The sequence below is a fragment of the Panicum virgatum genome, chromosome 6N, assembly GCF_016808335.1.
Source record: "Panicum virgatum strain AP13 chromosome 6N, P.virgatum_v5, whole genome shotgun sequence".
Taxonomy (NCBI): Eukaryota; Viridiplantae; Streptophyta; class Magnoliopsida; order Poales; family Poaceae; genus Panicum; species Panicum virgatum.
Window position 1 is genome coordinate 8,822,980 of NC_053150.1, and position 69,860 is coordinate 8,892,839.

Below are 69,860 nucleotides of genomic sequence, written 5' to 3' on the forward strand. Positions count from 1 at the left end.
AGTCAATCTGTTAATACCTTCATGGACTGAAGGATACTTTCTGTCTAAAACTTGAGTAGATGAACGATTTCGATGTGATAAACAGAGCAATAGGCAGGTACCAGCATATGGAAATCACTTAAACTAATATGGAGGGGAAAATGTTGTATGTTTCCATAAAGGCAATTCATCAAACTCTATGTTGAACTAAGTTTTCAGTTTGTGTGGCCGCTCCGCGACCATGACCGCGTGGCCGACTTCGTCGGCCACCACTCTGCAGGCAAGTGGGCCCCCTGACCTTCACTTCTCCCCTTGCTCTCATGATCTCATCCCTCCTGTTGGCCTACTCCCACCGCGGCCCAGCCTGACTCAAACTAGGTTTTGATTGGCCGCTCCCTACTCTGATCGCATGCTGCAAGGAGCGGCGGTGCAGTCAGGCCCGCCAGAGGCGCCAGGGTGATGTGAATCACCTCCGGCAGCACCACGGTCCCCCTGGAGCAGTGCTACGTGCGCTACATCGACAACTTCGCCTCTGGCCAGGGGGGGGTCTGTCGCCACCGAGTACGCCCACATACCACGCCCTCTTACTTTTGCTGTCACCGCCCTGCTTGTTGTTTAGAACTGTAAAACTCCACAAAATAGGCTAGATCTGAAATCCCCCAAAACAAAGTTTGAGCCTTGCTGATCTACTTAGTTCTTTGCTTGTTGAGTTTTTAGTTGCATTGGTTGGACTAGTTGCTGGTTCTTAGTGGTTTAATCTTTAGAGTTTTGAGTTCTGGTCATGTTTTTTTAGTCACCATGAAATCCACTAGAACCATTCATATTTCTTTCCGCTGACTTTCAGCACCACGAATCCAACTTCCCCAAATTAAGCACCGGAAGAAAACAGTTCTATATTTTGTGTTTGATGTCCAATTCAAGAGTTCAAACACAATCTGAAAAGCTTATCTTGTGCTCTTTCCAACAAATCTAACCTTGTTCCCGAATTCGTTTTGAGCAGTTCGCAATCGCACAGAAGATTTGCGATCTGCTATCTGAAACTCGAGATGTTGATCTGATTTCGAAGGAGCTGTGTGAAGTAATCCCTTTGTTTGGGTTGTTGTGACACCAAATAAAAGGAGTTTTAGCCCCTGAAAAAGAAAGAAAGAAAGAGGAAAAAAAAAGGAGAAGAGAAGGGGGTAAAGCCGTTGTTTCCTTGCTTTCCATTGTTGTTTTTGTGTGTGACAACACTTGTATTCAGGCTCACATCTCTAGCTTGATTTATCCCTAGGACCAGCATAGGACCATCAATGAAGGCTTATTCAACTTGCTTTGACTAACGTGATTCTAGTTGTACCTTGATTTGCTTTCTTTGCAGCCACCTATAGCTCCATAGGTTATCTACTACATCACAGGGTTGTGCTTGTGTAACGGTTTGTGTTGTTCTTGCTAGCCACCAACACCTCCGGCTTTGCATGGTAAGAACATGGTTGCACAAGATTGAGGATGGATTTTATTATCACCTAGTTCCACTAGTTGATCCCATATATTTTCTTGTGAATTTCATGCTGCATACTAACCATGGCAGAAGAGGATGAAAGAACCCCTCCCCAATCACCAAAATTGAAAGCTTTGTTGCAGCACTTTGAGCACAATGTTAGGCTGCATACTGAACACCTAGATGGCGATGGTCGAGTCACCAATAAGCGCATTGGTCAAATGGAAACAGCCCAAATCGACGCCAACACTAGGCTGGCCACACTAGAGAGGTCTATTGGGGATGTGAACACTTCTCTTGCAGGCATTTTGTGCAGATTAGAGAAGATGAACAAGGCCGACCAAAAGGGGGAAAAAACAACACTGTGGGCAGCATTGTTGGTCAAGATGAGGAAGAATATTCTGTGGATACCGAGCTTGATGGTGAAGTAAATGGCCATCAACGCAGCCAACCACGTTGCAGCCGTCATGTTACAGGTATGTGCCCACCGCGGCGAGAGGTACGTGCTGATGACTCTCTAGGAAAGATTAAATTCACCAAGCCTTCTTTTGATGGGAAATACAACCCTGATGCATACCTTACTTGGGAATTAGCTGTTGATCAAAAATTTTTTTGCCATGATTTTCCTGAGGACAAATGTTTTAGAGCTGCCACTAGTGAGTTTACTAATCTTGCTTCTGTTTGTTGGAGTGAATACCATCGTAAGAACCCAAATAACACACAAAATTGGGATGCTTTAAAAAGGATCATGCGGGCCAGATTTGTTCCTTAGTATGCCCGTGATTTGTTACATAAACTGCAGCAAGTAAACACAAGGAACTAAATCTGTTGAAGAGTATTATCAAGAGTTGCAAAAGGGCATGCTTAGATGTGGTTTAGTGGAAAAAGAGGATGGTGCTATTGCTAGATTTATGGGTGGGCTGAATCTGGACATCCAGGACATTCTTGCTTACAAGGACTATGATTCTGTCACTCGTTTATTTCACCTTGCTTGCAAAGGTGAAAGAGAAGTGCAGGGACGACGGGGTAGCACGAGAACTAACATTCCTGCAGGGCGTACTAGCTCATGGACACATGCTACGACCGGCTGCCAATCTAACCGAGCTGCTGCGCTGTCCTCCTCGATCAGCAAACCACGTCTCTCTACATCAAATTCTACACCAAGTCCAAGTGAACCAACAAGAGGGACAACAGCCGCACCAACTAAAAGTTCATCCTCGGTTGATGTAAAAGTTCATCCTCGGTTGCATCAACGGGACGAACACGAGATATTCAGTGCCTTCACTGCAAGGGCTACGGCCACGTGTGCAAGACCTCTTCCATTTGGATGCGGCCGACTGTACCTGCTTGTGCCCATCGAGGAGAGCTGCATGCAAAGCCTGCATTGGGCGCTCTTCCTTTCGACCTTTACCTTTATCAACACTCTCTTGTAACAGAAGGCACCAATTTCCTTGCCGCCTTTGGAAACTGATTTTTTTCTACTTCACATTCAAAATTTGTTAGTCCATTTCCAGGGAGACATTTTTTGGTTGCGTGCAGTGGCGATCACAGCTTTTGCATTCTTACATCTTAGAATTTTCAAGTAAAGAGAAAGGAAAATAATTAAAGAAACCATGTACAATGATTAAAGCATGAGTTACTAAATTAATAGGGACTTTCATACTGATTACTGAAAACCTTTACAGTGTTGCCCATCTGGAACTATAGATTGCATTGCATCACAAGCTTTATATTATTTTCATGCATTTTGCAAAGGTATCATATATGCATAGCTTAAATTCAACCATGCTCCAGAGCTCTTAAGCCTCATCCTGCAGCAACACTTTGACTGTTTCTTTAATCAAGTTGACATATCATTATTATCAACTCATTTTTCATCCCGGTCTCCTTCACTTTAAACATATGAAACTTATCCAAACTGTCTCCATACATACTCAAAATTGAAACTGCAAAGCCTGCTAGATACCCCGTTAAGACTCCTACAAATTTGCTCCCTCCAAACAAACTCCTGAAATTCCAACAGGAGATGGCGATGTAGCAGCATTCACTTTTCTTACGAAGCATGAACAGATCACAGCTGCTGTCAACTGTACTGTCTGACTAAAGAGATGCACGCGTCCAAGGTGCACCAGAATGCAAGACAAATGTGTGATAGGAGAAGTATTAAATTGCTGCCAGCCTTCTCTTTCTTTACACTAACAGCTCAAATCAGTGAACATACATGAACATATCAGGTAGACTACTCAAGCACTCCATTAGTGAACATACATGAACATATCAGGTAGACTGCTCAAGTACTCCATTCCATGGAGACCTTAAACCTGTAGGTTCAAGGAGTAGAAGCCCCATCAGGTAGCTTTGTCTTCCTCTTCCTGCCAAGGATGGATGCCTTATGCAACCTCACACCACCAGCACGCCATTTCTTGAAAGCAGCCATCGATTCCCTAGCAGATTCAAAAACTTCACGAAAAATATAACTAGTCTGTCAGTGTATTGCAGCAAAATAGTTGGTTTTGTAATCTGTTGGCAATAGCACGAGGACAAGTACAACATGAGATGCCTGCTTACCACGAGTTTCTTCTTTGGTAAGGCGTGGGACAAACTTGGGCACTGTCATCATGGAAGAACTGTGAGACTTGCTTAGAACCTCTTTGTACCGACTGGTGAATGCATAGTGCAAGAACAGGCCAATGCTCGTCACTCACCCTGAAAATGTGAAAACAGAGGATAGGCAAAAGAAAATCTTGTGACCTGTTTTTTGGGAGTCAACAAAATCTCCCGAACCAAAAGGAGGCACTGATATCCCAATTCAAATGGCTCATCGAGGAAATAAACTACCCATTTTCATTTGACAACCAAATATTTATCTTATCCAAGCTTTAGCACTAGTATTAAGTTTGAATCCATGGTTTCAACATTCCATAACAGTTCTAACATCCAAAAAAATTGATAGAAAAACACGAAGGCAACCTGACTAGGAGTCCATGAATGATCAAGATAACATAACTAACACGTGTCTGTAAAAAGCTACATTACTTCATGGGAAAGGGGAACAACTAAATTGCTTGAGGTTTCAGACTACCAGAATTAGTTGAGAAGTATACATGTGGTGTATTTCAAAACTGTAAGTTACTAGTAAATAGTAATAACTTGTGGCATCAAGGCATGTCTGTCAGGTTACGACAATTCTGTACAATGGCGGTTGAGCAATGGGCCAGTGGACCAGTTGTATCAATCATAGAATCGGCTGTGAACTAGCTTGCACCACATAGAACCAACAGTACTGTCATGTGGGGCCGGCAGTACCAGCGCCGCCCATGCGTGCGCAACATCGCCAAGGAGGCCGAGTCTAGTGGCTAGAAGTTAGGAAGGGTAATATTTGATTGTCATTTCCATAAGTTTAGGAAGTGAACTGCCTATATAAACACTTGTACTCGGATCCTTAAGGGTTTTTTTTTGGGAACTTGGATCCTTAAGGGTTAAGCAAAGAATTATCAATTCCCTAATCTCCCTCTTTCTCTCAATCTCACCTCCTTCAACATTGGGCGGCCAGGGCAGACACCCGGCACCCCTACCGGCTCCGACTACGAACTCCGTAATCGCGGCCCTGCAACCCTAGACGCCGGTGTCCTTGACAACCTGGTATCTGCTTCCAGGCGTTCCAAGTTGACAGCGACGGTGGAGAACCACCAGGCCAAGGTTGACAAGCTCCAACAGGAGCACGGCACCGACTCCTCATCCTCAGGCCACCGCAGCCAGTTTTGCGGCGAGCACCACAACAACGGCCACCGTGATTCCAGAAGATGGATTTCCTTAAATACAATGGTAAATCAGATTCATTAGCATTCATTAACCACTGGGAATCCTATTTCCAGCAACAGCACATCGTTGAGGAGAAGGTTTGGATGGCCTCCTACAACCTAGAGGCGGCGGCCCAAATGTGGTACATCCAGGTCCAGCGCGACAAAGGCACCCCGACATGGCGCCGCTTCACCGAACTCCTGAACCTGCGCTTCGGGAACCTGCGCTTCAGCCCTCCTGTGCATTCCAATCCCCTCGGCGAGCTCATGGCGTGCAAGCGCACGGGTCCATCGTAGAGTATCAAGACCGATTTGAGTCTTTCCTGCCCCGCGCGGAAACACTCTCGGAGATCCAGAAGGTGCAGATCGTCACGGCGGGGCTCCAGCCGCCACTCAGCCTCGACGTCGAGATCCACAATCCGCAGTCCCTTGCCGTCGCCATGAGCCTAGCACTCAAACTAGAGCTGCGCGATCAGTGTGCGACTCGCCCTAGCCAACGGGGCATCCTGCCAACACCCTAACGGCTGGCACTCCCGACACCACAACCAACGGCGCCGTCAACTACTTCCACGCCGGCGCAGGTGACCGTCGAAGGCCGGCCCGTGAAGCGACTGTCCCAGTTCGAGATGGAAGAACAGCATCGCCTTGGCCTCTGATTCAACTGCAACGAGCGGTTCGCGCGGGTCCATAATCGCGTGTGCCAGCGGCTATTCCTCGTCGACTTGGTAAGGACGCCGCCGCCACCACCTACCACGAGGAGCCCAACGACGAGGAACCACAGATCTCGCTGCACGCCATCGCCGGCGTTCGCAGAGGCAAGACCATGCAGCTTCACCTGCGCATAGGGGACACCACTCTCCTCGCGCTCCTCGACTCCGGGTCGACGCACAACTTCATCACCGAGCACCACACGCTGCTTCAACTCAAGCCGCGGGGTACCCTAAAGGTCACCGTGGCCAATGGCGAACGTGTTCCTTGCTCAGGCATCTACCACGCGGCAGCTTTCTCCAATGGCGAGGTGTTCACAGCTGATCTCTACGCGCTACCCTTGGCGGGCTACGAAGTTGTCTTGGGCACACATTAGCTAGCTTCCTTTGGCCCGATCCTCTGGGATTTCAGTGCCCTAACCATGTGTTTCTGGCGCAGCGACCATAGGGTATGCTGGCAAGGACTTGCAGGGCCCAAAGGCCCCACACTGCGTCTGTACTCAGGGGCCGACATGCTCCAGGCCCTTCTTCAGGAATTCGACGCCATCTACACTGAGCCGGCCGGCATGCCTCCTCCACGGGCTCGGGATCACCGCATCAATCTGATCCCAGGATCGGCACCGGTGGCAGTCTAGCCATACCGCTACCCAGCCTCCCACGAGGACAAACTTGAGCGCCAATGCGCCACCATGCTGGCCCAAGGCATCATCCGTCGGAGTACGTCGGCATTCTCGTCGGTGATCCTCCTCGTCAAGAAACCCGACGGTTCATGGCGTTTCTGCGTCGACTACCGCACCTTGAATACCATCACTATTAAGCACGCCTACGCCATCCCGGTGGTGGACAAACTCCTCGACGAGTTGTTCGCCGCCCGCTTCATCACCAAGCTGGACCTTCGTTCGGGGTATCACCAAGTTCGGATCTTCGCCACTAACATTGACAAGAAAACATTCCGGACGCATGATGGGCTCTATGTGTTCCTAGTCATGCCGTTTGGGCTGTGCAACGCCCCGGCTACATTCAGGCACTCATGAACGACATCCTCAAGCCGTTCTTGCGTCGCTCCGTCCTCGTCTTCTTTGACGACATCTTGATCTTCAGCGACTCGTGGGCCTCCCACCTCAAGCATGTGCGCCTCTTCCTCGACATCCTCCAGCAACATCATCTCTTCGTCAAGCGGTCCAAGTGCTAGTTCGGAGCCACCTCCGTAGCCTACCTAGGCCACACCATCTCAACAAGGGGCGTGGAGATAGATCCGGCCAAGGTGCAGGCCGTGGCGGACTGCCCGCTGCCGAAGTCCACGCTCGCGGGTACGCGGGTTCCTCGACCTCGCCGGATACTACCGCAAGTTTGTCAAGGAGTACGGGACGATCGCCGCACCCCTCACCGCCCTCCTTCGCAAGGACGGATTCTGGAATTCATCATTTTTTCCCATTTCTCTTAATGAAACATGTCAACGTACGTTCTCGACAACAATCTTTTTATTTCTTAATAAAGGGGACTTTAGGAGCTTTTGTGGTTAAAAAAAACAGAAGCATCGCACTTGAGCTTGAATCCATAGAGCTATTCTGAAAAATCATGTAGTGTAAAAGTAATATTTGAATAAAACAGATCATCACGTTTCCACATATTCCTAATGAATTTATAAATGAACCCTAAGAACATTAAAAATTGGGAGCAAAGATACTGAAATCACATTTGCTCAGAGCCTGCACTACTGAATCACACAAAAGCCTAAGGTGATGACAGTAGGCAGCAATTCAATTGACTTATGTCTATTCCACTTGTATGTCAACACAAAGGTCAAAATTATGTAAAGCAAATGAATCAGTATTCTAAGAAGAAAGTTATAAAACAGTTCAATCAAAAGAACATGTAAATAAACTGAGATAATCATGAAATCTGATGGTATGCATTACTGAAGTGGTGAGGAAACTTACAAAGGAACAATCTTGCACCCTAGCTCATAAAAGTAGGGGCAACGAACCCTCAAGTCCACACAGGCTGCATTAGCTTGGATCTCTTTTCGAGTTCTGTAGTATTAGATAAGATATTGAGACAGAAGTAGTCAAGTTTTCCGTACTCTACTTTAAATTGCCAAAACTCATCCATTCGGAAAAAATGTAAAAAAAATATAATTCTTGGAAGCATTCAGTGTAATTGAAAAATGGTTTCCCTTAGTAAGATTCATATCTTTAATAAATTTGTTAATTATGTTATAAAAGAAAGGTCTGCAGATATTAAAGTTTACTGTGGAAAACTACAGTAGGCTGCAATGGAGGCAAGAAAAAACTGATCCTATCATTTAGTTGTTTGACATGAAATTTCATGTATGCATCTCAAAAGAAAAAAAAAACAGAATACTCCATGCGCTTTCGTACTTTGCTGTTGCTCTAATAATTTTTGTGTATGCAGTAATGCAACAACAAAGACCAAAGAAATTACTTCTGTGTGAAGCATGCAGGTGGATTTATTGACACAGCTTGTTCCAGAGACAGCAGCCCATGCGCAAGCCAAAATGGGAGCTCTACCTTGGCACCCTTCTCTACCTGGATATTGAAAAGGAAAGACTAAGATCCTCTTCTATAGAAGATAATCAGCCCTATTAGTATTTTTTTGTAAAATTCGTCCACAATGCAAAGGATCCAATTCCTATTTGGGGCTCATGAAAAATACTGCAGCCAAGACAAGAATGAAGAAATACCCAATATTCCAAGTCAGTTTAACCAAGTCAAAGAGTACATAAGAAGCCTCTCAGCTAACCATTATTAAACAACTGCATAAGACATAAGAAGATTGCTCCACATATCTAAGCAGGTTTATATAGTTATATACCCTAGCACTAGAAGCATCCACAAATAAAATTCAACAGGCACACTTACACAGTTACTTTCAGCGCCAGGATCTAGCAGGCCGACACCATTTGCAGTGACATGGAAAACAACAGAAATAGGCTTCAGGCAGAGTAGAAACATATACTCAGCACATATACACAGGCATCATGCAGGAAGAGAAGATAAAATACAGGCATCCGGAATCACCTCATCCTCCATGAGGATGTCATCGATATCGAAGTAACCCGGCATCTGACCAAAAGCACACCAAGACCACAGGACCACAACTGATTACTCCTAGTTCAGCACCACCAACCTGCACAATGTAAATAAATGAGCAGCGAAAGCAATTCGTTTTAAGGATGACAGATTCGGCGGAAGCATTGTATCATGCAATTCGATCTTGGATATAAATACTAAAATAGATCGCAAGATTGCTAGCAACTGAGTATATGAACAGGCACTAGTAACCTCTGTGTGAGGACTGAACCAATTTATCAGACTCAGGATTCCAAGATTGAGATAGAAATCGATGCTTGCTATGATTACCTGATAGTTCTTGCCTTCGATGGGGTAGTACTGCCACTTGTGGTTGTGGATGTTGCTGGACGGAGGACTAGGATTGGGGGGCCATGGTGGAGTCCTGGTGCCCGTTGAAGCTGGGGAAGCGGACTTCTGGTTGGAATCGAAGGGGTGGCCTGGAAGCCGTCGGAGCTGATGCCGCGGAGGGCCGGTGGGAGTCGAAGAGGTGGCCTGGATCGAAGCCGTCGGAGATGAGGCAGCGGAGGGCTGCCTGCTTCGTCCGGGATGCGACTAGTAACAGCGCGTCTGGTGGAGAATGGGCGGCGACGACCAAGATGTGTTGGAGGACGGGCTGACGAGCAGAGCTAGGCAAGGATTCAGGGTGAGGTTGAATGGCGTGACGATGGGGGTGAATGGAGAGCGAACGGGCGGGCTGGGTGAGATTTGGGAGGAGGCGAGCGCGCGCACGAAATTGGGAAATCGAGCAGTGGCGGCGGAGACTGAGTTCAAACGCAGCGAGAAGTAATTCAAACTTTAATATATGATATCAAAATACATAACCAACGTCGAAGATAAAGACGAGCTTCACATCTTGCCCACTGACGTGAGGCTCACCTGCCCAAACTTCATGGAGAAGACGGGACCTACTCGACCGACCAACCCGAAGGAAGTGGTTGACCGATCCACGAGGCGCAGATCTCCTCGAAGTCCTCCGGATCGCATCCTACTAAAATATATTACAACAACAAGCCTGAGTATTCTAATACTCAGCAAGACTTACCCGACTATTGGTATATACTTAGCCGACTCCTAAACATATAAGGCTTTTTGGCTCTGTAGTTTTTTTGCTGAAAAGCCACTAGTACTAGATCCTTACTTTCAATATTTTAGCTCCTATTTGAGTTGACAGCTATAAACTAGGTTTGCCTAGTTCTCTACAGCATACATGGTTGATCATAATAATCTTTAGGAACAAACAACTCAATCTTTCCATTCCAATCTCATTCCACTTCTTTACTACGTTGCGACGAAGTGACCAAGGTTCTCATAACCGCGAGTAACGGCGAATCGATCCGATTTAACCTTGCAAGGTGGACCTAACTCACACGCCAAGTGCCACCCCGTCGAGTCACACCGAGCAACTGTTCCCATAATTACCTCGAAATATGACGCGCGACCGCAAACACTCGGATGATGAGTCCCACACGTGCGAACACTCGGTGAACCCGTGGACGACTACATCATCCGCCCTCGCACCACGCCAGTGTAGCGGATGGAGAGTCAGATTCCGTAGCAATTAGTTAATTAGCTCACCGGTTTCGACTTCCTCCTACTTCCGGCATGTGGTTAGTACTGTTCAAACTTGGTCAGTACGGCCAGCAACGGTACGGTCCTCAATCGACACAGGCGGAGACTCAATTTTCCTTTTTTCCATAATCATGTTCCACTTTCCCTCTGCCCGGTCTCCAATATCATTCTTACGGCACTATTTCTCACTTCTCTTACTGAAGTAGCAACCCTATATCTCGCGGGTGACAGGAAATCACCCGTCTTCTACCGGTTTACTTAGCATAGCAGTGCTAGCGATAAACTGAACTAGTAAAGACACTGGGTATCCAAAATTATGCATCTATGGTTCCAATCAACTCCTTGAACGTAAATGCACAATACTTTAAGTAAAACATGGAGTACTTAAAATAAGGGATATGCTCCGGGGCTTGCCTTGCAGGTCAGCAGGGTTAGTGACTACTTCTGGAGCTTGCTCAACGACTTCCTCTGGCTGCGGTTCTCCTGCAGAAGGCTCCTGAACCGGCTCGGCAATCAGCTCGTAGGCGACTTTGGTTTCAGTGTCTATACGAATAAGAATATGCCATGCATGAAACTCAGGAAATGATGCAAGGCAATGCAGTAAACATACAAGAATGCATGGATAAAATGGATAACAACAGCCCTAACTATGATTCAAAGGGATGGTTCAGTGTTGAGATGGATTCCTGGTTCAAATGTCTTTTAGCCTGAAGTGTTTCCATTAAAGAAGACTAGGGAAAGCTCTTGAGTGGTTCAGGCTCAGCTCCATAATGCAAAGGAGTGATTCAAGATTTTAGATACCTCTAAACAAGAACAAGCAAAACCATCTAACAAAAGGATGGAATCTATCTATTACATGGCTCTATCAGATAGTGCACGAAATTATGAAGCTATAGAAACTAGGTTTGCATTTTTAGGATTTTTCTACAAATTATCAAACTTCCACTCAAATCAAACAAAAAGAAAAACAAAAACTACCCCTAATTGGAGCCGTGGGCCCCATAGGTCAGAGGGAGGGGCGGCTTGCCCTGCCCAGACTACACACGCCGTGGGTGCGGCGGCACTCTGGCGCAGGGGAGGAGGGGCCCATGGCGGCGGTAGCCGGCCGGCGGCGGTGCAAGCAGGGCAGGGCGGCGCCCAGAGCGGGTGCCGGCGGCGGCTTGCGAGCGGCGCCGCACAGGGTTGGGCAGGGCACACGCGGGGCGGCGCCCAATGGCGCGGCGGCGGCTATGGCGGAGCAGGGGCGCGCGGCGTTCCCGCCGGCGCGGGACAGGGCGGCGGCGCAGTGGGTTAGACCCACGACCAGGGCCCCAAGGCGGCCCCGGGGCGCGCGGCAATGGCACGCGGCCCCGCACAGGGGCGGCCCGCGGCGTGCGCTCGCGGTGGCGGCATGGCCGCCGCGGCGGCGCAGCTGTGCCCCGGCGAGGGCGGTGCCGGAAGGGATGGGAAAAGGACGGGGAGGGAGAGGGGCTCGCGGGAAAGCTCACCGCAGGCTCGGTTTGAGCGGAGGGTGGCCAGAGGGGGGAAGATCGACGAAGGGGGGCGGAGCTCGACGTGAGCGTCAATGGCGGCCGGCGATGGCAAGCGCGATTCGGCTGGGAAACGACTTAATCGAACTCGTGGATGGATGGAGAAGGTGGAGGGCGAGGTTACTCGACTTGGGGCGCGAGGAAAATCGAGCGGAGTGACAAGGAACGGCTGGAGGTGCGCCGGCGACGAGCTCTGCTCACGTCGGGCTCGGTGTGCGCGCGAAGAAGGAGAAGGGGATGGAAGAGAGGAGAAGCTTCCCGTGCTCGCAAAGGATAAGGGCGACGCGCACGGAGGGCGAAGTTCACCGCGATGGCCGACGCGTGGCGTCGCCGGCGGCTGCCAGTTCGCTGGCATGGGCGCGCACAGGGGAGAACAGGAGATCACAGTGATCGTTTTGACTGATTTTGACTCACGTTTGACCAATTGAAACTCAAATTTTGATATAGGAACTTGAAATTTGGCCAGAATAGAAGTTGTAGAGGAAGAGAAGATCTACAACTTTTGTTTTGGGCGAAAGTTGATTTGGAGCTCGGATTAGGGAGAAAAATGCGGTCGAACACGGCTAAAACGATGTTTACTATGCGACTCGATTAGCGCTAATGATTGTGATTAGCCTTAATTAGCGATTAAACACGATATTAGTGTAAAATTAACACCGGGGTGTTACAATCCCGGCCGCCCCCTCTCGGGCTCGGTGGAGGAGCATCCCGCGGCACAGGGGACAAGGCGTGGAGGCACCGCGGACGAGCCACTGGACCAAAGCCCAGCTGCGCGGGGAAGGGACGGCGGCAGTGCCCGGGTGAGGAGGCGGAGGGACGGCTGCGGCGGCGTGTCTTGGGGAGACGGGGAGTGGGACTTCGAGGCGGCGGCGGCGGTGGAGCCGCGGCGCAGTGGCGGAGTGCGTGGGGGAGGGAGAGGGCATCGTGGATAACGGGGGGAGAGAGAGAGAAAGAGAGAGAGCGTTTTTTTAACTATTTTGTACTATGGGAGCGGCGGAGCGCGCTGTTGTCCTAGTTTCTCCATCCTTTGTTCATGCTTATTTACTGTTGTTATTTCAAGACTATGGGAGACAAAGGGATCAATATGAACCATATCACAAGCTGTACAGAGGATGCTTACTTCTTGCACTTGTTACTGCAGTAATTCTTGTCTTTTTTGAGGAATAATTTTTTGAGCAATCAGTAATTCTTGTCTGGACGGAACCTCATTGATCCCAACATATGACCATGCAGGAACAAAATGTCGTTAATACTGGCCAAGTATTTGGCTCCAGAACCGAAGCATAACACTTCAGTTTCAACGACATTCTGAAATTCGAAGATCCCAACACAGCTGTAGGACTACTGCAACCAAACCGAAGAGGCAGGTATACCACGGCATAATCTGTATTCATGCTACAAATTCAGTCCATTGTGGGAGGATGTTTAGTGCTGCTGCAGTATGGCTCTAAGCCTGATGTGGGAAGATCAAGTTTGTTGATGCTTCTGGCATGATATATATAGTGTAGTTCTCAAATTGTACAATGTATGAATGTATTACAAAAGAGAGTTTAATCTGAAATAAATATGGCAGTTGTGGAACATGAGATTTTGTCTTGTTTGTTGCAGAATAAATGTGTTGTGAAACTTTACAACTGAATACACTTTGATGCATCTGTATTGGACACAGTGGCGGCGCTAGGGGTATGCCCCTGTATGCCAAGGCATACCCAAGACTTAGGAGAAGATACTAATATGTATACACAAACGTATACTATCAAATATGATTCATGGGTCTAATTCAACAAAAGCCCACCAAAGAAGCCCAAAAATGCATAAGCTGAAGTGGAAGGGAATGGCTTCCATGTTGATATGTTTGTGAGCGTCATTGATAAGCAACTTCGAGAATTGAATGACAGATTTGATGAGGTAAACACAGAACTAATTTTTTGCATGACACCAAGTCCACTTAATTCATTTGCTGCTTATGATCAAGCCAAGTTGGTTACACTTGCTACAAAGTTTTATCCTAAGGACTTCACAACCGAGGAATTATCAAAACTTCCATGGCAACTCACTATGTACATTTCTCATGTTCGTAGAGATGAAAGGTTTAAAAATTTGAATAACCTATGTGAGCTTTCGGTTAAGCTTGTGGACACAGAAAAAGATGAACAATATTATGTTGTTTACAAGCTTCTTAAGTTGGTGCTAATTCTTCCCGTAGCCACTGCTAGTGTTGAAAGAGTTTTTCCACGATGAATTTTGTGAAAAACAAGCAAAGGAACAAAATAGGTGATGAATATTTGAACAATTGCTTGGTTACTTTTATTGAGAGAGAATTCTACGGTCAAGTGAAAGATGAGAATATCATCAATCTCTTTCTACAAGGAGATCGTAGGGTTATATTGTAGTAGCCTTTACTGTTTTATAATATTTTCAATATTTATATTTAGAACTTGTACTTTGGTTATTATTATGGATTTGTTATGGCCATATAACTTCTTTATAACTTGTACTTTGGTTATTATCCATTGTATTGTGTTTTTGCTCTAAAAAAATTTGTATTTGACATACCCCATCGCAAAATCCTGGCTCCGCCACTGATTGGACATGAAATTCTGGGAATGGAAACCGAAACGGTTCAGCAGTACATCTCATTATACAGAATTTCAGAATGAAAACTGGAAACCGAAACTGTATATCCTGTGCTTGCCGTTATAGTATAGGAGTTACATTATCCTCTCAAGAACAAAATTACAGTATAGTTACATATTTTCATGAGTTGGCATCCCATCAAAATGTAATTTTGTAACAGTCGATTGCATTGTAGCATTTTGATCAACTCCAAGTAAGAGACGCATGTTGACATATTGTATGTTTCTTTTCAGTGTTTTCCTGGAACTTCAGTGTCAGTCTTGCGCCGTCGGAACTTTCACCGGCGATTTGAGCGCATGCGATGCGTAGATACGTTTATGCAGCGGCGACGACGATAACGAGCTACAATATCACGGCTCCGTCTAGAGCTGATGCATCGAGCCGAGATGCAGCATTTGGAGGGAGTTGCCGCCGTGAACAAGCTATTGCTGTCCGATCTCTTCTGTATACACGCGGTAGAATTTGGGGGCAGGTCCTCACGGGATATAGTTTGGGGCCCTGTTTGATTTTCCCTATCATTGCATAGCACACAATTCCCGAGAAAAGAATCTCACATGCATGGAGTACTAAACAAAGTTTATTTACAAAATCTTTTCACGGATGGGTATAACTTTTCACGACGAATCTAATGACAGTAATTAATCGATGATTGGATACAGTGATGCTACAGTAACCATCCTCTAATCGTGCGGTCAAAGACCTCATTAGGTTCGTCTCGCGAAGTAGCGTAGGATTGTGGAGTTAGTTTTGTAAATTGCCTTTATTTAGTACTCCTAATTATTGGTCAAAATTTTGTGCTACTCGTGCTACACATAACCAAACAGGCCTTGGGGGCCGTCCCCATCCAATTTTTTCCCCAATCCTGCCCGACTCTGGCAGTTCCCTCGACATCGGAGCCGCCGCCCGCCGCTATTGCCCTCTCTAACCACCAGGCCGCCCTATCACATCCGCCCGGAAGCCACCGCTGCCACCCCCATCCCCGCTCAGCTCCAGCCGCCGCCGCCGCCGCCATGCTCCCCTTCCCCAACACCGCCTGCTGGGTGGCGCCCCACCTCCTTCACTCGCCACCGTCTTGTCCGCCACTACCTTCGGCCTCCCTTCCTCCTTTTTCTTCTAGAGACGACGGGGGATGGTCGGAGCGGTGGCGGTGGCAGGAGGCGATGACTGGGGGTAGGAGACGGGGGAGAGTGGGGGGCGGGCGGTGACCACCTTCAGCACTACCACACAAGCCACCGGAGGCGCTCGCGGGATTACAAATGTAGGCCTAAACCATGAAAGAGATAAGCAAATGGGTATTTCCTCTAGCTGCCGGTTCTGATGCAAACACTCAAAAATGAAAAGTATCTGTACAACCTACAGTAATAAAACCAAGAAATCTAGGTCGCTAGGAATTGTTGATAAACCAGAGAACCTCAAGATTCAAGAAACCTTCATCATACGAATGGGACCAAATTCCTTGTGACATTGACATGTGAACTGACAGTTGAGTTTGGACTTTGGAGTCAAGATAAAAAAGGACTCATCTGTATTTTCAAAAAAAAAGGGGAAACAGCTAGCGAATCTTTCTAAAGCAGAATAAAGCAAGTGCATAATGGCGCACATTAGGGGATGAAACGATAACTTATGCGCGCTTCCAGAAAGTGCTGAACGATCAAAGCATCAAAGTGCTTTCAGAATCCATCTACCATTTTGCAAAAGAGATTATGCTGCTCACACAAACACACCGGTGATGATAAGACTTCAGAAACACACTGGCCTCCTGCTCCAGCGCTCACCGGGCCATCGCCGGCCGCGCTGCCTACACATCTCAGGTGCATAGCGGCGAGAGCTCGTTGGGGACAGAGCAATGGAGGCAGCCCTTTGTCAGCGTGTCCACGGGAGTAATGAAACCGCTCCTGTCCAAGCTTACCAAGCTGTTGGAAGAAGAGTGCATCAAGGTCAAAGGTGTGCGCAAGCAGATCAAGTTCTTGAGAGATGAGCTGAGCGCCATGAGTGCCACGCTCGAGGTGCTCGCGGATGCAGAGCAGCTCAACCCTGAAACGAGGCTCTGGAGGGACAAGCTACGAGAGCTGGCGTATGACTTGGAAGATTGCATCGATGGCTTCATGGTTCGTGTAGACGACGGGCGTGATGGGCCTACGGGCTTCAAGAAATTCTTCCACAAGCTGAAGAGACTGATACCATGTCATAAGATGGCCAATTAGATCCAAGAACTCAAGGAATCTGTAATGGAGGCCAGCAAGAGGCACAAGAGGTACAATTTTTTGGACATCCCTTCCAACTCTAGTACTTATTGTGCTGTTGACCCTCGGCTGGCCGCGCTCTATGTGGAGATAGATGAGCTAGTCGGAATTGATGGTCCCAAGAAGCATATCATTGAGTGGCTAACCATGGAAAAGAAAGCTTCTTCAGCAGTACCTAAAGTCCTCTCAATTGTTGGTTGCGGAGGTCTTGGTAAGACAACTCTTGCAAATCAAGTCTACAAAAATGTTAAAGGCCAGTTTTCTTGTGCGGCTTTTGTGTCGCTTTCTCGAAATCCTGATATAAAAAAGATATTAAGAGATATTGCTAAAGAAGTTGGTATTGAAAATAATTTATGGGATGATGACGAGAAGCAACTCATTGATAAACTCAGGGAACACCTCCAGGATAAAAGGTAAGCAACTCATTGCTATATACATGTGTTGTATTGACAATAAAATCTGTAGTGTTGGAATAGATTTTTTTTTGGTTATTTGGATTGGTACTATTACAATTTTTTCCAATTGGATATAATACCACTACAATTCACCAAATTGAAGATATGCTATCAGGATACCTCTTTCCCCTTCTTAGGCCCACCTGCAGGGTATCCATACCTTGTACTTCCCGTATAGATGTATTTGCCCCTCCCCCCAATCGTTACCTGGCCTGCTCGTGCACCCTCCCTCGATCTCCAGTTTGCATCGTCTTCCCTGCAGGTTCCATGGTGCCGCCGTCGGGACCCTAGCAGCCGGCCGCCCCCGCCCGGCTCCCTGGCCGCCACCGCCCCGTTCCTCTGCAAGCCGCCGCCCTGCTCCCTGTGACCGACGCCGCCCAGTTCCCTGCCAGCCGCCGTCCGGTTCCCTCGCCATCGCCGTCCGGTTCCCTTGCCAGTCTCCTGCAGTCCACTGTACCTAACATGTCAGAAGAATGAAAAAGCAAACAAGACATAGCCATGCAAGTATATTTACATGGACATCATAGTATCTGAACCGCAATACATCAGAAAACAAAAAATTAGAATGAACAAGTAGGATTGAGATCTAAAACGAAAATGAATAGATGATACAATTGTGGGCGTCTTTACTGTATTCAAACACCTGGAAAACATGAACATATCAGCACTTCAAGCCATCAAGGCGGGACTTACAGGCGAGGTGCTCGCGGCGCCCAGCAGCAGGCGTGTTGGGCGTGGCCGGGATCACTGGGGGCAGTGCCAGGAAGCGGCCGGCACTACTACAGAACGGCCCTTTGATCCAGTCTATTTGTCCCGGTTGTTTTTGGGTCCGAAACCAAAGGTGGTTTTTGTTCCGAGTCCAACGGTTAGCCAGACCAGCAGGGGTAGGGGCCTTTTGTCCCGGTTGAAGCCACCAACTGGGACCAAATGGTGGCCGGCCCTTTTGTTGGTGGCTCCAACCGGGACAAAACTCCTTGGGCCTCTTATCCCCTTCCTTCTTCCCCCCGCCCGAGCCATTCAGCTCACTTGTTCTTGCTGTTCTTGGCTCGGGAGAGGTGAGTTCTTGCTCATTTCTTCACCACATTTGTGAAGATCTTTGATCCCCCCGTCCATCCATCGGCGCTAAAGGTTTGGTACTTGTTTCTCTTTTCTTCCATTGCTTGTGTAGCTCATTTCATGCTTTAGAAATTGAAAAAAATGTGTAGCTCATTTTTTGAACCTTTAGATTGCATATGTAGGTGTGATTTACTAGTTTTAATTGATCCAAAGGAGTATAGTATACTTGTTTTAGTTGATAATAGAATTTTTTGTATTATGAATTGATTATTTTGACACTCTAGTGATGTATTCGTTCATGCTCACACTGAAACCATCTAGAAGCTTAAAAAATCTTTATTTCAAAATAATTATACGTCATTAATCTCCATTCAACGTTGATGTCACTATATATATATATTAGTGGAGATCATACACACTGAATTCTAATATATAAATTTAATTGAAATGCAAAAGTATAATTGAAATAGAAAAAGAATTGAGAAAAGAAAAGCTGGAAAAAAAGGACCTTCCAACCGGGACAAAATGGTGCGCCAGCCACGTGGCGCTGGCAGCCCCTTTTATGCCGATTGGTGTTACCAACCGGGACCAAATGATTCTTTTGTCCTAGTTGCCAGACTCGGGACAAAAAAACCCCCTTTTTATCTCGGCCTGGCGGTCTCGGTTGGAAAATCGGGAGAAAAAGAATTTCTCAACCGAGACAAATTAGCGTTTCTATAGTAGTGCGCGCGGCAGCGGCCAAGGAGCCTGGCGGCGGTGACCGGCTGCTAGATATCCGACGGCGGCGCCATCTGCGAACGGCTGGGAAGACCGTGAGGAGGATGGGAACGGGAGCAATCGATGGGAGGGTCCAGCGGTCAGGTAACATGTGTATTCAGGGGCAATTTCGTCCATACAAAAAAACTTGGAGCATACATACGCTGCGGGTGGGCCCAGGCAAGAGAAAGATGTATTCCGATAGCATATCTCCAATTTGATGAATTGTAATAACATATCTTCAACTTGTGAAAATTATAATAGTACCAATCCAAATAACCCCCATTAATTATTAATGATCTGCACGCCTCCTGAATCTATTTTCTTCTTTTTATTGTTAGCTTATTAAACAATCATTAAAGTTTATATTTGTGTAAATTGGATAAAATTGTCACTACTACGAAAACGGTTTTTAGGGGCGGATAAAAACATATTTCTAGTTCTCGCGACCCACGACGACAGTATATGGGTGGATAAGTGTAGATAACGTGACTGCCTCTAAAAATCTATTTCTAGATACGGGTGAGGGGTGTGGTTTCAAGATGGTTCACCCCATCACCCGCTCCTAGTGACCGATTAAAAAAATTCTAGAGCCGGCTGGCTCCACGCGCCTGAAGCGCCACCACGCTGACACTGGAGCTCTGGCCGGCCGCTCAGCCACCGCTCTCTATCCCGCCTGTTCCTCTCCCATCCCGGCAGAGCCCCTTCTCCACCTATCGATAGCGCCCTCCTCTACCTACCCCGGCGGCGTGTCATCACCGGCCCATTCCTGCCTCTCTTCCGCCGCGCCGCATCGGCAAGCGCGGACTGGCAGCTCGGCTCGTGATGCGGCACACGCATGGGAGGCGGAGCAGATGAGTCTGCGGCAGCACGGCGCGTCGGGGGACCAGGCTAGCCGCATTCATTTGCATTTAAGAAAAGGGAGAAAAACATTTCTGCCCCTAATCTAAAGTTCAATGGTGATTTTACCCATTTTTTTTAAACTTTGTGATTTTATCCTTGTTATTTTCACAAGAAAACATCTGTTTGCCCTTAATTTGTAACACCGTTTGGTTTCCTGTGATTAAATGAAAGAAAAAATAAAAAACACCTAGAGAAAAAGACAGTAATGCCCTTGGCTATCACCTTTCACCTGTGGATCTCGAACGAATCGGGATCTCACAAACTCGGTGGAGCGGCTGCACCGGCGGCGGCGACCCGCGGCCACCTTCCGTCGCACGACCTCAAGCAGTCAAGCTGGTGGCTGCCGGCACCACATGGGCGACGGCTGCAAGGAGCCAGGCGAGCCGGGGGGGGGGGGGTGTTGGGGCTTTGGGGGCGTCGCTTTTCGATCTCATCTCCACCTGCCCTGCGCCCTCGCCGACGAGGACGAGGCCCTGCGGCACCCTTTGTTCCCCGGCCTGAGCTCCTGAGCTGGGAGGCGGCAGCGTAGAGCAAGCACCGGGGCAGCGGCCACAAGATCGTATAGGCGAGCCTGCCCAACATGGACTGTCTCTCGCCGATGCCGTGAGCTTCCTCTGCGACTCTCTCGCCGCCGGCGCGCCGGCGCCAAACGTCTCCGCCTTCAGTTCGCTCCTCACCGCTCTAGACCACGCCGGCGACCTGTGCGGGATGACCGAGCTGTTCTCCTTCATGTGGGGCGGTCCGTCTAGCCCGACGTCATCACCTATGGGATACTTCTCAACGGTATTGGGGAGGCACTGAAGGTGCTCGACGGAATGTCCAGGCCAGGCTCGTACGTCCGCTCTGGAGTTCTTCCGTAATATCTGGATTGACACAAGCAAGATGGATGGAGGATGCTTGGACCATGGCGGCATCAATGAAGAAGGCATGCTATAATAAACAGATACAGTGTCTGTCTTATCTATTTATCAAATTAATTTGTTGTGTGATATTTAATTCTATTTATATATGGATTGTCCGTCCAAATGCTGATGAAATTTTCTATCGATTCTTGTATACAAAATGTCAACGTTCTGATCTAAGGCTTTCTGCACTCGTCACTCTCTAAATTCACTTTCTAAAAAGAATATTCTTGCCTGGTCATCGAGATTCTCTTCTCTATATTCAGTTTCTCCGCGTTCATCCACTCTCTATATCTACTCTCTATACCAACTAGCAGCCGTGGGACCCACACGTCAGATTTTTTTATCTCTTTCTTTTTACCTTTTCCATTCTCTCTCCTCCTCCCATTCTCTCTCTCCCCGCATCTAGACCTCGGCGCCCCCGGCGCCCTCGCGGCGGAGCAGGGGCGACGCGCGGGGCGGCCATGGCGGAAGCGCGACGGGCCGGGGCGGAACGCCTCCTCGCCCGACGGCCCGGCTCGTGCACGCCACCGCCTCGCGGGTCCCTTGCCTCGACGCGCCACCTCGCGGGGACCGCGCACACCTCTGCCGCGAGCTCGGCGGCGTCGAGCTCGCCGACCTCGACCTCCGGCCGCGCCATGGTGGAGCTCCTCGCGCTCCGGCGACAGGCCTCCTCGCCGCGCCGGCCCTCCTCACAGAGCCCCCTCGCCGCGGCGGGGCCTCCTCGCGGTGCCTCCTCCCACCTCCTCGTAGCCTCCGCGCCCTTCATCCTCCTCGCCCACGGCTCCTCCCTGGTCCGAGCGGAGCTCGGCCGCGCTCCCCTCTCCGGTGCGGCCAGCGAGCTCGCGGACGGCGAGCACGCGGGCGAACAGCGAGCGCGTGCAGCAGGGCAGGGGAGCTCGCGCGGCGGCGGCGGCGGCGGTGGAGGCCCGCGCGGGACGGCGGCCCGCACGCGGTGAGGCACGGCAGATCTTGGCAGCCGGCGGCGCCGGCGCGAGCACGGGGCGCAGAACATCGCGGCCGGGCCCTGCGGGCAGAGCGGCAGCGGTGGCGGCGCGGAAGCCCGGCCCATGGCGCCCTCGATGGGGTGGAGCGGCAGCAGCAGCGGTGAGTGGGCGGGAGGCAGAGCCGTGGCGGCCCTGCTGCTCCTCGAGCTCGCCTCGCCGCGGCCCTACTGCTCCTCGAGCTCGCCGGAGCGACAGGTGCGGCCTCCCTCCCCACCGGTGCCCTTCCTCCCCGGCGGCGGCGGCCTAGCGAGGCGAAGGCGCGGCGAGGCGAGGCCGCGCGCAACCCCTCCCGCCCCCTCCCCTGCGCGCTGCTCCCTGCTCGAGCTGGCGCGAGCGTGCGTGCGGGCCAGACCAGCGGAGCGAGCGTCGGGCCCTCCTCCCTTTCTTCCATGGCGGGCGGGCCAGGCGGTGGCGGGCGCGCGGCCATGATGAGGCAGGGCGGCCCTACTCCCTCCGCCGTGCCTCCTCGCGCGGCTCCGGCGGCGGAGCCCCGCGCGGCCGCGCGGCCCCACCTCCTCGTCTTCCTCGCGGGGCGGCGCGGCTGTGCGGGCCTCCTCTTCCGCGACGCCGCACTGGCGCCCCTCGTCCCCCCTCTTCCCTCTGTGCGGGTCGCTGGGATGGCGCGCCAGTGCGTGGGCCCCGCTCCACGTCGATGCATGGCGTTGGTTCTCCACCCGCGTCAGAATTGGCGCAAAACAGGGCCATCGCTAAGTTACCGCAGCCTTTACAGAGTGCCGCTGCGGGGATTTTTTCTCCAAACTCCAACTCTAAAACGTGTAGAGAGCGGGATGCAGAGCCCGCTGCGGAGAGCCTAATACAGGGGTAAAATCACAATTCTCATATTAAATAAAGGTAAAAATGTATGAGCAAAGTTGTCTATTTATTCAAAGATTAACACCGTTAGAGAGACTTAACAGACTAGGGGTAAAGTCTGTCTTTCTTTTGAAATCGCAGGGGTGAAATCACAAAGTTAAAAAATAAGGATAAAATCACCATTTCGCTGCAAAAACGGAGGTAAAAACACTTTTGCCCCTTAAAAAAAGAGAAACAAGAAACAAATATGAATGCTGCATAAACGTAGCACATCAAACCGTTCAAGAAAGAACTATGGGAAGAGAGGAGGGGGAAGGGGAAGGGACTGAAGCTAGCAGCCCGAGGCAAGTACTAGCTGGCACGCATCAATCGTGCAGCGCGGAGGGCCCGCAAATAGAGAGGGAGAGAGAGAGTCCGCATCTTCTCTGACGCCGCTGGATTCGAGGGGACCCACCTCCCTCGCTGGTGCCATGCCTCCCGTTTGTCGTGGGGCCCGTTGGGCCAGTCGTAGCTGCTGCGGGCTGCATCCAGCTATTGGGCTCCGGCTGTGCAATCAAGCCATTCGGCTGGAGGGTCTAGACCAGCCGCCCCAACGGCTACTGCACATAAAAACGTGACACATGAAAACAGCAAACCGTGTTGCTGGGTGGCCACAAAAAGCAGCCGGTTACTGCACAGCTGCTTCTGGATGCAGCAGGAGCAGCCGCAAGCAGTCGCCAATGCACCAGCAGAACACAGTTATAATCACTAGATACACCGAAATGTGCTTTTAATTTTTTTTTCTAGTTCTATAAATCATAGTAGGCTTATGGTACAAATTTTATTTTTTTATGTGTTTTTACTATTGTTTAAAATTAAATAATTTTCCAAAATAAATTTGAAAATTATTTTTAGAGGCGAGTGAGGAGCGACTCACCCCTGGAAATAGGCCTATTCTTTGGGGCGAGTGTGGGGGTGACCCGCCCCTGAAAATACTTTTCCAGATGCGGCTCGGTTGCTACAGTAGCCCGCTCTATTTGTAGCAACATGTAACATTTTGATATGTTTCTGGAAATAAATTGGAGCGTTTTTACAGATCATTTTTGTAGCAGTGTGTGCAACCATTTGCAACTATAGAGAACACTACAACTTTTGAGACAAGTTTTATAGAACCAAATATATAATCCCATAATAACACAAATTTACAACATTTTCACAAACCTACAACTATTTTGCTTTGCTTTACGCAATACGAAGCTATAGTTTTGTGTAAAATACGCTCGCGCGCACTTACCCTTACGGGCACAACACACACCCTTACGAGGGCAGCATGCCCAAGTTATCCCTCTAGATTTGTCCAATACAGGTCAAATATATATAAGAAAATTCAAAGGTGATTTAATTAAACTAATTTAGTGTGGTAGAAGTTATTAAGTTTTTCTATAAATTTGGTCACTAAATTATAACTAATCGAAAACATCTTACATTTTGGAATGGGGGAGTATATACTACTATGCAACTCCTTATTACCGGTTCCTATCATCGTGCACGTGAACCTCTTTGCATTTTCTTAGCTAGACAAATTTAATAATATCACCCCCTAATATCACTGACAAATACAATTATATCCCTTGCACGCTTTCAGCACTAACTTTGTTAAAAACCGTTTGCAGGTACCTTATTGTAATTGATGATATATGGGATACAAAACCATGGGAGATCATAAAGCTGGCCCTACCGAACAAAAAATATGACAGCAGAGTGATCACTACGACACGTAGCGCTGCTGTTGCATCATGCTTGTCTTTCCAAGTCGGTAATGTTTGCCAAATGAAATCTCTCAGTTTTAAGGACTCCAAAAGGTTACTTTTGAAAAGAGCATTTGGTTCTGAAAACTTGAGCTGTACTCACTTGGGCAGCGTTCCATATGAGAGATATTAAGAAAATGTCATGGCCACTACTACATTTTTTATTTTCAGAGGCGTGCATTTTTTATTTTCAGAGGCATTTTTTGGAAACTCCTCAGAGCTATAGTCAATGTAAATACAATATTTTCAGAGGCGTTTTTGTGCATACCTCAGTTAATCAAATAAAAAAAGAAAAATCCGCCACAGGCCCGCCGAGCCCATCATGACCCGATCGAGCCCTCTGCCACGCCGCCGCCCACCACTCGCAGTGTGCCGCCCGCAGACCGCAGCGCCGCCGCCCGCCGTGGCCGCCCACCGCGGCCGCCAGAGGTCACCATGGCCGGATCCGCTGCGACCGCGGCCCGTTGTGACCGGATCCGCCATGGCCGCCGCCGCCCGAGCTCGCCATGGCCGGATCCGCTGCGGCCGCAGCCCGTCGTGGCCGGATTCGCCATGGCCGCCGCCGCCCCAGCTCGCCAGGCCGGGTTCCGCCGTGGCTGCCGCCCGCCGTTGCCTGATCCGCGCGCCGTCGTCCGCCCGCGGCCGCGCTCCGCGCCGCCACCCGACGCACTCCGCCTACGGCCGCCGCCGCCTGTGCTCGCCTTGGGCCCGCGCGCTGCTCGCCAAGGTCCACCGCCGCCGCCTGTGCTCGCCTCGGAGGCGCGGTCTCCATGCGCGGGAGGGGATGGAGGGAGGAGAGAGGGGTGCACGGAAGGGGAGAGGGAGTGAGGGAGGAGAGAGAGTGAGGGAGAGAAAAGGTTAGGGTTTGGTGAACCGGGCTCTTTGGATTATTATTGGGCCCGACCTATTTACTGAGGCGGACATGTATAATGCAAACGCCTCAGAAAATAGAAGTATTTACTGAGGCGGACATGTATAATGTAACCGCCTCAGTTAATCGATTTTCTTAGGCGGTTTTCGTAACTACCTCAGTTAATAGGAAACGAATGCCTCTGTCATTTTCTTTTTGTGTCCGCCTCAGAGGCCTTTTTCAAGTGCCTCGCAAAATCCAGAATTGTAGTAGTGGGCTTGCCACTGGTGATTATTACTATATCTAGCATGTTAGCTGATAAGCATGCAAAATGTGAATGGGATAGGGTGTTGCATGATATTGGATCCACACTTGCAAAAAATACTGGTGCCGAGAAGATGACAGCTATATTATCTATGAGTTACTTTGATATTGCTCATCATTTAAGAACTTGTTTGTTGTATTTGAGTGTGTTCCTAGAAGAGTATGAGATCGAGAAACAATGTTTGATCAACAGATGGATTGCAGAAGGGTTCATTCATAAGGAAGAAGGGCGAACGAAATATGAAATTGGTGAGGATTATTTTAATGATCTCATCAATAGAAGCATGATCCAACCTGTTAATGTAAAGTATGGGCAGGCAAAGGCATGCCGAGTTCATGACATCATTCTTGACTACATCAAATGCATGGCTGCTGAAAAGAATTTTGTAACTCTATACAATGGTGCACAGCATGTATTCTCTACAAAACGCAAGGTTCGCAGGCTTTGCGTAAGCAATCACACCGGATTATATGCTACTATATGGGAAGACACCGGAGAAAATGTTACTATATGGGAAGACCTGATGTTATCTCACGTCCGATCAGTTACTATATTTGCGGAGCCCGTGAAAACCAGTTTGTTGCCTTCCACTGCTCTTCGTGTGTTGGATCTTGGAGGTTGCCGGGGCATACAAGACCATCATCTTGCAAGTATTGATACTCTGTTTCATCTCAAGTACTTGCGTCTCTCCTCACGTTCAATAACTAAGCTGCCAGAGAAAATAGGAGAACTGCAATATCTGCAAACCCTGGATGTACGAGGTACCAGAATTAAAGAGCTTCCATCCACTATCACCAAACTACAACGACTGTCACATTTATATGCTGACTGGGACATTAGATTTCCAGATGGAGTGATCGGGCAGATGCACAGCTTAGAAGAGATGAGGGAGTATGGAGTCGAATCCTACGAACAAGGGAAGTCTCTGCAAGAATTCAATAAACTAACCAAGCTGAGGACATTAAAAATTAAATTGGATTTTGATTCACGCAAAGACTTGGAAAGACCAAGGCAAGCTGAGGGCTCTCACACTTATGTGGGAATCTTAGTATCTTCATGCAACCTTTATAATCTATATATCACGGAGGCCCCTGTGGAAAACATGTACCCAATGTCGCTGGATTCATGGCACCCCACTGCTCCCTGTAGCCTCCAGAAGCTCTGCTTAGAAGGATGCGTCATCTGTAAGGTGCCAAATTGGATGGCATCGCTTGGGAATCTCGTGGTGCTAAAACTGCGGTATATCCTCTGTTTGAGACCAGAGGATGTGGAGATCCTTGGAGCAATACCCAGTTTACTTTTTCTCTTACTAGCAACTGCCGGAGGCACCAACGGAAGGATCACCGTCCATGGTAGAAACGGATTCAGATGTCTGAAATATTTATACCTGGATTTTTTTCGTTGTGGGACCGCGCTGGAGTTTCAAGTGGGATCAATGCCAAAGCTTGAGCATGTGAAGCTCAAACTCCGTATGCATAAGAGGGAGTGCCTGAATGGTGCTTCTGATTTGGGCATCCAGCACCTCTCCGCTCTCAGCAAGGTTGAGGTTGAAATTCGGGGCAACTGCATGCGTGACAGCAACTATGATCCAACGGAAGAAAAGAAAGATGACGCTGTCAGATGGGTTGCAAGCGCCATTAATAGTGCCATCATGACACATCCCAACAGTCTCACTATCAGATTTGAAACATGGCGCGATGACTACTGTGAACGGTTCGAATGTGTAAGTTCCCTTCCGTGAACTGCCGGCATTTGATGCTTCCGTCAACCTCTAAGTTGCTGCTACAGTCACATATTTCCTTGTTCTATTAATTAGCAAATGCTTGGTTATTCAGTTACGTAATCCCTTACTTCTGACACCCTCTTGGTTGCATTTTGTTTTGACTTCTCTTCTAGCTTTTGAGGAGATTGAATCAACGGACGGGGGGGTCTATTGACTGAGTGGCTCAAAATTTGGCAAATTGAAGAGGAGCAGGAACAGATGGATAGACCGAACAAGAGGTACCAAAATTCACACTTGAGGGTGCCAATCAGACGTCCACTGTCAGATTGTTTTCCCCATCAACCTCCTCTCCCTCATATAGTCATGTTCATTTCTCTTATGATTTTTCAAACAGGATGACAGATGACGAGGAGCAGGCTAGTGCAAAGGAAGGAGAGGATGAAACTGATAATAAAGAGGAAGAAGATACCTGTGAAGAGGAAGGAGAGGAGCAAACTGATGAAGAGAAGGAACTAGAGCAACGAGAGGGCAACTAGAACCCCGCATGAGTTTGTTGTGGCCTTGTGGGTGCTACCTGCATCGGGTCTCGGTGGAAAGAGACCCGATGGCAAGAGACATGGTGCTTCCTGTTGGCATGCTGCACGCTCCGTTGGTGGTTAACTACTTGCACAATTTAGTGAGAGTCACCGTTCTGTTCATCTCTCTGGATTATTTCTTTCCTTGTGCGTGTATGCTGTTAGTTTTGAACTTATGTGAAGGCATTTGGCTGTGTTTTTTTTTGGTAATTAAGACATTTAGCTGTTGAGGTGCCTGCTGTTGAAATACGGTTCTTCAACGGTTCCGCAACAGAGGTTACTGCTTCTATTTCTGCTCCACGCTGCTGCACTGAATTCTCTGCTTTCGGTCGGTTTGTATTGGTTGCAAAACTAATTCATCTGCTTGGAGCAACGGCTGGGCTTCATTATGCTGTTCGTCTTTTCCAGAATATCTGGTATGTATCGTCCGCTGGTCCTTGTGCTGACACAACCGTCCACACGCTTGTTTTTCAACTGTTTCGATATCCCACAAATAGCTGGATCAGCTTTTTATGTTCCTGTGCTACGCTCGTGGCTTGTAGCATCAACTTTGATTAACTTCCAACAAATCAGTGAATGCAAGCTAACCCAACTTTACAGCCTACCAGACACAGGCAAAAAAGCGGATAAGAAATACTTGTTTACAAGGCCAAGGAGAAAATGGACTTGCTCTGATGAAAATATGTTATATCCTATGCTTCCGCTGGAGTGTAAACCCTCAAGGATTAAGAGGCTCCATAAAAATGCCAGCAAAAACCTCTGTAGTCCAGCCTCTAGGCAAATTTAGAATCTTCGGGTAAACTGAATTAGTCTTCCTAATCGGCATGCTCCGCATACGACAACATACTTCATCTGACCTTGTAGGCACTGTCTTGATGAGGCTTTCATCCTGAAGGATTTGCTCCAATAACAGACTGTCAGATAGCAACACTACTATCCTGCTAAACACTCAAACCTGAGGTTCCATTAATCCATGCATGCCATGTGAAGTTGTGATCTGTTCCACTGTCTCGTTATGAATTCTGTTCCAGATGAGTGCAGTAGCAAAATTTGCAGCTTTTACTGCCAAGGTAATTCCAGTCTACTAGAAATTATTAAGTGACAAGGCAGAGCCAGTAAAAAAAATTAACACTTATAACACTAGAACCATTTGTCTAGTATAGAACTGCAGCCATGATAAACAGGAACGAGGTAGTACACCACTGTAATGCGAAGCAGCAAGGAAAGCGCTCTAAACTGAAAGCAACAGGATAGACACGAGCAGAAGCAGTCATTTTCCCCGCTCAGTACTGTGATTTGCCATGCTCTTCGTGTGTTGGATCTTGGAGGTTGCTGGGGCATACAAGACCATCATCTTGCAAGTATTGATACTCTGTTTCATCTCAAGTACTTGCGTCTCTCCTCATATTCAATAACTAAGCTGCCAGAGAAAATAGGAGAACTGCAATATCTGCAGACCCTGGATGTACGACGCACCAGCATTAAAGAGCTTCCATCCACTGTCACCAAACTACAACGACTGTCACATTTATATGCTGACTGTGACATTAGATTTCCAGATGGAGTGATCGGGCAGATGCACAGCTTAGAAGAGATGAGGGGGTATGGAGTCGAATCCTACGAACAAGGGAAGTCTCTGCAAGAATTCAATAAACTATGCAAGCTGAGGACATTAAAAATTAAATTGAATTTTGATTCACTCAATGGCTCGGAAGGACTACGCCAAGCTCAGGGCTGTCACAGTTATTTGGGAACCTTATTATCTTCATGCAACCTTTATAATCTATATATCACGAGAGTCCTCTGAGGTCAACATGTACCCAATGTCGCTTGGGAATCTCGTGGTGCTAAAACTGCATTGTATCCTCTGTTTGAGACCAGAGGATGTGGAGATCCAGTTTTGATTAGCATTGTATACAATTGAGACCAGCGGTTGTTTCAACTTTTTATGTTCCTGTGCTACGCTCGTGGCTTGTAGTCGTAGCATCAGCTTTGATTAGCTTCCAACAAATCAGTGACTGCAAGCAAAACCCAACTTTACAGCCTACCAGACACTAGCCAGACACTAGGGCAAAAAGCTAATAAGAGAAGATACTGTTCACAAGGCCGACGAGAAATGGACTTGATCGGATGAAAATATGTTTTGCATCCACTGGAGTGTAAACCCTCAAGGATTAAGAGGGCTCCATAAAATGCCAGCAAAGACCTCTAATCCAGCCTCTATTATTCTAAATAGTGGAGGTCTGCTGTTAAATATACTGCCAGGTCTTGTACACATAAACCTTCCCGAAAGCACAGGATTTCTTTTTGACCATGATAGCAAGTTAGCAACTAATATAGTTTATCACATAAACGATACTGACAATCACCAATATCGACCCATATGCACGGAAATTTACATCACTGAAGACCACCTCGATACGCAATTCCTTAAAAGGGCCAAGACATGGCAAACATCAGGTATAACTACATGTTAATCTTGCAACGGAAACCCTATATTCAGTGCTTAGACGCTACAGGTACCCTGAAATTTACATCTACCAGACTTCCAATACAGGAGGGGGGGCATAACAAAACTGGTGACCGGCCTAAAGACGAACAGATCCCGCAAGTTAGAACCAAATCACTTCCTGCCTGTTGCAATCCGCGGCTTTCCTTTGACCTCAGATTCCTATTCAAAAAAGTGAAGTTCAGACCCAAAAATAATAAAATAAACATTGCAGGGATGAATCTCAATATCATGAAAGCTGTAAACAGAGCTTACCTGTGGACTGTGGAGGTAGATGGATGTCTTTGCAGCTGCAGGGTTGTGGTTTTCAGCCCCACGGCTCCAATCATAGCAGACCTATTTTGCAATAGTGATGGTTACTCCATTGAGTATCAGATCATGTAATACAGATAATGGAAATACATAGGCATAGGGATGAAAACGGTCGGAAAAGATTGGTGAAAGGCTCCACTTTCACTTTCACATTTTTTCATCGAAAATGAAAAAGATACGATATTATCGGAAACGAAAACAGCATCAGTATTATGGTATTAAGATGTTAATCCAAGTATCCATCCATCCATGACATGTATCTCATTTCATAGTACAAAAAATTTAGACATTAATCCCACCATCCAAGAAACTATTCATAGTCCTATGAATTCAGGTCGCTAGGTTGTGATTTAGGGTTAGGACAAATGAGTCATGACTCTCTAGTCTCTAAAAGTATAGATACGACATTCTAAAAATATTGATAGCAGGGGTGCTGGCATTGTACGTGAATACGGTATTTCTATCGGTAAAATACAGTAGAATACCCCGAAAATACGATAGTTCTCGAAAACGATCAGAGGATGCTCAAATCATTTTCGTTTTCACTTTTATATTATTTTACTGTTTTCGTTTTTATTTTTTGGTAATTATTTTCATTTTCGTTTAGCCTTAAAAGTCGATAAAATCTCGAAAACGAAATTACCATTTTCGTTTTCATCCCTACGTAGGCAAATGCTAGCGTTAGTAGCCATCGAAATACGTTGCATCACTACTTTGTACGAAATATAAAAGAATTGTTAATACACACTAATATCCCAGTTTGGCTATTGATAACTTTTCTCTCTATTTAATTTTGAAGTATTTATCTTGATTACAGTAGCATCTTAGTCCTACATCAAAAAAATGGAAGAAGGGCTAACAGCACTTCATTCATTTGATTCCAGTACAATAAGATAAAATTTCTCACGAAACCAAACTAGTGCAGAAGTCAATCCAAAGAGTCAATTTGATCGTGCAACTTAATTTTGAAACTTTATACATGATACGATATTAAATTTATAACAAAATGCCTAGTTGACTTACCGCATAAGCAAATATGGAACCATCACTGTTAAAGGTGCTGCAAGGAATGGGAAGAGGGCATCTACTAAAAGCCTGTACAGAAATGATGTAATAAGTATTAAATGAAGGAATAGAAAATAAGGAAATGATATGAGAAACTGAGCATAAAAACAACCACACACGACAATGGATACACACCATTAGGTCGAAATGTAACTTGCATTCATAAAAAAATAAAGTACTAATAGATCTACTAAGAACAGGAAAAAAAACAGTATGTCATTACAAGATTGGAAAAATGGGTAGTGTGAACCCTGTACAACTGTACCAATAAATGCTACTGCTCAAGATTTCATTGTTATGCTCATGAGCTGACCAAACAACAAATATTGTAAGATATTAAAAGGTACAAATCAAAGTCACCAGAAACACTGGGACACGGGTTCTGGGTGGGAGATGGGTACTGTCCTTCGGGATGCTAGTTCAGGACTCTGGACAAATCTGAGTTGAGGAATCAAGGTCAATGGATCAACTGCAAATAGTTATTCTTAAAGTTCGATAACTATGTCATGTAATCAAAGTATATCAGTAAAAAAGAAAGAATACAAAAGAAGAAAGCAGGGAAGATGAAGTAAGCGTGGCCCACTCTGCACCAATCTGCTTCTGCTATCTCCCAAGCCCTTGACAACTCAATTGTAACTCATGACCACAGCGATGCCCATACCTCAACCCAAGCACCTTCACTCTCACCACTATCCATCAATCTCCATCCCATCCTCCCATCTACCCCAACCAGTCACGACCATGGTGGATTCGGCAAGCAACAAAAGCATCGAAGGCCACAAGGAAAAGCAACAGTAAAGTTGAGGTTGGTTTTCTATCCCCATGTTCTCCCTCATCACCACCACTCTCTGTCATCCCTCAGCCCATTGATTTATGAGCCATCATATGTGGCATCAAAGCTGCTTACCAAGATCGCATAACCTTGATCAAGGATGTTGGATCTAAGGTCATGGATCACACGGGCAACCGCTAACCCGCTTACTAATAATGTACAAATATTCCACAGAAACAAGCTGCAAACCATCATCAAATCAAGAACAATCAAAGTAACGGAAGTCGACTGCTATCCAACAAAAGTGAAAATCAACAGCAAGAACCATGGAAATTGTTATACCTTCAGCCTCTGCTTGCTGTCCTTATCCCAGAAGTTGAAAGCACCATCAGATCCAGCAGTTACAAATGTGTGATGGACCTGCAGCAAGTTGTAAAAAGTATAAATTTAAAAAATCAACATCACCAACTACTATGTCCAAGCTTAGAACCAACTGCTATTCCCAAGCTTGGACTCGTAAGCAAGTGGGCAATGCTTGTTTCAATGAAATGCCCACGAGCACAACCAACTCAATTGGTACACAATATCATTAATCAGCCATACCAATCCAATGGCAAGCATAAAAGAACATAGCCAAACAATCCACACTGTTCTTGATGTATATTAAACTGGTATGGACAAAATTGGTCAACTAAACTAATAATCTGTTGAAACTTGAAACTGTTTTCAGCAGTCCATATTAATCTGTATGGACATGAGTACTGAATACTTTTTAATCAGTCATATGCATATGGTTGCAGTGTACTGTTGTAGATAACTTAAAGTGCACTGTAACATTGATTTAAGCTCAAGATATTTTATGGAAAACAAAGTTGAGCTTATGTTATTCAACAAATCAACTGAGAATGGAGACGAGGTACTAAAAACCAGCATGTCTCTATTGCATCTGTACACTTCTAACAACAAATGTTAAGCAATTAAAATAGAACTATAAGCCTCACATATAATTAATAAATGAATACAGAGTGATAAATCTTACAGGGTGGAAGTTCAGTGAATTGACAGAGAATATATCATTTCCTTCCCTGTGACATTTGAAAGTGAAATTCTTGCTTTGTTGTGAATCATCGATATGGTGAACACCAACTCTTCCTTCTATCGAGCCAACCTTTAAATGCGAACAATGGGTCAGTCACATGAAAATCTAATTCTTGTGAAAGTCATATGGAAAGTATTTAAAGAAAATAGAAAAAATATGTATTGCCAGGTACCAACCATTTTATCCAAGATATTAAGTATTAACACCCAATGTAAAATAAAATAAATATCAGGTACCAGGAAAACATTAATTGGCACAAACCAACATGAAAACCACCACCACCTAAACACCCCGCCACTAGGCAGGTAAAGAATCGAATGTCGGCACAGCCACTTGAAAAAAAAAATGAAGCCCTGGAGGGGGCTTGACTCTTTGCCCTGCAGCATTATTTTATATCCAGATTGACTCTTAACACAATCAATCTAAGACACCTACTGATCAATATCGAGTCCAAAAATAGCCAGTTTCTAGGTATGGTCAAGAGTGACCAATATACACTTTCATGTAACTATCTCAATAAGAATAAAGCATGTCTGTCGTGTAATTGTATGCAGTGTGACCATGTGCATTTGATATGTTTTAGTCAGGAGTTTGGTTTTCTTAAAAGTTCAGTTTGGAGTTTGGTTCTGATCTGGTTCTAGGAATGACTGAAAAGCACGAACAATAGGCAAATTGGTTAGTGGGTAAGTTTAGATATGGTTTGCTGTCCATGACAGACTAGGAAAAGGATCCAGGCCCTCTGGTTAGTCATCCCAGTAATTCAAAACACAAGGGCATCAGTAACATTGATACATGATTTATACTTCAAGTAGTTAGAAAGTTCGCATGCAGATTTCTGAAATATACAGGACCTATTAGGCCACAACAGTGAAACTGATACTGGGTCAAAAATCACAACCCCACCCATACCAAGCACTGATTTGGGTAAGGTATAGGTTGTGTAGAAAAAATTGAGTGAAGAAACTCAAGGACTAGATGAAGACAAATCAAATGAATACATATTTGTCTATGGTAAATACAGATTGTGATGGCACAAAAGTTAAATAAATAATTTACTGGTGAGAACGGTAAAAATAGGCAAATTTAATTCAAATAGAGGAATCAGAGTAAAGGACACACAAATAATTAAGCATTACCAGAAATCCTTGTTGATCAGGGAATGCAGCAAGGCACCGTGTCTGGTATTTTAGTGGTGATTGAATACGCTTGAACTCCGTCTAATGATCCAAACATATAACACATGAAATAAGTAAGTTCAAGAACACATATCATCAATGCCCAACTGAAATTAAACGAATTGATAAATGCATAGCTAGTAATGACAACATAATCACCTGAGGATTCTGCAAGTTGAAGACTACAAGATTACGATCAGCAGTTCCCACAATCATAAGGGGGTAATTCACTGTAAGAGCATAGCAACGTTCTGGAAGTTGCTGGATATGCACAGGATTTGCTTGCCTTGTGTCCCAGTACCTATAATGAGCATAATGATCAGCATTGAAGGTAGATAAGTGTAAATCAGTCATCCACATTAGAGGGTATAATGTCCTAGTGATCAGAATTAATATTAGCCATGATGGGATAAACAAAAAGCACAACAGAACTATATTGGGAAGAAAAGAAGGTATGATAAATTCAAACAGGCACATAGTCAAAGTGAACATTTCCACAATGCATGCATGCCAAATTGCCAATCAAAATATGCATCCAGATATGGAATTTCAATTAATGTTTCCTAAACCAAATATGGAACACATGATGAAACCTACGGCCACTAATGCTAAAGATTCTGAAAGAGTATTTATTACAGCAATCACATTACGTAGATTTCATATTAACATTAGCTACTGCATTAATGACTTGATCATTATGTATAAACCATTGCAGCTGTTAGCATAACATGTGATAGGATCATAGAAAATGATCATGATGGTAGGAAACCATGAGTTTACAGAGGGCATAAAGACTAGAATGGAAAGATAAACAGGATGGAATACATAAATCTTTTGCAGTACTTGATGTAGTCAATATTGGTTCTCAACTGTCAAAAACACGTAGACAAACATAGGCAACATACTAATCCTTTTAAAGAACATGCTATAATAATAAGCAGCCATTCATAACAACCTAAGAGAACATCAATTGACAATATGTATTCAACTTCCAGGTGAAGAAGATGAAGATTGAGAGCAATGGACTGTGCGTGCACACCTCAGAGTCTTATCCCAGCTTCCAGAGACAAGAAGATTCATTTGAGGAATCCACGCGATCTCCTTGACAGGCGCATCATGCATCGCAACCGTCTGAGGCTGCCCACCTGACAGTAGAGGCCACATTTTGACCTGCTTGTCACAGCCTCCAGAGAAGACAGTTGTTCCATCATCCTTCCATGCTGAGCAGAGGACCTGAAACAGGAAAAAAACAATTGGCACACCAGATACTAACCATATGGAAGTCAATTACTACCAGATCAAGGAAAGCACTAAGATCGTACCGGCTGATCATGCGATATGGACACCTTGGGCTGACTGTTCCCGCCAACAATCTCCCAGCACCTCACCTGCACAACATGCAAAAGCCAGCCAATCCAAGTAAGATACGTTATACATCACACTGACAAACACCAGCTGCTAGTAACAGCACAAGCAAAGGTACCTGGTTATCCCAGGAGGTTGCCACCAGCAGATTGCTCTTGGGGCTGAAGCTGAGGCTCGAGACGGAGTCACCCGGGTTGGGCAGGATCTGCATTCCACAAGCAAACGTCAACGATTCGAGATTCTACAGCAGAAACGCACTCTTCGCGGTACTGCTCCTGCACCAAAATTCATAAAAACGGCGCACCTCGAACGACTTGTTCGGGTTAGGGTTCGCGGTGAGGCCGGTCAGACTCGCCATCCCTCTCTACGCCTCGATCCTGCGAGCACCAACGCGCATCACAACCAAAACCCAAATCGGCAGCAAGCTGGGCGGCGTATCGGAGCACCCGCCGCGCACCCCCGGGAGGGAACGAGAATCCGGGATCGGATTCGAGCGGTGGCCGCAGGTACGAGACCCCCGCGTGCCCGAACTATCCGCCCGCCGCCCAAACCAAGCAACCTAGGGTAGGGCTGGGCGTCCTTACCGAGTCGACGGGAAGTAGCCGCGGCGCCGCGCGGGTGCGTGCCTCGGCGGGAGGGGAGGGTGCGGGGCGGAGCGGAGGGAGGCTCCGTCGGCAAGGCGGAGGGGGCGTCTCGGTCGGTCGCCTCGCCGGTCGCCGCGGCCGCCGGGGAAGGGGAATGGGCCAATGGGGAGGTTCTCGAGGCTGCCGGAAGGGACAGCAACTGCTGCGTGGGGTGGTGGATTGGTAGTAGCCAACCTTGTAAGGGTTGTGCTTGGGCTCACGCGTAGCGTCGGATGCACGCGGGGAGGCGGAGGTGGCGTCATCGCCTCCGTCCAAACCGGACGCGAGGTAGGATGGAGTACGTGTTCCTTGCGGGGAAGCGGAGAGAAGGTAAGCCGCGGGGTTCTACACTTCTGCGCCGGAGGCTCGCTGCCACCGTGGCACGCTCTCGTCGTCTGTTGAAGGGCTTTAAGAACCTTGGTAGTTTTCATAAATCTCGAGCAAGTAGGAAAATTTTCAAAAAGATATTTATTCTGTCGGAAAATAAAAAATGTTACCCGCAAAAAAAAGAGGAAAAAATGTTTCCCACACGTGAGGAGGTTTATCATTATTTTGAATTTGATGAGACAGGCTTGGTAATTAAATCTCAGGAGGATGGATGGTAGTAGTCTAGTAGAGCAACTCCAAGAGCAGCTCCAATAGACTAGTTAAATCAATTTGGCTAGGTAAATTTAGATTAGGAGTGGTAAAAACTCCATCCAACGGACTCTCCATCTTCCTTCTCTCGCTATCCCGCTCGGCATCTACACACCTCCACTAACCTTTCTTGGCGAGCGCCCTCCCATCCATCTTCCTCCTTGTGCGCACGCCTATTCATGCTTCTTGGCGTCGCCCCGTGGCGCACCTCGTGCAGCTCCTGACCGCTCATGCTGGATCCGCCCCTTATGCCAAAGACCCTCCTCCGACCACCTCCGACCCTCAACTCTTGCCTCAAATCGATCACAAATGACCCCCCTCATGCTCCCCCAGTACTTCGCCACCGCTGCAAAGCCCTCCCCTCGCCGGAATTTCACCTCCACTGCCGTAGCTATGCCCGGGGACTATATTGCAAGCTCCAAGTTCTTTCTAGGGTGTTTAGTGCAAAATCTAGGGACCTCGGACGTCGTGATTTGGAGATTTAGCTGTAGAATTGGAGAGTTTGTTGGTTTACCCAGCGGTTAAGAGGGTTTCTTTTTTTTACAGTAACCTAAAACCCTAAATTTAGCTAGATACCTAGAGTGTTGAAGTTGCTTTAGGGTTTTTACCGAATTCAAAGGCTAACAGATATAGCCTAGGTCCTTGATGAATCTGTTTGCACCGAAACATGTCCCATTAATTTCTCTAGCAAATGTTTAACTAAAGGTGCAAATGTTTAACTAAAGGTTTGATCGAAACCAGATGTTTTCGGAACTCAAAATTTCAGTTATCATCTACTAAGAGCCTAAGATTAGATTGTTCATCAATATTTTCACATGACCTCCGTACAAATGACACTAGTTACAAGTTGAGAGAGACAAACAGCAACCGAATAAGAAATACTCTGTGGCTAATAGCCAAAGTTCCAAACATGGATGTATACACTATGTACACTTGTAAATTCCTTGATCTGCCGACCAAATCCTACTGCTGTACTGTAACCATCAGAAGATTCAGATTTCATTCGGGGCAAACACATTTTTTTCGAACCCTTCAGAGCAAACACATCGCTTGCCTTGCCCGTACCAGATGCCGAGCTGGACGAGCCGAGCCACTTGACGCCGCCCGTCTTGTCCTCTTCCTCCGCCGGCCGGTCCGGTCGCCAGCCAAGCCAACCACGCGCGCACGTGCCCTTGCCAACGCCGCTTCCTCTTCCCCGTTGAGCCACTCGCCGCTCGCCGGGCGTTACGCCGGCTCCCGCGGGCGCGCCGCCCAGAGCGAGCTGAGCGCGCGCAGCCGCTGGGAGTAGTCGGCGAGCGCCAGGAGCCCCCGCGCCGCCTGCGGCACCGTCAGGATCTTGCTCATGTTCCGCAGCGTCTGCTGCCGGAGGTGGTCCGCCTGCGCCATGAAAGCAGCAGAGAGGTCAGAGAGCAAGGACGGCCTGTGGCAGATGACCGTGCCGAGATTTTGGTTCGCGGGCTGGTCACCTGGTCCACGAAGCTGACGAGGTCGTCGAGCTTGCCCACGGCGCTGGTCATCTGCCGCGCGGCGTGCCCTCCTCCGCCGGCACCGGCGGCATCGTCCGGCGCGTCGACGGTCATGAGGGCTTCGACGAGCGTCTGCTGCAGCTTGCTCATGCCCTGCGACAGCGCGTCCTCCAGCTGCCGCGCCGTGTTCTGCAGCGCGCGCACCGCCGAGGCCTGTTGCTCCGCCAGCGGGTCCAGCCGCGGCGCCAGGACCTTGAGCAGCTCGGAGGGGCGGAACCCGCCGATCCAGAGGAAGAAGCGCTCGGCGGGGGCGCGCCACACGCCGGAGAGCACGAAGAAGGCGTCGGCGCGGGCCGCCCGCGCCCTGGCCTCGAACAGCGCGCCGTAGTGCGCCAGCGCGGCGTCGACGAGGAAGCGCAGCTGGAACTCCGGCGCGCCCGGCTGCAGCGCCGCCAGCAGCTCGGCGGCCTGCTTCTCCTGGTCCTCCACCCACCGCGCGTACTCCATCTCGAACGCCGACACGCGCGGGTCCACCACGGGCGGCGCTAGTACCCCGCCGGCGGCGTGCGCGCCCTGCAGCGGCGGATCGGAGCTCATCAGCAATGGCAGCCGCGGTCGGGCCATCTCACCTGAATCTTTACTCCATTGCCGATCAGTACGCTTTGCCTGCTCTCCTGAATCGCTGGGAGCTCGAGGTGGCCTTACCTGCTGGCGCCTGGCCATGATGAGCTCCTGCTCCAGCTGCGCCAGCTTCATCCGGCTCGTCTCGAGATTCTGGATGTAGGCCTGTCATTTCGATGGACCAAACCGAACCGGCAATCATCAGCGATGGAGTGATCCGAATTCCGACAAGATCATCACCATGGAGAAGACAATGTAGAAAAAGCAAGGAAGATTTGCTAGCTTAACTTCTTGGGATGGTGAATGGTGACTCTCACCTTCTTCCGTAGCCGGCTCTTCCGAGCAGCCTCCCTGTTCTGCGCCAGCCGCCTCTGAATCTTGTCTCTAGGCCTGGCGTCACCGTGCCCGAAGCTATCCGACGACGGCGGCGCTTCCTCCACCGGGACGACGTCGTCCTGCGCCTGCAACCATGCCACGGCCATGAGGACGGAACCGACGAGGAAATCGAGCTGCAGCATGATCGCCCAGAAGTCCGTCCGCGCGCGCGCTTACCAGGCGGGTGCCGAACTTGACCTCTGCTTCGACGTCGACGTCCACCGGCGCCGCCGCCGCGGTCACCGGAGCGGCGGCGGCCAGCGCGTCGCCGTCGGGCCGGAACGGGTCCCCCCACACCCCGGCCGCCGCCATCTGGTGGCGCTGGCGGCCGTAGATCTCCATGGCCTCCGCGCCGGCCGCCGCCGCTGCGGCGGGGATCGCGTCCGCGTACCGCCCCGGGTGGGCGCCGCTCGCCGCCAGCGGCTGCAGGCGGCTGCATCGGCATCAGGCACAACACAACGCGTCAGTCATAGTCGCCGGCGCGCAGCTTCTCCGGCGGAAATCAAGCGCGAGAGGGAGGCATCAAGAAGACGAAGCGAGCAAGGAGACGGCAACAACGCCGGGAGAGGATTACATCGAGGGAAGGGGACGAAGCGGCGGCGCCACGGAGGAAGTCTCTAGCGGCCGGCGGCGGCCACGCGAGCCATGGTCATGGCTTGGCTTTCGGTGGCACGCGGGAGGAGGTGGATGACGACGCTCAGGAGGTGGAGGCGGGTGGATTTACAGCCGCGTCAGCTTCTCCCTCCCGCTCTGCCTGTCCGTCTGCCTGACGCCGGTGATGATTGGCGAGGCAGCAAGCGGTCGAGCCGCCGCCGTACGGCGACGCGCGCGCGCGCGTGCGATTGCCCGTTGCGTGCGCTGGCTGGGCTTCCCCTCTCTCCCGTCGCGGCGTGGCGTTCCCACACGACAAGGGGTGGGGAGAGGTGGCGCCTTGTCGCTTCTCCTCCCCTCCCGCTCGCCTCCGGTCTGTGCCTTCCGTTCCGAGGGAGGCAGAACCGGAGGGTCGGGTCCGTTGTTGTTGGGCATGGTATCTTGGTCCGTTTAGGTTTTGTAGCGTGTTAGTGAATAGTGACATTTTGACTGTTTATTACGGTGTCAAATAAAATCAGTTTACAAAACCAACTCCAGAACCCCGCGCTAGTGACTCTGAAGAATCTAAAGAGGCCTTTGGCGTGCGATTAGAGGATGATTACTGTAGCATCACTGTAGCACATCGTCAATTAATTACCGTCATTAGATTCGTCGCGAAAAGTTACACCAATTCCTAAAAAGATTTTGCAAATAGATTTCATTTAGTTCTTGATGCGGGAAAGATTCTCTTCTAGCATTAGAATTCTGACGCGCATCCAAACGGGGCCTCCGTGTACTTCTGACAGTGCGCGATGTGAACGCTGGGTTTGACTTGGTTTGGGGAACAGTGTTGAGTTCACTTCTAGCTGTGTCTTATTTGTCAGTTGGCACCATGTGATCGATAGATGAAGGCAGAAGAAATGTGCGCCAAAATTGGGATAAAAAAGATTCAAACTTGGAGGCGCACATCCACAGGCAACCAGATGAGATGAGGTAATTGCTCAAAAAAAAAAAAAGATGAGATGAGGTATAGGCTCGATCGGATCTTGTTGCATTGTGCTAATAAGGATCATTTACTCCCTCTGTCCTAAAATTATCAGTCATCTTGATTCTTACATATTCATAGTTTCGTAACGTATGTACATATGTCATGTCTAGATGCATTGTAGTTTCGTAATGTATGTACATATGTCATGTCTAGATGCATTGCAAAATTTATGAATCTATAAAATTTAAAATGGCTAATAATTTGAGATGGAGAGAGTAGTATGTTTTCCCTATTACTTCCAAATGACAAATAATTTGGGATGGAGGGAGTAGTACGTTTTTCTCTATTGCTCCCAAATGACACAATAATGGTGTGTGTTCAGATTGGAACTCAAGTTCGCCACGACGAACCTTAGCTACTCGCAGATCCACTAGGTTGTGTTTGGTTGCTCGTATGGCGTCTTTAGCCTACCAAACTTGTCTATTCCACTCACAATTTGTCTAATTAAGGGTGGCTGCCTCGCTCTACGAGTAGAGTAGGAGTATTCTACGTGTTGCTTCGTCACCGGGGTCACCCTGAACTGGACAGCCACTGTGGCGCCACTAAAAATTTTTAATCCCCAGCAGCTCACGAGTCACAGGTCATATATATCATGGACCTAGAATAGCTTATCCCGTGTAGACTTAGCCGGGTGGGTGACAGCGACGCCAATGTTGGTAGGCAGCGTCGTCACCGGTGGCGTCACCTGATCGGTGCCAAAAGTACAAAGGCTGTGTTTAGATACCAGGAAAAGGTGGGAGAAAAAGTCACATCGGTCACTGTAGTATATTGTAGTATTTTTCATTTTTTTTGGTAAATATTGTCCTACCATAATCTAACTAGGCTCAAAAGATTCGTCTCGCAACGTACATCAAAACTATACAATTAGTTTTTTTATTTAACTATATTTAGTACTCCATACATGAATCATTTGCTATATTTAATATTTCGATGTGATGGAAAGTTTGGAAATTTTGTGGGATCTAAACACACCCAAAGGGCCAGGCCAGCTGGACCAGCCACCTCACCTGGCTGACCCACACCCCCAAATGCCACTCCTTGCACTGTGGACTCTGTTCCAGCTCCGGCACGCATTGAAAAGAGAGAAAAAATTACTCACACCTCTCGCCCGTTTTTCTCCGTGTTATTGGATATTTGTTACCGTAGCGAGGAAATATACTTTAATTTTCAGTGAAAACCCGCATTTGAGAAAATTACTAGCCCAAGCCACTTAATAACCATTTTGTTTCTGTGTAAAACTGGAATTAATGTTGTGGTGCGTAGTTGGAGATTTGTTGTCGCAATGATGACAGATTGACGGTGTAGACGTATGGTCCAATTTTAGAATGTGTCCGACTCTGTTCCACGGAAAAGATGGCGAACCTAATTATCATCATAGCAGCAGGGAGAAGGAAAAGAGGACGACTTTCATGGGTGATCTTAAGTTAGTTGGCGATGATGCATAGGTCACAACTTTTACGATGTTAGTGCACGAGCACTTGGCAACTTTTTATCCTTTTTGAGAGGAATCGGCACTTGAGACTTGAGCGGCCAGCAGGGAGCCCCTTGGAATCTCACCACCTGGGTGGGGGCGCACAAGAAACGCAAGAATCAGGAATCGGGATCCCCCTTTTTTTCGCGACCAATATGATCATAGCGCTCCCATGCACACTGATATGGTCAAATAAGGTAATGGTCTATAGTTAGTAGAATTATTCGGCGCTCTTTTGTAGGTACCAAAAGGCTCATATAGTCACTAGTAATTAGATCCCAACTTATGATTCTTCTTGGCGATATATATATGTTCAATTTGAAATCAATATGAAATAAGCCAAATGCATGTTAAACTAAAAATTGAGATGTCTCCTTGTGGTTGGAAACTTTTCACAATGGTGGCTAATGAGATTGTGTGTGTAGTGTACCTGTCATTTCCTAAAAAAGATAGCAAACCTAATTATCACAGTGGAGAGGAGAAAAGAAGAAAATCAATTGGCCAATTTAGGTTAGTTGGTGAGGATGTGTATGTCACAACTTTGCGATGCAGGGTATGCTTGGTTGGCTACCAAAATGTGGTCAAGCCTATAAATTTTGGCACTCATTTGGTTGGATTCCAACAAGTAGCCCACCTAACTAAGTGTTATTCTCAAATTGCCAAGGTTTTGATAAGAAAGATTGGTACGCCTATGTTTTGGTATCCTTATATTTTGGTAGCCAACCAAGTAGGACCGCAGTTCATAAAACTCGAGACCAACAGGGGGATGGAGGGCCTTGGAATCTCAATAGTTGGATGGGCCCATAATAACACAACAAATGGATCGGAGGAATCAAGGATCTCCTTTCGTGACCAACCATCCAGCACTTTTGCGCTATATCATGGTCAAATAAGACTCTAGTCCAGTTAGAAAAATTATTCGACGACATAATCTCATCTTGTTCATGGGATCGCATCGTCTCCACATGAGTTTCAAGCAGTAGCTAGCTAGGTGCCATATGCATTTGGGGGCCTCTTGCTCACTTACAAAATATTCATATTCGTGATGACTGATGAAGACATGTGAGAAATTCCATCTTTCTTTTGAAAGATTTGTGCCTCCATTTTTCTAGAGAAAAGGTCTCTCCGCTTTATTTTAAGAACCAAAGCGTAACAAAGATTCACGAAGCCTGGCTCACCGCACAAAGAGTGGGATTTTATTTCTTTAGAAGCAAGTTGTTTGGCATGAAGTTGTGTGGCTTTTGATCCTTATTGTATTGCATTGTCTTCGCTACATGAAACACCTCATTTGTCGAGCCATAGGTTTTTGACTAGCTTGGTGAACCACATGAATGCACCTGACTAACAAAAAAAAAAAGAATCTATCCAATATATATGCGCCCTCGCTCATGCTGCACCACTAGATGGAGTGGAAGATTCCAAAGGCAGAGCATAGCCCCAACCTTTTGGAGGTGGGGCACTAGTCCACTTACAATGTCTGATAACAAACTAGCTAGTGCCGCCAGCTCTGATTCCACAAGTTAATATATTGGCATTGTGTGATTAAGGTTCGACTTCGTTTGCGATCTCTCTTAAGTTGCACAGGATCGCCTTTGTTTTTTTGTTTCAAATTATGTAACAGCCATCATATCACTAGAGCTGTAGAGCAGGGGTTCAGGAAGTATGAATGGTCACCTGAGTTTGTGGATGTTGAAATGGTCTTCAAGATATCCAGGGTAAAGCTCCATCTCATGCTTCACTTGATCAACCTAAACAGGGCATTATTTTTTAATAAAAATAAATAGATCTGATAACATATTGGAAAAATTGCAAACAGAAATAGTTGAAATGTAGCTTCTGAGAGGCACGTCTAAAAGAAAACTTAATAGAACATAGTCTGTATATTTACCGATAGTTCAGGGAAGGTTACTTTAATCCTACTCTAGTTCATAGTATTTGCTCTACTATTCTTTGATATACCAATCTTATACAGTTTAATTAGAGGTGAAATTGTATATATGAAAAAGTGTGTAGAATCTTTACCCTTATTTCTGCATGGCATAAAGAGTAAAATGGTGGCGGCTAGTTACGTCAGTTTTGACCAATTAACTACGGATCCGTGGACCTGTGATGTTTCATGAATCATGAATACGAAACCAGATATGCTCATAGTATATTTTCTCGAGGAAATGATATACTCTTATAATAATACCTAAAACTAAGATATATTCCTCAAAAGAGATTAATAATGTTCGACATTTACCCTGAGCACCTTTTTCTTTTCTTTGAGAATGAAAATACTGACAACGAACACACAGCTTGTTAGGAGCATGTAACACAAATTCTAGAACAACAAAATTTTGTATGAATGCTGCTAATCTCAAAGGAAAGATAGTTTTCACGGAAAGATTTTTAAAACTTGTTTGCATATTATTGTATTATATGTAAGAACCAAGAGAAGGAATTCTTTATTTCTGTGTGTTCTAAAAAACTGTAGGCAAATGTTGTATGAGAATTTTGTACCATGCTACAAAAGAACATATTACTACATGTTTGTCATGAAAATTGTGGTGCTATCTATGTGAAACAACACATCTCTACAAGCAAAAGGCACCCCCAATACCATCCACTGATGAAGAACTTGTAAATGACACACAGAATGAATCCAACATGTATAAACTGAATCATTTGAACAAGAATTATTCATGAAGTGAGGAGTACCTTCTTGTAAGGATGAGCAGACAAGGGAGAGGCACATACACCAATGAAATCAAGCAGCAAGAATCAGCTCAAGAGAGCTCACCCATATGTGTAAGTGCGTGAGTGCTCTTTCTCAAGCTCCAAAGAGCACACCACTTGCCCACACGAGACCATGAACAAGTATATATAAGAAGCCAATCCATTTCCCTTAAAAAGAAAGAACCAAAACTTGCATGACTGCTTTCACTAATAAATGTTATCTCTGGGGCCTCCTGTTAGCTTAGGATGCACTAATTATGCTTTCTACTAAACTAATCAAGAGCATATATGCTGACATACATGATCTTATACTACATGAGAGATAGAGAAGAGAATCTGGGGTTCATGCGTACCAGAAAGACGGTAATTTTGAGCTGTAAACGTTTGATAAAAGGCAAGCTTTCAAGTAGCATTCGCAGTCATGCATGCAAGCAAAGTAGCCCGGATTTACTAATGACACTTGATAGATGCAAAATAGCATACACATGATATGCATCTCAATACTTTTTTAGGCTTGCAAAAGGAGGCTTGAGGTTGAGTTCTACCTGCACGTGCTGATTAGTCAGGAAAAAGACTCAGGAAAAGCCGTACATGCAAGATTCAGAAAAGATATCACACTTGCTATGAGCCTGTATATTTAACAAAGTTTACAAAGAGAAAAAAGAGTAAAGCAGTTTCCTCCTCTAAAAAATAAATACCAAGAGAGGTATGCCTACAACTAATCCATCTTGCAAATACACATTATTGCAATCATTATAGAATTATGCAAGCAATCAGCGAAGGTAAAATATTAGAACTTGAGCCGCAAATACTCCCATGGAGGTACACTGTCTCCATAAAGATCTTAAGGTTCCGACGAAGATAGATTTAGTATTAGGAAAACAACTTAAAGTTGAAGATTTTTTTTGTCAAATCCTTGTTGCAACAAAAATCACACCTCAGCTTAATGTTTAATACCTTTCAGTTTAATACTGTCCATAAAATACCTCTCAATTTAGAGCTAGGTTGACATGACCTGAATATTCACAAAACATGTTTGCACAATATTGAGGGAGGAGCCATATGTGAACTGATATTTGTACCATGGGCTCTTATGTACAAGATTCCATGTATGATGAAATCCAATTAAAAATCATGGAAGGAGTAACTAGATTCATTCACCTACTTATTTGATGTGTGATGGAGCATCCGTTATCTGGATTGTCCCCCCCCCTAGACCCAAAAGAGAAAGTCCTTACAAGTTTGCACACATGTTTAATTTGCTTTCTCAATGGCGTTGCGAAGTTAATAATGTTACATATTAGCAGTGTAGCTAGTGGTAGAATTTTTTTACCTAACTCTTTGAGGCCTCTAATCATGAGAACTATGAAATATTCCAACTTGGTGAGACATTTGCAAGCAAAGAATTGAAGGAACGGTCTTTTAGAAAAAGAAGTATTTGAAGAAATTTCACAGTAGAACTTGTGTGACAAACAGATTACCATTATTTTGTACTATGTACTAATTAAGTACAATAAATAACATCTCAAGAGTAGTGAAGCCTCTAAAATATGTGATAGAGATCTGCTATCTAGTTACCTGCTTAGTGTTATTGGAACATTAGTTGGTGGATGGCATGCAACAAAGCCTTCTCTTTTCCTCCGAAGGCCCCAAAGAAGATGAGAACCTTCAGTGACCTAATTAAAGCATACACTCAGAGATAAAGCAGGCAAAAGGATTAACCAAATTATTAGCAAGGACTATTATGTTAATTAAGCTCTTCTATATAAAATCAAATTATGCAATCTTGCACTGTCTCAGTTCTCAATTGCTGGATTATCTAAAGTGCGCTTCATACATCACATTAAGCACTATCTTTATTATCTTTTGAAGAGAAGAGGTTTATTTCTTTGAAAATCAACATTTTCTTTTGCTTAGATTGTTCCTTGGAGAAGTCTTATTTTTCTTAAGTTTGCAATGTACCTTTTTGTGGGTAGCCTTAGTTATTTAGATTCGAGCAGGTTTTCTCAGCCAAGGTTTGTGACATCTAAACTTAGCACATTACTACAACTATCCAACTATCAATATTGACGTGTTTTTGGAGAACTATATATGTTTGAAAATTTTGTATGGCATCCCATGTTGCATTATCCTCCAATGTTTGCTTAGGATCACAAATTGAGAGAAATTAGAGCAACTGGTGTTTTGAATAAAAAGAATGAGAAAAGCTTCAGCCAGCAGTAGACCATTACTATTTTTGTTGCCGGACCTCATGCCAATTTAGGCAACTATATAAGCGCCCAAGAAAATAAAGTGTACTTGATTGACACAAAAGGAGCTCCGCCACCTTGTCAGTATGACGTTTACAAAAGGGAAAAAAATTGCATGGGACCAAGGGAAAAGTAGTATTGGCACTTTCAGAAGCATGAACGTCTCAGGACTCAGGAGCCACCATTTCTCAAGGGCAATGGTGGACGGCCAATGTTCTCACGTCAGAGTTGCAAATGTGTATATGGTATATGATGTGTGCATATATACCACAAATGTTGCTTGCAAGCTGCTATAGTTTCTTTTTTTTTCCCAACCATGAAACTTGCTAGAGTTTAGAAGTTGAGATTCCCATCCCCCAAGAGGTTCAATTTGGAATGCAGCAATTCTTCCTATATAATGTGGCAATAGAGCTCCTTCTGCAATTTATGATATCTTGTGTAACTTGTTTGGAATCTAGAGATTTTGTAGGAAACCATGTAGGTTCGATACTTCAACTTGAATCCTTGCGCAATTGAAATAACAGCACTATATATTTGAGGCCACAATCATTCAACCTGAAAAAAAGGTAAAATCATTTCAATTTAAAAGACAGAGTCGAATTTTGACTCATATATGGAGAAGCTATGAACAGTCAAGACTAGCGTTTCCTTCTGCGATGGAAAAAAAGAGATTTTACTTTGTAAAAATCAAACCAATTGAGGTAGTCACTCTTTTTTTCGAAAAGGGAAATTTATCGATTTCAAGTAACGTTATATCAAGGTGATACAAAAAATACTTGAAAGAAATTCCCGGTCTCTGCCTAAAGAGCATGCAACCTTACACAAGAGAGAGAGAGAGAGCAAGGACTCTAGTGACTATCAATATGTACACTAGACCGCCACCCATGTGCCTGGGTAAAAAACACATTGGCCATTTATGCCAAGCATTGAGATGCCGCTGCAACTAACTCCTGTGTAGTAGGTGTTTGGTGAATAGCCCATGTACGAAGCCAGTGCGATACTGTGAAGATAACCTGCAAAAAAGATGTTGGTTTGTTTTCAAATATCGGATCATTTCTCCTCAACCACAAAGACCAACATGTTGCTGCAGCCCCAAGTAACACTAGAGGTTTAAACTCGATACAAATCCCCATTAGCCAGTGCCCAAACATATGTGTCACGTTACAAGGTTGTTGGAGTCCAAAAGTTGCAAGAATAGCTGCCCATACCAAGTGAGCAAGTCGGCACTCAAAAAATAAATGTTGTATCGTCTCATCTTTGTGGCAAAAGGTGCACTGTTTACTACCTTTCCAGTTCGGCTTAATTAGATTATCTTTTGTTAAGATTACCCCTCTTTGAAGGTACCATAGAAAGATTTTTATTTTTAGTGGAGCCTTTAGTTTCCAAAGACATTTGTTCAAATTTGGGACCTCGCTATGGATTAAGGCAAGGTAATGTGATTTCACCAAGAACAATCCATCCTGATGTAGGTTCCAACGAAATTCATCGTCTTCTTGACTTAATCCGATATTGGTGATACGTGTAAGAAGAATATTCCTACGCCAAGAGTTATTTGGTTGGTTGGTGCCCAGAACTTGTGCCACCGTATCTTGTTTTCGACGGGCAATGTTATATAACCCAGGATACTAATCACATAATGTTCTATTTCTTAACCATTTATCCTTCCAGAACCTTATTTGAGATCTATTTTTAAAATAAAAGTCCCATACTCGAAGAAATGCCGTTTAACCTTCATTAGGCTGGCCCAAAACTATGAGTCCCATACTTTCCACTGTGTTTGGACTAGTGGTTTTGATCCTAGATATTTATTCGCAGTATCTGCTGCCATATTCCATCGGTTGTAAGTAGATGGAAAAGCCATTTGCTAAGCAGTACTGTATTTTTAATTTCTAGGTTGTGAATTCCTAGTCCTCCTTGCGGTGAGTCACTCTTGGGACCCTCAAATTCTCCTTTTGCATTTGTTAAAAAAACTTAGTAGCTTTGTCTCAATTAGGATAAAAAGTAATATGCAACGAGTGCAGTTTGCATGATAATACATGCTCTACCTTCTAATCAAAAGAGGGCAAGAGCAAGTTATAGTTAAGCATATCATTAGGTCTTAGGATAATGCTGGATATCTCATTTGCAAGCGTATAGTGATCGATGAGAGCATGACTAGATGCAGCATAAACCCATTGCCCATTGGTTTGCTCGGTTCGTGGGTGACGATTCCATGTGCTCCTTGGACAGGTGCCACGACGAATGGAATCTGCCTATTGGCTGCTCCATGGGACGATTCCTAGTATGCCCAAGAGGCCACCTTGCATAGATGACATCTTCCAAAGTTCCCAAGTGACATGTCTCCTTTCAATTGTTACTTTTGCCCTACACAGAAACCTTTTCAACCTAATTTCATTCACGGAACAAATTTTGTAATAAATTCCATATATAGGAATAAGAAACACAGTTTAATCTTATGTTCTAAACTATAAAAATTATCATTAATTTGTTATAAACATAGTTCATAATTGTTCCGATTTGCCAATGACACAAGACGTGGTCATGCTGCAATGTACTGATCCGAAGAGGCATCAGATTTCAAGAGGGACACGCAGGTTCTGGATAGCCTCATCAGTGCCGTGCATGTACATATACAATACTTTATCCTTTGCAAAAGCTCTGCCTTTGTTAGTTAAAGAAGAATGATCCTTACAGAGAAGACATTTCTTGCACAACTCAAGCAAAGCTTATGCAAGGCCAAACTTTTGACTGTTCGGAAGAACACTGACACCGTTTGTTTAACATAAAAAATCAAATCAACCCGGATTCCTACATAGTTTGCCAGTGGAATGAGCATTGATCCACTATTGGCCAGCGATCATTCGTTCATTCTAGACCATAATGACACACGGTTTGGGATACATCAGTCAGGGAAATTAATATTTCCTGAAAAAATTGGGCCGAAATTTATAGTGAAGTTGAATCAGATGGCGAACCAGCTACGACCAAGAAGCCCTAGAACTAACAACTTTAGTCTTCTGCAAATCAAGATCATGTAAGACTGGACATAAAAAAAAAGATCATGTAAGATTGTAACTAGCTTGCAATAATTGCAAAGAGAGCTTTATTACAATGATTGTAAAGTACCAATGGGTACTTTTAGGCACATTTGTCTTGAAATTTTTTCTGATTGTTGATCAATGGAAGGTATTTACGAATATTAAATTAAATTAGTATTCGGTCTCACTTTTTGGTATTTGGTCCCATATTTTTGTACCACTAGGTACTTTAGGTACTTCCAGGTACTTTCTACTTTGACCAACGTACGACTCTGTCAGATGGACAACTTTTATTTTTTTCACTCATTGTAAAAATTCTCTTGCAAAGAAAGCTCAAACACTGCATGCCCTCCTGTAATAACACAGGAAAATCCTTTTCTCCCACTCACAATGCAATAATTTGGCCAAAGAAAGTAGAGGCAGCCAATGCAGCAGCCACTGTCAATGTGCATGCAGGTCACCTCTGCTGCCCTTACCTTTCCCCTTTACTTCTTGCATGGACAGGGCATATACTGGCTGCCACTTTGTGCTAGCCACAAATGGATGAGGGACCAACACACAAAGGCACATTGCTTTTGAGAAGCTAGTAGCTAGGGGCCTGAGGTTTTGAAGAATATATAACTGAATAACGCTGATAGCTGAATTGCCGGCCTGAAGTTCTAAAGAATATATATAACTGAATGACACTGATAACTAATTTGCCGGCACAAAGTTCTGAAGAGCGTACAACAGGATAACGCTGATGATGGACAGATTTGCCGGCCTTTAGTTCCTCATGGAGCTTTAAGGCGTGAAGAGCTTGTTGCTAAAATAAGGATTGCAGTGTCACTCTGTTATGACCGGTGTCCAGTACACCAGGAGGAGGCCCATTAGTGGCTAGGCGCAGGAGATTAGATGGGCTTGGCCCAGTTATTTACCTCGTTTCTTTATAAACACTGTAACATACTTTGTTTGGATTAAGCAAGATCAATCATATCGCTCGGCTCCCCTCAGGGAGCCGGGAGACCCCCAAACCCTAGCCGCCACCTACCTCCTCCCCCTTGCGTGACCACTGTGCCCAGAAGCCGTCGGGCGCGCATCATCCTCCGTCCTTCTCCTTCCCACGCCTACAACCTGCGCCCACGCCTTGGTAGGGATCCAATTCTTATCAATCTGGTATCAGGAATCTCTGGTTCGGTCATGTCTTCTTCTTCTCCGCCCGCCTCTCAACCGCCGCCACCATCGCCGGCCATGACGCTTCCCCAGACGACCGGCGCCCCACCACCTCCCTCGACGGGCGCACCACTGCCAGGTGCGCACGCGACCTCGGGGGTGCTAACCGCCCCATCGGCGACCGCCCCGATCGTCTTCACTCTAGAGCAGATGACCGCGGCAATCATGGACCTAGGGCAGGCGGTGGCGGGCATCCGGTCCTTCCTCGCCGGATCATATGCGCCGTAGCCGCAGCTGTCGCCGGTGCCGCCTCCACCACCGCCTCCACCGCCTCTACCATCGCCCGCCGCCACGACGACGTACCAGTATGGGATGCCCTTCGACGGGACGGTGCCGCACCCCATGCCCACCGCGCCACCGCCGTCCCAGGGCGTTCCCATCCAGCAGATCCATTTCCCGCCGTCGCCTTCGCCGCTGCCGGCTTGGATTACCGGGACGACGGCGCCCATCTACACGGCGCCTAGCCCGCAGCCGTACCTGCAGCAGACCCTGACCACTGGGGCGCCCATGGCGCACGGCGGCATTCCGGCCTCGAGCGTCCTCTACGGCGGGGTGGACGGCACACTCATTCTAGGCTCCAGCCTATTTCCGCCGTTCCCCGCCACGACGTCGCCGCCGGACCACGAGGGCGCGGCCTTCTCCTCGCCGACCCAGGAGCTGCCGCCCCCTCGGTTCTACAAGATGGAGTTCACCACGTACGACGGCACGGCTGATCCCCTGAACTTGTTGAATAAGTGTGAACAGTTCTTCCGGGGTCAGCGCACGCTCGCCTCTAACCGCACCTGGCTCGCTTCCTACCATCTTCGGGGAGCGGCCCAGACGTGGTACTACACCCTCGAGCAGGATGAGGGCATGCCGTCGTGGGAATGCTTCAAGAACCTCTGCCATCTACGCTTCGGGCCCCCGATCCGCAGTAGCCGACTGGGCGAGTTGGGTCGGCTCCCGTTCACCTCGACGGTCCAGGACTTTGCTGACCGGTTCCAGGCAGTGGCATGCCACGCATAGAACCTGTCTTCGCGCCAGCGCGCTGAGGTCTTCATCGGCGGCCTCCCGGATCACATTCGGGTGGACGTGGAGTTGCACGACCCCCAGGATCTTCAGACGGCCATGTACTACGCTCGGGCATTCAAGTGCCGAGTGACCGCCATGCAGACGACGCCACCGCCCCGGGCTGCTCCTCCTCCGTAGCGCCCAGCGCCACTACCGGCGTGCCCGCCGGGTGGTGCTCTAGCCGCACCCAACCCGGCACCGGTGGCGAACCGCCCTTTTTGCCGCCTAACGCCAGCCGAGCAGCTAGAACGTCGTCGCCAGGGACTATGCTTCAACTGCAACGAGCCCTATGTTCCCGGGAACATGTGCCAAAGGCTCTTCTACTTGGAGTCCGGGGACTACATCGTGGAGGACGAACCGGCGGCCGACGTGGCGGCCGCGGCCGTGGCTCCGGAGGTGGAGGCCACGCAGGAGCCGGAACTAGCTAATGCATTTGTCGTCTCCCTCCATGCCCTGGCAGGAATCCATACGGATAACACCATGCTTCTCCCGGTGGTGATCTAGGGGAACGTCTTCTGGCGCTACTCGACACCGGCTCCACCCACAACTTCCTCCAGGGTGACATTATGCGCCGCCTGGGGCTTCAGCCAGCGGGCGGGGAGCATCTCCGCATCACCATCGCCAATGGCGATCGCCTACCATACGTGGGCGTCGCCCGCGACGTTCCCATCTGCATTGAAGGTGAGGCATTCTCCATCACGTGCGTCGGCCTCAACTTGGGCTGCTTCGACTGCATCCTCAGCGTCGACTACCTCCGCACCTTGGGCGCCATCCTCTGGGACTTCGAGGCCATGACGATGGCCTTCTGGCGTGATGGACGCCGCGTCTGCTGGCAGGGCGTGGGTGTCCCTACCCCAGTCACACCTCAGCAGCACGCGCAGGCGGCCATCACGAACGCCCAGTAGCCCATGCTGGACTGCCTCCTGCAGCAGCATGGCGCCATCTTCGAGGAACCGCAGGGGCTCCCTCCGGAGTGGCCGTACGACCACCGCATCCACCTCCTGCCGGGTACCGCTCCCGTTGCTGTGAGGCCGTACCGCTACCCGCAGCTGTAGAAGGATGAGCTGGAGTGGCAGGTCACGGCCATGCTTGCCCTGGGCATCATCCGACCTAGTACCTTGCCCAGGGTTCCTTGTCTGGAAGCCGGACAACACTTGGTGTTTCTGCATCGACTACCGCGCCCTCAACGCCAAGACGTCCAAGGACAAGTTCCCCATCCCGGTGGTACTCGAGCTCCTGGACGAGCTCTTTGGGGCTCGCTTCTTCACCAAGCTCGATCTGCGTTCGGGCTACCGTCAGGTGCGGATGTACCCCGACGACATCGCCAAAACGACATTCCGGACGCACCATGGCCATTGCTGAAAGTGCATCTCGGCCCTTAGTGTGTTTTGGTGGATTGATTGATACCACGATTAAAGGACTAACTATCTTGTTGAGTATATGAGCAGGGATTGATTATCATAATTGTAATCTATGTGATGAAATGAATCAAGATTCAAGACATATGCTCATATGACAAGATGAATGACATGTTCTAGTATGAGAATATTAACAAGCAACAGCTACCATGGAAATTGGGATATGTATCAACGATAAAGAATTTATTCGTATATCCAAATGAAGCTTGTTGATGTAAGTGGAATTCAAAATGACAAGCCAAGGTATTATGAATGAGACAAAGGTGTATGCTTAGGCATAGTCTCACAATTGGAGAAACTTGTCATAAGGAATGTATGAGATAGTTGATGATCAAGCAAGCATGAAAGAAATGATGTTCATTGTAATGGCAAAATCAATGTGAGTTCAAGAGGGCTCTTGAGGATAAATGGATGGGATCGAAATGCGTGTTTCTAGAGGCTATGTAAGCAAAGGCTTGGCATGAGCAAGGAAACTGTTATCGCCATAAATTATCAGGCTTAATTAATGGGCCATGTACCTTTAGGTTTAAGTTCAGTTTGAGTTAGAGATAGAGTCCAATATGGACACGTTAGTTTAGATTGTTTTTCAAGTCTTCGGACTATAAATATGTACCCTATGTTCGTAAAGGAAGAATGTCATCACGTCTCGCAACAACAATTCTCGGCGCACCGCCACCCCTAATCCTAGGGTTTCATCCAAGTAAGCGCCATGCTGCCCTGATCACCTTCTTGTGATCAGGGCGGCATTGTTCTTGCTTTTACCTTGGTATTACTCGTACTGAAGCGTTTTTTATGGCGAGTAATGCTAGTTATCCCGATGTTCATAGCATGACCTTTAGTAGATCTATCATGCTCTTGTTGTTTATCATCTACGAATATCATGTTATATCTGCGTGATCATGTATTAATCTTATGCTATTTCTCGTTGCATAGGAATTAGTCGCGTAGAGATAACACCCTGCTTCTATTTTATCTAGTAGATCTAATCTATTATGGTTTGTTCTTATACTTAAGAATCGGTTTAATATCTGCTAGATTAGGCCTTGCAAACGGGTTGGATGATCCGGTGACGTATTAGATGCTTTGCTCTGATCTTAATAGGGATTGATCCGGGAATCGGCTTTCGCTTATTCTTAGGCCTCTTTTCTAGTTAAAGTTTGGTTATCTATTACGCTCATTAGGCCTAATTACGTGTAGGATGTTCCGATCTAGCAGTGAAACTTTTACCGTTGTGGATTGGATTAACTAGATCTAATTGAAGCAGTTTTTGCAGTTATTTGCTTTATCTATTAATATCCAGATATGTAGATCTGATCTGACACCGGGACTCGATCGGCTCTTTAAAGCCGATGCAAGAGTCGTCCCGGGGAGCCGACCACGGCTCGAACTAATGTTTACACGTGTTTGTGTATGTAGGCAAATCGTCGAAAGCACGTTTGCACCTTCCTGATCGGGTATAGGTCAGGTGGCACGCCCTGCATCTCCGGAAGCATCGGCGTGTGCCAGGATCTGGGCCGCTGACCGAGGGACCTGTGCCAGCCAGCGCCCCGGCAGCCTCCCGGCTCTTCGTGTTTCCTGTCGCTACTCGCCGGTGGGTTTTGACCTACAACACATTCTGGCACACCGGGTGGGACCTTCATCAGCAACAACATCCACCGCCGGGATGACTGGACCTTAGAACCAAGCGCCGGTTCCGTCGACCACCAACCCTGTCACGTATGAAGAGCTGACCCCCGAACACCAGCAGAAGTATGATGTGGTCAAAGCTCAGTTCGAAGCCGATCTCATCGGCTCTTTCAAGAGGACCCGCAACCACGGCATCAGGCGGAAGGGGTTCTCACCCGAAGGTGCTCTTGACAACGTCGACCTGTCCGTACCATCAGAGGAGTGCACCAGAGCCCTGTGCCAGGAGATGAACTACATGGTGGCTCACTCGCTTCATCGGCACTCAGAAAGCCTGGTGAACGAGCTCGAGCGTGTTGCACATCGCGTCGTCCAGGAGGTGATCAAGAACCAGTACTCCCCATCGGGACCAATCCTGGGGAGTCATAGGGGAGATGCCCCACTTCAGTCTAGGCCGCCATTACCATACTCGCTCACAACTCCAGGGCCGCAGAGTTCGCCGATCTACGTCGTCTACAAGATCGGCGGTGATCCCGGGGAGGGCTAGTTCCTGAGCGAGCCGCCTAAGGAGATCCCACATGGCTACACGTGCGTGTACATACCTGACAACATCAACCCAACACACGCGAGACAGTTGGTGAGTACAGGAGCTTTAGGGACAGATGCGGAGAAACAAGCATGGATAGCGAAGTATGCTACCGGGCCGAGTTCTGACCCTCGGCCCCAGGAGTTCTTAGTGTGGAGTAGATCAGCGTAATACTAAGGGACCAGTTCGGCATTCTGCCCAAGAGAAAGGCGATCGGCTATTCCAAGCCGTACCCAAGCGACTACGACTTGATCCCGTTGCCACACAAGTATCGGCTCCCGGAGTTCACCAAGTTTAGCGGGTCAGAAGGGGCCAGCTCCATTGAGCATGTGAGCCGATACCTAACACAGCTCGGGATGATTTCAGTATCGGATCCTCTGAGGGTCTGGTTCTTCTGCCAGTCTCTCATGGTCTCAGCCTTTGGATGGTACACATCATTGGCCCTAGATTCGATCCGTACTTGGAGGTAGCTGGAAGATCAGTTCCACACCCAGTATCACTCAGAGACTACTGAAGCCAGGATTGCCGACCTCGCCCAAGTCAAGCAAAAGCGAGGGGAAAGTGTGTCGGAGTACGTGCAGCGCTTCAGAGAGGTTAAGAATTGATGCTACTCATCGTGCATCACAGAAAAGGGGGCAGTCGATTTGGCAGTTCTGGGGCTCGCTAAGCCGATCAAGGATCTGGCTTTTCAGTTGGAATTCACCTCTCTAGCGCACATGGTACAGAAGCTCACGACGTATGAACACTATCACCCTGAGCTGCACCAGGAAAAATTCAAGCGCCATGTGAATATGGCCCAAGCAGATGATTCTGATGATTCTAGCGGGGAACAAGAAGTGGCTGTGGCAGAGTGGACCCGGGGGGCAAACCCCGTCCCGTGCAAGTGGGTCAAACAGAAGGGGCTTGTGAAGGGCTTTGATTTTGACGTGGCCAAGGCAGAGCAGATATTCGACTTACTGCTCAAGGAAAAGTAGTTGAAGCTCCCAGAGAATCACGAACTGCGAACGACGCAAGAGCTGCAGGGGAGGCCATACTGCAAGTGGCACCACTCGTTCACCCATGCCACGAATGACTGCAAGGAGCTACGTCGGCAGATCCAATCGACTATTGAGCAAGGCCGATTAATTCTGGCCCAACACACGATGAAAGTTGATAGTCAACCATTCCCCCATGCTAACGTGGTGGAGCTGTCGGATCTTAGACCTGAGGGCCAGAATTTTGCGTTCCAGATTAACATGGCGGGACCCATACGCCGCCGTGACGAGCAGAGGTTTAGAGAGGCCGATTCTGGCAAACGGCCCCAGGATGAAGATGAGTCGGAGCAGCAACATATTACTGAAGAACAAGTGCGTCACATCCGCAATCAACTCCCAGCTTCCAATCGGCTTCCTGAAAAATGCGAGTATCAGTACAAGCTGCGTCGCCGGTATGAATCGGAAGAGGAGTACGAGCACCGTGCGGGGAGAACGCTGGGGAGGCGCCAGGCTGGGCGCGACCACCGGCATTGCCCATTCTTCAGGTACTGTTGGAATTCCGGCATGAGCCGATTGCCTACTATCGATGATTGCCTGGAGTGCAGGCCTCAGGGATGCCAGTCAGGCGAGACGTCGGTGTTCCGGTGCTTGGGGCCCAAAGCGCGTCACGACGACCATGTTGAGCGGCCATCCAGGTATGATCTTGAACTTGATGGAGAGGATAAGTATCATCATCCACGATGGTGTCCTGACAGACGCAGTCACTCGCAGAAGCACAGAGTGCAGCGCTTACGCAATCTCGAAGAGGCGGAAGCAAGGTATCTCGACGTGTTGAGGAAGGCGCGTCCGGATCTCGCGGAGCAAGTCAGGCACCCGCGAAGGGTGGAAAGGCGCCCTCCAAGGAGGGAGTGGCGCCCCAAGTAGCCAAAAGCCGATCAGAAGCCATCGGCTGATGTGAATATGGTGTTCGTGCTCCCATCAGAGTTTTGGGCGCCCCAACCGGACGAGTTGGCCGTCGCACAGCTCGATCTTGGCCCACAGCCGATCATATTCGAGAAGCCCAAGGAGAAAAGCTACAAACACCTGAAGGGGTTATATCTCAAGGGCCTCATCGACGGCAAGCCTGTGAACATGATGTTGGTCGACACTGGAGCCGCAGTTAATTTGATGCCGTATTCAGTGCTGCGCCGATTGGGTCGTTCTACTGCTGACCTTATCAAGACCAACGTAATGCTCAATGATTTCAACGGGCAGCCATCGGAGGCAAAGGGCGTCCTCAATGTGGAGTTGACAGTTGGCCGCAAGACCATCCCAACTTCGTTCTTCATCATCAACAGTAAGAGTACGCACATAGTGCTGCTTGGGAGGGATTGAATTCACGCCAATTATTGTGTTTCTTCCACAATGCACCAGTGTTTGATTCAATGGGATGGCGACGAAGTGGAGGTGGTCCGTGCAGATGACTCCAGCGATGTTTCGCTCGCAGACATTAACGCCTGGGACGCGGAAGGACAAGAGCCGATCTCAGGGATTGTGCTAGAAGACTGTGATCGGATCGAAGCGACAAAAATGGATTGAGGCTGGTCTTATCCACTAGCCTCACAGAATAAACACATCCTGACACGCTACGGAATTCATCAGATTTAGAGAGGCCGGTCCTAGCAACCGGCCCCAAAAGGTAGATAATTCTTATTCGGAGTTGAAACTGTTACATTATGAACAAACAATAGGCTGCTCTGGCATTTGGTTAGTTAATGAGCATTCAGTTTCGAATGGTAATACAGAAACGGCCAGCCCGCGCGGTCGGCCGAAAATTTTCTTTTGTTATCTCTCCATATTTGCTGTCGACGTGGCTGATGACGACGAGTTGACTGCATCCACAGTTGATTTTACAGGCGACAGCAAGTTGGGGTATGGGTTTACATCAGCTGACGATTTGGAGGAAGTCGATATAGGTCCCGGGGATAAGCCGCGACCAACATTTATCAGCAAAAGGTTAGACCCGAGCCTGCGTGAGCCGATGATAGCACTATTGAAACAATACCGGGACTGTTTCGCTTGGGATTATACTGAAATGCCTTGTCTGGATAGAAGCATCGTCGAACATCGGCTCCCGCTTAAGAAAGGAATTCGTCCGTTTCAACAACGAGCACGACAGATGAAGGCCGAAATCCTAGAGGAGGTTAAGAAAGAGGTGCAAAAGATGTTGGACACAGGGTTCATCAGGCCATGTCGGTATGCAGAATGGATCTCCAGCGTGGTCCCTGTACAAAAGAAGGATGGCCGATGGCGAGTCTGCGTGGATTTCAGAGACCTCAACAGAGCAACGCCAAAGGACGAGTAACCGATACCCGTCGCGAAAACATTGATCAACGTAGCTGCCGGTCACAAAATGCTGAGCTTTATGTATGGTAATGCCGGCTACAACCAGATCTTCATGGCCCAGAGGATGTAAGTAAGACCGTGTTCAGAGTACCAGGCGCAGTCGGCTTATTCGAGTACTTGGTTATGACCTTTGGATTGAAAAATGCCGGTGCAACATATCAACGCACCATGAATTACATTTTTCATGATCTTATCAGCAAACTGGTAGAAATCTACATTGATGATGTCGTGGTCAAGTCCACATCGGTTGGGGGACATCTGGAAGATATGCGTCAGGTCTTGGAGCGGACTCGGAGGTTTGGGCTCAGAATGAATCCGAAGAAATGCGCCTTTGGTGTATCGGCCGGTCAGTTCGCCTTTGGTGTATCGGCCGGTCAGTTCTTAGGATTCCTGGTACATGAGCGAGGGATCGAGATCGGCCTAAAAAGTCAAGAAGCTGTAAGGACGATGGGGCTGCCTACTACGAAGCAAGAGTTGCAGAAGCTCATCGGCAAAATCAACTTTGTTAGACGATTCATCTCCAATCTGTCTGGACGTATCGAGCCATTCATGGGTCTCGTGAAAATCAAGTCCGATGATGAATTTGACTGGGGGCAGAGTAGCAGCAAGCTTTCGATGACGAAATCAAGGAATACTTGTCGAAGCCTCCGGTTTTGGTTCCTCCACAGCAAGACAGGCTCTTCTACGTATACTTATCCGTAGGCGACACCTCCATCGCCTCGGTGCTGGTTCAGAAGCATGACAGACGGGAAAGGGTTGTGTTGTACCTTAGCAGGCGCATGTTGGACGCCGAGACCTGGTACCCTGAGATTGAAAAGCTTTGTCTCTGTTTATTCTTTACATGTACAAAGCTTCGTCATATTTTGCTCTCAGCAAAAACAATCGTTATTTGCAAATCGGATGTCATAAAGCATATGCTGTCGGCTCCTGTTCTGAAAGGCCGACTCGGAATGAGGATGTTCGCACTATCAGAGTTCGATATCCGATATCAACCGGCAAAGGCAGTCAAGGGACATGCACTGGCGGATCTCATTGCAGACAGGATCAGCACTGATGTGGCTGCACTTTTCATACGTCCATGGGCCATGTTTTCGACGGATCGGCGTGTGATGATGGGTGCGGTGTAGGAATTCTTTTGGTATCGCCTCGAGGGGCGACTTATTCCTTTTCCATCAAGATGACCACTCCTTGCACCAATAATTTAGAAGAGTATGAGGCTGTTCGCAAGGGGATGGAATTACTCCTAAAAGCTGGTGCAGAAGCGGTGGAAATCTTTGGGGATTCGAAACTGGTGATTTCTTAGCTCATGGAAGAATACAGATGTGAGAGCAAGGCTCTTTTTCCGATATGGATGCAGTGCCGTGAGTTGATGTCACAATTTAGGTACATTAATTTCTACTGGATACGTAGGACTTTGAACAATGAAGCCAATGACTTGGCACAGATGGCTTCCGGATACAAGGAAACAGCCGATGGGGTAGATGTAGAGGTTCAGTTTCTAGAACCTGGAGATTGGAGAGCCGATATCTTCAATTATTTGAAGGATTCGACTCGGGGGGCATGTAGAAGGACAAGACTCAAAGCTATGAAGTATGTTTTGATAGGGGACGATATGTTCTACAGGACTTTGGAAGGACTGCTGCTTAAATGTCTGGGGCCTTCGGAGTTGAATCGGTTCTTGCATGAGGTTCATGAGGGAGCCTGCGGTACTCATCAATCGGCTCATAAGATGAAGTGGCTGATTAGGCGATCGCGAAATTACTGGCCTACTATGCTTGAGGACTGCTTTAAATATTACAAGGGATGTCAGGCATGTCAGAGATTCGGCAAGATTCAGATGGTGCCGGCATTAGTAATGAATCCTATCATTATGCCATGGCCCTTCAGGGGTTGGGCCATGGATATGATTGGCCAGATCAACCCGCCATCCAGCAAAGGTCACCAATGGGTGTTGGCTGTCATGATTATTTCACGAAATGGGTGGAGGCGGTACCCATGAGGTCGGTGGCATCGAAAGATGTGATCAGTTTCGTTAAAGAGCACATCATTCATAGGTTCGGGATTACCCAGACCATTACGACTGATGGAGGATCGGTCTTTATATCGGAGGAATTTAGGAAGTTCGCCGATGACACGGGGTTTCCCCCTCGGGGAAATGGAAAAGTCCTTGAGGCTAATCAAAATGGAGTATAATAGTAACTTGTGACTTTGTCTGGTATTTATGCTTTCTTCTTTGGTCTTAGGTTCAAGCTGATCAGATTGTCCCCATATTATGCCCAGGCTAATGGACAGGCTGAAGCATCCAACCAGAGTCTTATCAAGCTGATCAAAAGGAAGATCGATGAATATCCTAGGCGCTGGCACGAAGTGTTGTCAGAGGCTTTGTGGGCATATCGTATTTCGTGTCACGGATCCATCAAGACGTCACCATATCATCTGGTCTACGGTCAAGGCTCTGTGATGCCATGGGAGATCACGGCCGGATCGAGGCATGTTGAGTTCCAGAATGATCTGTCGGCTGAGGAGTATGCAGCCTTGATGAGCTACAATGTGGAGGATCTCACGGAGCTAAGACTTTGGTCACTTGAGAAGATCAAGGAAAACAAGGCTAAAGTCGCTCGTGCATACAACAAAAATGTCAAGCCAAAAGATTTTCAGGTCGGAGACCTGGTTTGGGAGGCAGTGCTACCATTGGGAACTAAATATAGGAAGTATGGTAAGTGGTCTCCAACTTGGCATGGGCCGTACAAAGTTGATCAAGTCTTGCCTGAAAATGCGTACATGCTTGAAGAATTGGACTGTGTCAAGTTTCTTGTAGCCGTCAATGGCCAACACCTCAAGAAATATTTCCCGAGCATGTGGGAAGGCGAATAACAAGAGCCGATGAAATCCATCTGGCTGTATTATAAAAGGCCAACACGTTGAGTTGGCCAGTAAAAAAAATAATAATAAAAGTGAGAGAGGCCAACACGTTGAGTTGGCAAGTATGTATGTATATATATATGAGAAGCAAGGAAGCCGATGTGTAACCATCGACTTAAGATGTTTTTAATAGGTATGAGTTTCAGATTTAACAAGCAACATTAAATGTTCTCTGAATTGTTCTACTAGTTCAGGAACCCTTCTATGGCATGTATAGCTTCTGCGTGTATGGCGTCGGCTCTTGCTATGATCGCTTCATCGTCCTTGTCATCGCCTGTTACTATCTGTTGACTCAAGGTGCTTATCTCTGTGAACTCTGCCCGTATTTGCTCGGTTATTTCTTGGGCTTCTTGCTTGGAGTTTGCAATCGAGGCTTTCTCCTCGAGGATTAGTCTCTGGGTGGTGCGGACCTTTTCTTCGAGTTCCACTAGTTCTTTCTCCAGGAGATTGAGTCGCCTTGTACTTGCAGAGATATCGGCTTTGGCGTCCAGAGTTGCTTTCTTCTAGTTGAGCGATGTCGGCTTTCAGAGGAATTTGAGAATGACATAGTTCTATTCTTTGTTGTGCTGCTTTCACCTCTGCCCGAAAGAAGGGAAGATGGCTGGCTGGCCGGAGCTTGACCTGAAGTGACTCTGGGAGTTGGGATTCTATCTGCTCGAGGATTTTCTTTATTTCGTTGGAATCATCAACCAGGGTACTAATTGGAGCAGATAGCAGATTTTTGATGTGTTGAAGCTGATCTGCGAGGTCAATCGGCTGCTGTGATGGTGGTACTTTCGCTCCAGGGGTGATCAGACCCATTGATGCTGGGTCAAAGGAGAGCAAATTTGAAATATTGAAGCCCTGTGGAGATATTAGAGTTAGTTTTGGAACATGGTGCATCAATGGAGTTATCGGCTGATTTAGAATCGGCTCATGTAGTGTTACCTATTCTGAGGAAGAAGCAATGGTCGATCCAGGTGTGATCGGCTCAGTTGGGTTTGAGGCAGCAACAGGGGCATCGGCTATGTCAGCCTGTTCGTCATGCACCTCCATCAGAGCATCGGGAGTCCTGGGTTGAACTTCCATCGGTACATCAGCTGTTGCAGTTCCTTCGCTGCGAATTTCTGCTAAAACGATGGTTGATTCTTGCTGTTCTTGGACTTCAGTTGTTCCAGTGTCGGTTTCATGAATGGTGGTTCCTTGTTGTGCTGGGCTTCTAGTACTGAAGGTGTCTCCAGCTGTGTCCTGAAAATAGGATTACAGTCAACCAGAATATATATGCGTAAGGAAGAAGTTTCGGAGGAATGAATTACCTGGTTGGTGTTGGATTCTGATTGATTCGGGGAAGGTTGTGCTGTTTTCTTGATGACTCGTCTTGTGATGATCTTCCTTTTCTTAGTTGGGACTCGGGGGGCAGCACTTCCAGAGGTCTGTCTCCGCTTAGAAGCCGACTGGGGTGAGTCTGGCTGAACAATCATTATTACTTTCTTCATTGGCGGTGATTCCTTGCAAAAAAGAACATCAGGGGCGGTTGGAAGGAAGTAGAATGGCTCTCCGTTACTGGTCATGGGTTCTGGATCATCTTGTTGCTGTAGGCACGGTGAGCAGGGTTAGCCAAGTAAAGTGGTGGAGGACTTAGAATAAGTGCACGGATTCAGTACCTCTTCCTCGGGGATTGCATATTCAGGATCAATTTGCTACTGCAGAGGGCCTAAAGCTCTTCTGAATATATGAGTTTTCCACATTCCCCACCATGTGTTAAAACTGATTGACGAGGGAGTAAAGGACAGATCGGCTGGTATTGAAATGTGGAGGTTGTCAAACATGTTGTAGCATCTTGAACTGGTAAGACCATCGGGTAAATCGGCTCTACTCTCCACCCAGTGGTGAATATGGAAGTGGGGAGGGACTTGTCCTAAGCTAAATTGCTGAGCTGCTACGACTGGTTGATAGGTTTCATAACCTGGTCTGATGATTCTGTTGGAAGTACTTATGCCAACAGGGAGGAAGCCAGGTCGGATCATCAGGGAATATAGATGCCGAGTGCTGTCGTCATCGGCGAAGCTGTCCAGCCTGAAGGTAGTTGGGTTCTCAAAGGCTTCAGATTCAGTGAATGGAAAGTAGAGGGGATTGTCTAGACCTTTGTAGAAGACTCTAAACTAGTTTGCTGCATCTGTCGAGTTCAGTTTCCTGCCAGGGAGGCTGAATAGGGCTTGGCCATAGCTAGTGCATCTAATTGGCTTGCCATTCTCATCGGGGAAGGAATTCTTGGCTAGGCTTTGAAAGTTTGGAATCTGATGCTGGAAGAAGAGTTGTGCCCATAACTGAATAAACCACCAAGGGCCTCTAGTTCTGAGTTTCCTTTGGCTGAGCAAACTAGTTGTCATTAGATGGAGACATCTGTATGTTTCTCCGAGAAAAAGTTTGCCTGGGCTGGTGCGGTTGCCATGGGCCAGATGGTAAGCCAAAGGAAGGTAATTCTTAGTTGGAGCTAAGGAAGGACCACAGAAAATAAAATGTTCTAACCAAAGATTTATAAAGGTTGTGTGTTCCTTTTTAGTTACTGGACCTTTTATCTTCATGTGCTGGTTCATGTAAGTACTCCAGTTTGTGCAGTCTGCCTTGGATGAAAGTTTGAAGGGGACTTCTACCATTCTGTGGGCTGCAGGATCAGGGGATATAATGTCTAGGCTAGTAATCATGGTAACATCTAGCAGAGTAGGGGTCATGGGTCCCTGACCAAAGAGGAAGCAGTTCAGAGCGTCGGACCAGAAATAGCCGATGGTTTTCAGAAGGTTTTCATCTTTATCAAGGGGGGGGGGGGTAATGATAAACTGAGTGCGTCAGCTATGTTCAATTCTTGCCACAAGGGCATATAGGATTTTGCTACTCTGTTATACAATGCAATCCAGCTCTCGGGTGGATTAGGCCAGGCCCTTAAGCAGTCGGCCCAGGAATTTAAATTAATGTCTTGACTTACGAAGGGGATTCTATTCGCTTCACAGGAGATTAAATCTATGTGATTTTCATAAGCTCGTGGGTCAAGACAAAAGGATTTGGGATTGGAAGGATGCGGCAAAAGGATGTCTGACACATGGAGTTCAGAAATTCAGAAATTTATATATGGTGTCATATTTCAGAGTTTAATTCATTCGGAGCTGAGGAAAGTTGAAAGGACAGGCTGAATATTACCTTCAGGCTGAGGATTGCCATATCTACAATTGGAGATCTCGTTGTTTGAGCTTCAGAGTCCGCCATGGTTCAGATCTGCTAACTTAGGGTTTGGTTGTTTTGCGGGCTCTGGTTCAAGTTTTGAATACTTTGAGTTTTCGCTCGAACTTATGGAGCGGGATTCTCGAATTGCGCTCGGATTTGGAATATCTATTTCAAGTCGGATTTAGAGTGGGGGGGTGGTGTTTTGTTCTTATGCGGGTTACTTCTAGTTTTGAATTTCGTCGGCTCTTGGATATTGGTAAAGCCCGATTCAGTGCCATCGGCTTTTGGAGGGTTGTCCGAGCAAGCAATTAAGTGATAAGGAACTTTATTTATTAAAGATAAAGTTTTTTACAAGAGGAAGAGCCGATTTGACAAAGGGGCGAATCCTTCGGCTCAATCTACGCTACAGTACTACTCCTACAATACTACCTACATCTACCACCTATAGGTACCTAGGTGCCTACGGCGCTTGGGGCTTCACGCCTGCACGTTTCCGCTGTCGCTGTCGTCGTCGCTGCCGCAGCTCTTGTTGGCCCTGCTGCCGTCGCTGGCTTCGTCATCGCTGCTCCAGCCGCCGCCGCCGTTGCTTTCCTCCTTGCTGTCCTCCTCGGAGGAGCCGAGGAATCGGAAGGCGCTTCCGGCCATCGGGTCGTATTCGTCAGAGGAGGAGTCGATTTCTTCTTCCGAGGAGGAATCGACTGTCCCAGGAGAAGTGGTCGTCGCTACTCTCCTCAAGCTCTTCCTGGAACAGGAGCTGGAGGTCCTCGCCGTTGGTCTTGGGTTCGTCGTCTTCAGAGACGACCCCGAAGTCTAACTCCTCTGCATCCCAATGCAGAGGTGCGAGTGCCTCGTGCGCCTTCGTCGGGTTGTATTCCGGCGTCGGCTCTCGGCTCTCGGAGATGGGGTCGAGGGAGGAGACGGAGGAACTCGAGGAAGAGGGGGTAAGAGGGGAGCCGATGGGATTGGAGCCAGAGGAGGAGGAGATCGCCATGGCTACAGGAGGTTTGGGTGCTCTACACTATTTGGTTGAGGGAGAAAGACGAGTTTGTGGTGAAAGGAGTCGATTCAGGGTGAGATTAAATAGAAAAAAATAGAAGATGAATCGGCACTTTCACATTCTGCAAGGAGCCGGCTGCAGAGACGTTGCGTCTTCCGTGGTGGTTGTAGTGCGTTTTAATGAGCATCAACAGGAAGATGAAGCAATGAGATGGTTTTGGAATTATCATTGCCAAAATCAGGGGGGCATGTGTTATTGCCATAAATTAACAGGGTTAATTAATAGGCCGCAAGTGAGTTGGGCTTAATGCAAAAATTAAAGGAGGCTTACGAATCGGCTCCTGCGTGGGTGTTTGGGCTATCTGGGCTATGTATCTTTAGGTTTAAGTTCAGTTGGAGTTAGAGATAGAGTCCAATATGGACACGTTAGTTTAGATTATTTTCCAAGTCTCCGAACTATAAATATGTACCCTATGACATTCGTAAAGGAAGAACGTCATCACATCTCACAACAACAATTCTCGGCGCACCGCCACCCCTAATCCTAGGGTTTCATCCAAGTAAGCGCCTGTTATCGCCATAAATTAACAGAGTTAATTATGAGCCGCGAGTGAGTTGGGCTTAATGAAGAAATTGAAGAAGGTTTACGAATCGGCTCCTGCGTGAGCATTTGGGCCATGTGGGCCATGTATCCTTAGATTTAGTTCAGATTAAGTTAGAGATAGAGTCCGATATGGACACATTAGTTTTGATTGTTTACCAAGTCTCCGGACTATATATAAATATTTACCCTATGATATTCGTAAAAGAGAGAACGTCATCACGTTTGCAATCAACAACTCTCGGCGCACCGCCACCCCTAATTCTAGGGTTTCATCCAAGTAAGCGCCATGCTGCCCTGATCGCTTCTTGCGATCAGGGCAGCATTGTTCTTACTTTTATCTTGGTATTACTCGTACTAAAGCATTTTTGATGGCGAGTAGTGCTAGTTATCCTGATGTTCGTAGCATGACTTTAGTAGATCCATTGTGCTTTTGTTGCTTGTCGTCTACGAATATCATGTTATCTCTGTGCAAGTCACGTTTCAATCTTATGCTAATTCTTGTTGCATATAATTAGTTGCACGGAGATAACACCCTGCTTCTTTTATATGTAGTAGATCTAGTCCGTTATGGTTTGCTCTTATATTTAAGAGTTGGTGTAATATCTGCTAGGTTAGGCCTTGCAAACGGGTTGGATGATCCGGTGACGTATTTGATGCTTTGCCTTAGTCTTAACAGGGAATTGATCCGGGAATCGGCTTTAGCTTGTTCTTAGGCCACTATTCTGGTTAAGGTTTAGTTATTTATTACGCTCATTAGGCCTAATTGAAGCAGCTTTATAGTTATTTGCTTTGTTTACTAATATCCGGATACTAGGAGATCCAATCTGACACCGGGACTCGATCGATTCTTTAAAGCCGATGCAAGAGTTGCCCCGGGGAGCCGACCACGGCTCGGACTTATGTTTCCACGTGTTTGTATGTGCAGATAAACCTTTGCAAGCACGTTCGCACCTTCCTGACCGGGTATAGGACAGGTGGTACGCCCTGCGTCTTCCAAAGCCGCGGCGTGTGCTGGAATTGTGGGCCGTTGACGGGGGAGCAGTGCCTGCCAGTGCCCCGGCGACCTCCCGGCTCTTCGTGTTGCCTGTCACTACTCGCCGGTGGGTTTTGACCGACAACACATTCTGGCACGCCCGGTGGGACTTTCATCAACAACAACGCCCGCTGCAGAGATGACTGGACCTCAAGACCAAGCTCCTGTTCCGCCGGTCACCAAACCTGTCACGTACGAAGAGCTGACTCCAGAATACAAGAAAAAATATGATGAGGTCAAAGCTCAATTTGAAGCCGATCTTATCGGCTCTTTCGAGAGGACCCGCAATCACGGCATCAGGTGGAAGGGGTTCTCACCAGAGGGCTCTCTCGACAACATTGATCTGTCTGTGCCATCAGAGGAGGGCACCAGGGCTCTACGCCAGGAGATGAACTATATGGTGGCTCATACGCTTCATCGGCACTCAGAGAGCCTGGTGAACGAGCTTGAGCGCGTGGCACATCACATTGTCTAGGAGGTAATCAAGAACCAGTACTCCCCATCGGAACCAGTCCTGGGGAGTCACAGGGGGAAGCTGCATTGCAATCTAGGCCGCCAG

The 69,860-nt window shown here is 47.3% G+C and overlaps 5 protein-coding genes and 1 pseudogene across 9 annotated transcripts; 2 read left to right on the forward strand and 4 right to left on the reverse strand.

Annotated features, from left to right (window-relative positions):
* Positions 1–3,392: 3,392 nt before the first annotated feature.
* Positions 3,393–9,785, reverse strand: LOC120677331 (DNA replication complex GINS protein PSF3-like). Its single transcript, XM_039958482.1, has 8 exons — positions 9,347–9,785; positions 9,005–9,113; positions 8,846–8,917; positions 8,409–8,512; positions 7,904–7,996; positions 6,296–6,303; positions 4,025–4,156; positions 3,393–3,916 (listed from the first exon to the last, which is right to left on the reverse strand). Exons 2-8 carry the CDS (start codon positions 9,047–9,049, stop codon positions 3,786–3,788), a joined length of 585 nt encoding a protein of 194 aa, XP_039814416.1. The 5' UTR covers positions 9,050–9,113; positions 9,347–9,785; the 3' UTR covers positions 3,393–3,785.
* A 1,930-nt stretch (positions 9,786–11,715) lies between these two features.
* On the forward strand, positions 11,716–24,879 carry LOC120677886 (annotated as a pseudogene).
* A 388-nt stretch (positions 24,880–25,267) lies between these two features.
* On the forward strand, positions 25,268–28,585 carry LOC120677887 (disease resistance protein RGA5-like). The gene is made up of 4 exons (XM_039959080.1): positions 25,268–25,442; positions 25,797–27,613; positions 27,787–27,891; positions 28,016–28,585. The coding sequence occupies exons 1-3, from the start codon at positions 25,268–25,270 to the stop codon at positions 27,829–27,831; spliced, it is 2,037 nt and encodes a 678-aa protein (XP_039815014.1). The 3' UTR covers positions 27,832–27,891; positions 28,016–28,585.
* Positions 28,586–30,471: 1,886 nt separating this feature from the next.
* LOC120678970 (protein RAE1-like) lies at positions 30,472–37,278 on the reverse strand. 3 transcript variants are annotated; one of them, XM_039960439.1, is made up of 12 exons: positions 37,070–37,278; positions 36,790–36,862; positions 36,604–36,690; positions 36,443–36,508; positions 36,160–36,353; positions 35,280–35,421; positions 35,082–35,162; positions 33,886–34,014; positions 33,189–33,266; positions 32,033–32,104; positions 30,953–31,033; positions 30,472–30,859 (listed from the first exon to the last, which is right to left on the reverse strand). In XM_039960439.1, the coding sequence occupies exons 2-12, from the start codon at positions 36,841–36,843 to the stop codon at positions 30,812–30,814; spliced, it is 1,032 nt and encodes a 343-aa protein (XP_039816373.1). In that variant the 5' UTR covers positions 36,844–36,862; positions 37,070–37,278; the 3' UTR covers positions 30,472–30,811. The 3 variants fall into 3 exon arrangements, with proteins under 3 accessions (XP_039816373.1, XP_039816375.1, XP_039816374.1); XM_039960441.1 differs by having other exon boundaries at positions 33,189–33,197; positions 37,070–37,238; XM_039960440.1 differs by having other exon boundaries at positions 33,189–33,209; positions 37,070–37,238.
* A 1,220-nt stretch (positions 37,279–38,498) lies between these two features.
* Positions 38,499–46,123, reverse strand: LOC120680067 (transcription factor TGA2.3-like). Of its 3 annotated transcripts, XM_039961711.1 has the most exons (7): positions 45,996–46,123; positions 44,970–45,043; positions 40,384–40,639; positions 40,149–40,292; positions 39,916–39,996; positions 39,211–39,783; positions 38,499–39,121 (listed from the first exon to the last, which is right to left on the reverse strand). In XM_039961711.1, the coding sequence occupies exons 2-7, from the start codon at positions 45,020–45,022 to the stop codon at positions 38,969–38,971; spliced, it is 1,260 nt and encodes a 419-aa protein (XP_039817645.1). In that variant the 5' UTR covers positions 45,023–45,043; positions 45,996–46,123; the 3' UTR covers positions 38,499–38,968. The 3 variants fall into 3 exon arrangements, with proteins under 3 accessions (XP_039817645.1, XP_039817644.1, XP_039817646.1); XM_039961710.1 differs by having other exon boundaries at positions 39,211–39,996; XM_039961712.1 differs by lacking the exons at positions 44,970–45,043; positions 45,996–46,123 and adding an exon at positions 40,781–41,216 and having other exon boundaries at positions 39,211–39,996.
* Positions 46,124–52,505: 6,382 nt separating this feature from the next.
* LOC120677888 lies at positions 52,506–52,856 on the reverse strand. Its single transcript, XM_039959081.1, has one exon. The coding sequence runs from the start codon at positions 52,854–52,856 to the stop codon at positions 52,506–52,508; it is 351 nt and encodes a 116-aa protein (XP_039815015.1).
* Positions 52,857–69,860: the final 17,004 nt, after the last annotated feature.

What these genes read in the sequence shown, in the direction of transcription:
- LOC120677331 (XM_039958482.1), bottom strand. Translation starts at nt 9,049, where the DNA reads ATGCCGGGTTACTTCGATATCGATGACATCCTCATGGAGGATGAG. An exon ending in CTGGCGCTGAAAGTAACTGT is followed by an intron (nt 8,513 to 8,845) that starts GTAAGTGTGCCT and finishes TTCAATATCCAG; the next exon opens with GTAGAGAAGGGTGCCAAGGT. An exon ending in TACCAAAGAAGAAACTCGTG is followed by an intron (nt 3,917 to 4,024) that starts GTAAGCAGGCAT and finishes TTTTTCGTGAAG; the next exon opens with TTTTTGAATCTGCTAGGGAA.
- LOC120677887 (XM_039959080.1), top strand. Translation starts at nt 25,268, where the DNA reads ATGGCCGCCGCCGCCCCAGCTCGCCAGGCCGGGTTCCGCCGTGGCTGC. An exon ending in CCCGCGCGCTGCTCGCCAAG is followed by an intron (nt 25,443 to 25,796) that starts GTCCACCGCCGC and finishes TGTCCGCCTCAG; the next exon opens with AGGCCTTTTTCAAGTGCCTC. An exon ending in ACTGTGAACGGTTCGAATGT is followed by an intron (nt 27,614 to 27,786) that starts GTAAGTTCCCTT and finishes CTTCTCTTCTAG; the next exon opens with CTTTTGAGGAGATTGAATCA.
- LOC120678970 (XM_039960439.1), bottom strand. Translation starts at nt 36,843, where the DNA reads ATGGCGAGTCTGACCGGCCTCACCGCGAACCCTAACCCGAACAAGTCG. An exon ending in AGCTGGGATAAGACTCTGAG is followed by an intron (nt 35,422 to 36,159) that starts GTGTGCACGCAC and finishes TGCTCATTATAG; the next exon opens with GTACTGGGACACAAGGCAAG. An exon ending in ATTCACTGAACTTCCACCCT is followed by an intron (nt 33,267 to 33,885) that starts GTAAGATTTATC and finishes AACTTGCTGCAG; the next exon opens with GTCCATCACACATTTGTAAC.
- LOC120680067 (XM_039961710.1), bottom strand. Translation starts at nt 45,022, where the DNA reads ATGGAGCTTTACCCTGGATATCTTGAAGACCATTTCAACATCCACAAA. An exon ending in TCAAGTTCGGCACCCGCCTG is followed by an intron (nt 40,293 to 40,383) that starts GTAAGCGCGCGC and finishes GCATGGTTGCAG; the next exon opens with GCGCAGGACGACGTCGTCCC. An exon ending in TCGTCAGCTTCGTGGACCAG is followed by an intron (nt 39,122 to 39,210) that starts GTGACCAGCCCG and finishes TTCATGGCGCAG; the next exon opens with GCGGACCACCTCCGGCAGCA.
- LOC120677888 (XM_039959081.1), bottom strand. Translation starts at nt 52,856, where the DNA reads ATGGGGTGCGGCACCGTCCCGTCGAAGGGCATCCCATACTGGTACGTC.